General features: G+C 41.1%; 2 protein-coding genes across 2 annotated transcripts; one reads left to right on the forward strand and one right to left on the reverse strand.

The window, feature by feature from the left end:
• The first annotated feature begins 3,811 nt into the window (after positions 1-3,811).
• Positions 3,812-38,381, forward strand: ttc16 (tetratricopeptide repeat domain 16). Its single transcript, XM_004555732.2, has 19 exons — positions 3,812-4,400; positions 18,216-18,321; positions 20,949-21,091; positions 23,331-23,406; positions 23,660-23,762; positions 25,146-25,291; positions 26,150-26,273; positions 26,454-26,534; positions 26,640-26,815; positions 28,222-28,522; positions 28,867-29,212; positions 30,610-30,713; positions 31,622-31,748; positions 31,842-32,055; positions 32,839-32,994; positions 33,993-34,163; positions 36,121-36,297; positions 36,413-36,557; positions 36,778-38,381. The coding sequence occupies exons 2-19, from the start codon at positions 18,217-18,219 to the stop codon at positions 36,903-36,905; spliced, it is 2,823 nt and encodes a 940-aa protein (XP_004555789.1). The 5' UTR covers positions 3,812-4,400; position 18,216; the 3' UTR covers positions 36,906-38,381.
• Positions 38,382-45,962: 7,581 nt separating this feature from the next.
• Positions 45,963-56,457, reverse strand: fam163b (family with sequence similarity 163 member B). The gene is made up of 3 exons (XM_004555730.5): positions 55,890-56,457; positions 50,362-50,477; positions 45,963-47,270 (listed from the first exon to the last, which is right to left on the reverse strand). Exons 2-3 carry the CDS (start codon positions 50,452-50,454, stop codon positions 46,824-46,826), a joined length of 540 nt encoding a protein of 179 aa, XP_004555787.1. The 5' UTR covers positions 50,455-50,477; positions 55,890-56,457; the 3' UTR covers positions 45,963-46,823.
• Between the last annotated feature and the right edge of the window lie 12,003 nt (positions 56,458-68,460).

Raw genomic sequence — 68,460 nt, forward strand, 5'->3', positions numbered from 1 at the left:
CACTTGGCAACATGTCATCAGCTATGTACTGTTCGCCTGGGAACCAGTTCAGTTCAGTTTTATTTATACAGCGCCAAATCACAACAACAGTCGCCTCAAGGTACTTTATATTGGAAGGCAAACCCTACAATAATACATACAGAGAAAACCACAACAATCGTATGACCCCTATGAGCAAGCACTTTGGCGACAGTGGGAAGGAAAACTCCCTTTTAACAGGAAGAAACTTTGGGTAGAACCAGGCTCAGGGAGGGGCGGAGCCATCTGCTGCGACCGGTTGGGGTGAGAGAAGGAAGACAGGATAAAAGACATGCTGTGGAAGAGAGACAGAGATTAATAACAGGCATGATGAGTGTTACACACTTGGATTAAAATGAATTGAAACCAGTGTGGCTTTGTGAGTTCGCCTTCACTGTATCTGCAAATATATATATATATATATGTAGACATAGCACAACCTTACACACTTTTGCAGTCTCACACAACTCTTATAGGCGCACTGCCTTATGGTTAGTGGCTGGGCTTATTTACTCCCGCTGGAGCTGCTCATTTTAGGGGATACTCCCTCTTGTGGTGTAACGGAGGAATAACTACCCTTCCTGCACTATGTCATTTTTGGAGACTGGGGCACACATTATTTTACAACTATCAAAGAAAATACATATTTGAACAATCAGACCATTTAACTAACTATAATATTGTAACTAAAGATGATGGGGGGTGTCCTGTTTTGTCCACAATGAATTTCTCGTCCTTACAAGAGGCAGGGTACACCTTGGACAGGTCGCCAGTCTAACACACAGAGAGAAACAACCATTCACACTCACATTCACACCTATGGGCAATTTAGACTGATCAAGTAACCTATCCCCACTGACTGCATGTCTTTGGACTGTGGGAGGAAGCCAGAGTACCAAACATGCAAACTCCACAAAGAAAGACCCCAGCCTGATGGTGGAGTTGAACGCAGGACCTTCTTGCTGTGCAGCAACATTGCTAACCACCGTGCCATCGTGCTGCTGATTCAATGCAAATAGGTCTATTAACACATAGTGAGCGAGAAAGGTGATGGGAGAAGAAATAGTGCATCATGGGAATAGCCTACGCCTATTGCAGCATAACTAAGGGAAGATTCAGGGTCACCTGATCCAGTCCTAAAGTAGAGATAGTGTCTGTCTCCTGAATCCAAACTGGAAGTTGGTTCCATAGAAGAGGGGCCACCAAATCCATACACATCATTCGGATTACCAGACTGAGAAGTGTGATCTGCCACTGCAGAGAACACATCTTCACTGTTCTAGAGTCCATTTATGGCGTGATTTACACCACTGCATCTGACACTTTGCATTGCGCTTGGTGATGTAAGGCTCGGATGCAGCTTCACAGCCATGGAAACCATGAAGCTCTGTACGCACTGTCCTTGAGCTAATCTAAAGCCAAATGAAGTCAGGAGGCCTGCAGCTATTGAGTCTGCAGAAAATTGTGAGGTCAGAGTAGGGACCACGTAAAACCAGAGTGGTTGCTCTGTGATTTTGCGACACCTACCACTTTGTGGCTTAGTTGCTGTCATTATTAATTGCTTCCACTTCATCATAACACCACTAAAAGTTAAATATGGAATATTTAGGACCAAAGAATTTTCACAGCTGGACTTGCTGCACAGGTGGCCAGATTTCACTTCTTTGTTAAAAGAACAGTACAGAATGTTGCATTATGCTTTAAATGGGGCGCCATTTACATAGGATACATTGCATACCATACATTCATAAAGTGTTTAATACTATGCACTTAAAACACTTTACCTACCTCCAACTGATGGCCAACTTAAATCACCAAATAACCCAACATGCACCTTACATAATTTCTTCCAAGGCGCCACACAGTCACCCACCTGAATGACTCACATTAGGTTTCACAATGTGCCAATACAACACAAAAGTAATCATTAATGGAAATTAACATCTGTATCCCTATTCAAAAAATATATTTAAAGTTATTACCAAGTGCATTATTAAGTAACTGACACATTTTATTTGGATTAAAATAAGGACATAAGTTACACATGGACAGAATTAAATGAGAGATCAAGGGGGGAAAGAGACAAGACAGTAACAAAGAGAACAAGTGCAGCGCTGCAAAAACAGCTGTAGAAACAGAGAAGCGAATAAACTGAAAGAGGAGAGAGACACATACGGAGAGAAGGAGAGGGAGGGGTGAGAAATAAGAAGCCGATAGAGAAAAACATACGTGAGAATAGCAGAAATCGTAATGAACAGGAGGGAGTGAGGCAGACAGATGGGGGGAAAAGAGGGGAAGACGACATGGTGGGCAGACACGGTGGTCCTCAGATGTCTGCTTGTCCTCCTCATCATTCACTCTTCCCACAGCGTCTCTCATTCCTCTGTCTGAATCGCTGTCCTCCCGTCTGTTGTTGGCTTCCTCAGAGTGTTTCGGATCACTTAAAGGACTAGTTCACCTGAAAAAGAAAGCGCAGCATGAAAGGACAAACCCCTCACACTAAACACAAAACAGCTCCATGTCCACTTTGTTCAACACAACAGATATTCATTGATCGGCCACAGCATTGATCACCTTGTTACTATGTAATGCTCTGTGAGATCCTGACAGTCCTGTGGATGTCACCTTGACACATACCTTGTTGCAAGCCATCGCTCTTATAGCTCCAAATTTTATTTGCAGCTATAATTTTATTTTTATTTCATTTGAAATGTTTTATTTTCAATTCAGGTGCGTTTCAGGTAGAGTGCTTTTGTTCTTTTCAGTTCACTGTTCAGTTTGGATTATTAGTTCACAACAGTACAATAATACGATTAAAAAAATGCAAACACACAGTCGCTGTCATATAGACGTCCCATGATCAGTAAACATTTGCATTATTGCCCTTTTAGCCTGTGGGTGCTTACAAATTTCAATAAATTGACAAACACCAAAGCCAAAGACATTTCATGCAGATTTGTATTATATTTTATTGTATTTATGGAGCATTCTTTCAGGGTTTTGTTTTTACTTCAATTTCCAAGCAAACCTACAAATGACAGCTACACTCTTTGATTGTATCATCCTGTTATAGCAACAGTTTTCCCCAAAAAGCTGCAAAATCTACTCAGGAACAAACTGAAGAAAGAACTCGAGGTGTTAACCCAGACTCTTAACTTTCCTGTTTCTTGAGAGATCCCCCCCACGATCCACAGTACCCAATGTGTCTGCAAGAGATGTGCTGGTATGCCCCTGTTGGGTCTGTGCTCTTGGTGGCGTGTGAGGGATCAATGCAAATTAGGTGGTTTTCAAAGTTGCTACAAAAACAAGCAACTTGACCTTTTTTTGTGCTTCCATTTGCCATCGGTTGACGTCACCAGAATTTATCATTAGAAAGAAAAAAAAAAAACCTTGTCAAATGTCTGCGCCTTCCTTTCACGTATATCTAAATATTCAGTGTAACTGAATTTGAAGTGGCACATCTCTATCATAAATTCAGCGCATCCACCTTGAGAAGTTTGTGATTGTATTTCGGGAGATTACAGCTGTCCTTAAATTGCAGGACAGAAGCATCTTGCTCTGTGTGTTCTCATAGAAAAGTGTATCAGCATCTATTTTTGCTTCCATAGAAAATCCAGATCAGTGCAACACAAGAAAATGATTGAGAACTTCCGGAAAGTGAAGTTTCAGCTCAGTATGGAGGGCAGAGGACCCAGGGGAGGAGAGCACTGTGGGAAATGGGCAGTTCCTGTCTGTCTGTGTCTTTGTTCAATCATTTGTTTGCCTCTCAGAGTGACACGCTTGATCCCAACGGCAGTCTCCGAAGGAAAGATGGAGGCAGACTGAAGTTAAGGGACATTTGGATGGAATATAAACATATGAAGTTTTTGTTTGTATGTTTTTGGACTTGAGATTCTAATAAACTCAGGAAGAAAACAGAAAGAAGCCAGAGCACCAAACCAGGGGTGCTCCTGTTTTTTTTTCTTTTTTAACTTTACTGATCCTCCCACCTTCTCCCTTTGCTACCACTCTTGCTGCTCCTGCTAACTAAGGAGGAGGAGAAGGAGGAGGAAGAGGGATGCAGGGAGAGCACACCTTACCTCCCTCCCTTCCTTCCTCACTTTCTTCCTCCCTTTCTCTGTCTCTCCCACTCTTCACTCCACAGCAGCTCTCACCAAAACACCACAACACACCACCACTGTCTCTGGCAGGCTGACACACACTTACACATCCCTGCACACACACACACACGCACACACACACACACACGCACATACACACACACACAAACACACACACACACACCTATACACATACACACACACATGCACACACGCACACATACACACATTAATCGGCATCCTCAACACAGACTGAGACGCCCTTGGACTGCTGCAGGCGAGGTGAGTGGGTAAATATTTGCAACCTCCTTCTATGTGTGCATGATTGTGTGTGTGTGAGTGTGTTTATACTGTGTGAGAGTTTTTCTGAGTTGTGTGTTTTCCATCCTGTGTGTTTTTGTGTGTGATTGTTTGCATGTCTGCATGTGCTGGTTTGCCTCTGGCCTCTGCTCTTTGTGTACAATGTGTGTGTGCATCTAAGTGTGCGCGCGTGCGTGTGTGTGTTTATGAGGCACACCAGAGCCAATGAGACTTGTGCTTTGCACCAGACCAAAACAAATCCACAAAATAATGCTGACTCTCTTTCAGAGGAGTGTGTGTTTTTGTGCAGGCATGCATGTGTGTGTGTGTTTGTGTGTGAGATCCTGGAGAGGCCCGAGTCTGTCTGGAAACTTGTCAGCTGTTGGGAGATGTGTGTGCGTGTGTGTAAACTGGTGAGGTAGAGGCTAATATTCGTGCCAGTGCTACTTGTCAAAGTGTAGTTTTTTTCTCTCTCTTGTGGCTCTAAACTGCTGTAGAGAATTGGAAGAAAAAAATCTCCCCACGTCTTGCCTGTTGCATTTCCCTCACAAAAGGTCCTCCTAATAGTTTAGGAAAGTTACATTTAGGTCATTATTAAAGTAACGCTTTAGAAAGTAAGTCACATGTCAAGGCTTTTTGCTGTGTCAGCCTTTAAAATGCCTAAAAAGCACAGACTTGATGGTTTTGCCATTAAAAAAATGCAGATGAAGAGGTTTGGAATAGTTCATTGTTTAAACTCATAACACCTAACAAACTGCCACTGATCTATTAAATGTTAGGTTTAGACAATGTCTACAGTTTTTTTTAACCTATTGGTCATGTACTTAAACAAAAATACACAGTAGGGTGATATTTTGTAATTTCTTAAAATATGCTTTCTTTGTGTAACTCTAAAATACAAGTCACCATTGCTGATGATCTTAGCACAAGTTTCCAAATTTAACCAAAAACCAATTTTTTAGAAAATGTAAATGACTTTTGTTGGGAAGAATTATTACTTTGTTGGTCCTCTGATTGCTGAGCGTATTCAAAAACAAAGGCAACTCACTGACTGAGTGAATGACTTATATTTCCAAAAGCTACTGCAGGAGGCCTGGGTTTGAGTTCTGCCCTCTCTCCCCCTTTTCCTGTCTATTCTACTATTCTGTCTAAAATAAAAGTGAAACTGTCCACAATGGGGCGATCGTGGCTCAAGAGCTGGGAGTTCGCCTTGTAATCGGAAGGTTGCCGGTTCGAGCCCCGGCTCGGACAGTCTCGGTCGTTGTGTCCTTGGGCAAGACACTTCACCTACCGCCTACTGGTGTTGGCCAGAAGGGCCGATGGCGCAATATAGCAGCCTTGCTTCTGTCAGTCTGCCCCAGGGCAGCTGTGGCTACAACTGTAGCTTGCCTCCACCAGTGTGTAAATGGGTGGATGACTGGGTGTGTAAAGTGCTTTGGGGTCCCTAGGGGGGACTAGTAAGAGCGCTATACAAATACAGGCCATTTACCACAAAGAACGACATATTCTGGTGGGGTCATTATCAGAATACAGTTCAAATAGATGAAAGAGGTCTGTAACCAGCCAGCTCCACAGTACAAGAGTTCACGTTACAATAAATTGGACTGAGCTCATAGAGAAACAGAGTTAATTGTCTAGTGAATTCACAGTTTGGAGTGTCATGCTTCCTGCACGCTGTACCAGGCTCCACCCTTGCCGAAACCAAAACAAGTATTGCGAGTAGAGCAAATGTGTCTGAAGTGGACCGCTCCCTGCTGTGAACCACATGCAGAAGAGCAACTTCGGACAGCCTGATTTGCAGAGGTGTGGACTCGAGTCACATGACTTGGACTCGAGTCAGACTCGAGTCATTAATTTTATGACTTTAGACTTGACTTGAAAAAATGTTCTAAGACTTGTGACTTGACTTGGACTTTTACACCAATGACCTGGGACTTGAATTGGACTTGAACCGGTTTACTTGAAAAGACTTGATATTTCACCCCAAATATAAAATTTAACATGCATATTATATAGAGATTGAAAATGTGACGTCATTCAGGGGTAAACCGCAAAGGATTCTGGGAACTCGTGGCAAGCGGTACTAGCACATGCAGGCTTTCAATTGAAATCAGTCACACAGCGATAAAAAGAAACACAAAAAATGGCAAGAAGCCGTTGTATTATTAACTGCAATAGCCGGTCGCATGACAGCCACGGGAAGCCGACGGGTAAAGAGATCGGTTGTTATCGGATTACGTCGTTGAAGAGAAATTGTTCATGTTTCCGAAGTAACAAAGACGTGACGGATGGCCTGGATTGCAGCCATTCAAAGATCAAATATAACGTCCTAGAACACTCCAGCTCACAGATTAGTCTGCTCCAAGCATTCCCACAAAGGTCAGTCTGCTGTTGTAGTTAATGCGTCATTTTCATAACATAATTGGTGATATAGGTTACAAGCAAGTCTGGCGCTGAACAGAAATGGTCGCGCTATGCTCCTTTATTTATTGTGCATAAACAGTGAATTGTCCTGACACAATATTGCGTTTCGCCTCTGTTATTATGGTACATTGACAAAAACATATACTTTTATTCACAGGATAAAACAGGTTTTTTGTATCACTAATTGCCCAGTACGATTACAGCATACAATATTATTGTCACTGCTACATTTCTGTGATGCGTACCAGAAATTATTTCCACTACTAATTAATTACCCTTGAGCTCAAAGGTCCTATTAATAAACGGTTAAGGAATGTGTATTTATGACGACAATTTGTGAGACTGGTAAACTTATGATACGTACGATGGTCTTTACTTTCTACACGGTGCATTTCAAGGTCCTGCACCCATCCGTCGGTAAACTGTACCTGGGCTTGTTGCAGTGACCTGAAGTTACTAAACTTCATGAGTGTGTGCACTCACTCCAAGAACCGTATAATTATAAATATGCATATAAATATGCTACGATGAGATAGCTGACTTCATCTAACTAGCAAATGTTGTCCAGGCTACGTTGGTGATACAGTTTTTTTTAAATGTGTATGATATTTTTGTCATGCGATTTTAAAGCTGGTCCTACAACCGCATCCAAGAATAACATGCAGCTTATCTCAGAACTGTCGGTGAAAATTATTCTTGGAGCTAGGTTTAATTGAGCTGCATTTTAAAGAGGTGCAATTTCACAATTTGTGTATATTTTCTAAGTTCACTATTTTGTCATGTGTTGAGAAAAACACAGATTTTAAAATTACATGGTCTAATATTTACATTTAACATATAACTGCAACATGCTTTTTTCATTTTTTTTTTAAAGACTCGAAAGGACTTGAAATTCAAAGTTTCAGACTTGTGACTTGACTCGGACTTTTACACCAGTGACTTGAGACTCGACTCTGACTTGCCTGACATTACTTGAGACTTGACTTGAGACTTGAGGATAAAGACTTGAGACTTACTTGAGACTTGCAAAACAATGACTTGGTCCCACCTCTGCTGATTTGTTGGCTGTTATCCACAGTTCTGTATGTGTTTATATATAAATACATAAATGAGCTGCTGATTAGCATTACCCAATCAATTGTTGAGTTCCCTTAATAACGTTAATATGCTGGTTTTTCACAGATTGTAACTGCTCACAATAACAACAGAATTCACCTTTAGTTCGTGAACAAAGCACTGTTGCTCTTCACCAATGTGATTATCAGTCCACACAGATTTAGTCCAAGATTTAGCCTTTGACCACAATTTAGCCTTGTGGTCAAAGTGGATTACTGATTGGTTCGAGCACATTCAAAAGACCTGCTTCTTTTCACTGTGAGTGAGTCTAATAAAGATGAATTGAGTGTGGTCCTTCTCCTGGGTAAGCCAGCTCTGAAAAGTGAATCAATAAATAGGTCAGGGTTCAAGTGTGAGCAATTTAACCCAGTCTCTGTTTGTCCCAGGGGCATCTGAACTCTGCTGACCCATCTTCAACTTCTCAGACTGCCTTTCTTACTCATCCTTTGCGTCTTCCCTCCTTTCTGTTTCTTTTGCTCACTTATCCATCATTGTTGGCTCTCTTGGTGGCTTTTTTCCTTTCTGTATACAAGGGAAGGGCCTGGATCCTGTTTCAGCTTTGCATGCACACTTGAGAAAGGAAAAGAGTTTGGCTCAAGGGGTAAAAGGCAGGAGAATGAATCTTCCTGGAGACAAGCAGACATCCCCAACCGCCTCATACTCCTCCATGACGTTATCCGAATTTTGGGAAGCAATGACGCACTGGGATTTTTCTGCTCACTTATGTGTCATTGCACTTTTTATGTCAAAAGTATGCAGTTTACATCTAAATTGCATTTACCATTAACTCTAATTTTCTGGGTTCAAATATTGGAGAAGCATTATCCTGTTAACTCTTATGAGTTAGCTGTAAAGTGCGCCACAATTGTCATAAGTTGTGTTTGCTTTCTTGTGAAAAAAACACAATATTTGCAAAACTTTCCAGACTCAGCAGAGAAAATGAACTGTTAATCGCACATTTGGTGCTTCAAGACACTGAAATCTGAATGTCTCCTGATGGCCAGACTGGCACCTTTCATGGCAGTTTGCTGTGTGAGAATGAATTTTAAATTACCAAGACAAGTTCCACTGCAGCCCACAGCACTGATGACTTCAGACAATGGGAACATGATATCAGTATTTCTGATACTCCTTCATCTGCTTCCTAGAGCAGATGAAAGAGTATCAGAAATACCAGGCTCCAATTTGCTACCGAAAAAAAATCTTTTTATATAGTACCCACAGATATTGGAGCGAGCTCCAACAATCACACAGTCCAATACGAACTGACGACAGGCAATAATGGCAAAGAAATAGATCAGGAATGATACAAGGGGAGAAAAAGTGCTCATTGCATCATGGGAAGTCCACCAGTAGGCTGAGCCTATATAAGTACTATGCAAAAACTAATTTTGATACGGTATGTGTAGATGCAAAACAGAGTCAATTACAATGAGCTTGCCTGCCAATATTCAGTATGACCACCTTTATTCTTCAACACAGCCTGAACTCTATTAGGCTCGTTAAGCAGTCTTCAGGAATACTTCTCCAGGATTCTTGAAGGAAATTCAAAACTCGTCTTTGGATGTTTGTTTCCTTTTGTTCCATTCTCTGTTAAGATGATCTCACACGGCTTCAATAATGTTGGGATCTGGGCTCTGGAGAGGCCAAACCATGACTGCTAGGATTCCACTTCGGGGGTTTTTTCTGTCTCAGTATGACTTTGCAGGATTGGTAGCGTGTTTGGGATCATGCTGAAAAATGGAGCTGGATGATATTGCATGGTGGACCAAAATCTGATGGTACTTTTCTCTGTTCATAATTCCATCAATTTTGACAAAATCCCCAAAACTAAAGGTAACCTCAAACTATGACAGAGCCTTTTTGATGTATGCTCAATCGTCCAGGTAAGGAAATATCTAAAAAGTAGATTCTGTTCATCTGGACTTAGTATTTTCAGTTGGGCGACACGTTTTCACCACCCATCCATAGCAGAGCCTGCACTGTGTTTTACAGATGACAGGGACCTTCACTTTTCATGCATACTGATGACTGGATTGCAGGATTTTTGTCCTATTTATTAAGGACGTGACTTTCAGATACTGTTTACCTGCTAAAGCTAGCTTTTGCTTTTTTAGGCCTGCCTCCACTGATCCAGTTTCCTCACATTTTTTAAGGACACACTATGCCAAGTTTGAACTCGACACTGGTTCATCCCTTGAGTTAGGTGTCTTCACGGGTCAGTGTTAAGAGTCTACTCTGATGTTCAGAAACAAGAACTGGGCTGACAAAGAGTGCAGACAATGTCCAAAAACAACTTTGTAAAACCTTCAGAAAGCCTGGAGAACCATTGCTCAAGAACCGAAATATAAAGAAAAGAGGGGTGACTTAAGGCATTTGCACAGCACTGTAGTAGAATACCTAAAGGATACTTCAAGGTCATCTGATCCTAACTATAAGCATTATCAAAAAAGAAAGTTTGAAATCTAATCCTAAAAGTAGAGAGGGAGATTGTTGGGCGAGTTTGACAGGCTCATTCGGTATTTCAGAAGACAGCGTTATCATTTATGGAAGATCATAGACAGAGTCCTCCTAAAGCCAGTGTGTAACATATATCTCATTGGTATTAACCCTTTAAAACCAGTCGGAGCGGGCACGGTCCGTTTTGCGCAACTACTTTTAAATCCCTTAGAACTGCAACCACGTAAGCTAGCGCAATAATTTTTTTTGCATATGAAACCGGAGGAGTTGTACTTACATCTTATGCCATCAGCTGTTTGTAACACTTCCTACGTTAGAATAGACGTCAGCGTGAATTATCGCGTGTCCGCCATTACCTGCCTGAAACCGGAAGTGACGTCATTTTCGCGAAAATGTAGTTTTTTACCATCAGGGCCTCATGAGCCTAAGTTATGTTTGACTTTCTGTGTCGTTTCTGGGATGCTTAGAACTAAAATTGCACTGCTGGAAATAGTTTATTTTGATGCATATTCTGCTTTTTTGCAAATTTACACTATAATATTTATTTTCGTTTTTCCTGCAGTGTATAAAAATTGGTGTATTTCAAAAAGAAAACTATGAAGACACTTAAAATAAATTTCCTGTGGTGGGAAACTATTTTGTGCAACTTTTTTGTATTCACAGTTTTGAGGGATAAGCCTCTTACATTTCTCTAACTAGAAATATATGTTAAAAACACAAAAACGATTTTCAATTCTTTTGTAGTTTATTGCACTTTCTTGCAATTTATGTAATTTCTATGCACTTAATGCATACATATTATTAAAATTTGGGCTATAATGGTTGTATTGATGTATAGCAACTTGAAATGCTCCCAAAAATGGCACTACAACATGTAAAAATATAATATAAGCTCTGGCGGACTTGGTTCTATGGTAGGTCTTAAAGGGTTAACAGAAGAATAGCTTTCAAACACAATGTAAACAATACGTAGTAAATTATTCGGTTATTTTCTGTCCAACTGCATAACTGTATCCATCTCCATTACATGTGGCCACCAGAGACTGGAAAGCATCCAATATTAGATAATAAAAATCAAGTATTGGTCTGATATATTGTTTGATATGTCAGACCGGTCTTATTCAGTCCAACCTCTCAGGGGACAGACAGACTACTGCTGTCTGTCTATCTGCTGAGGCTGCCAGTGCTACATAAACAAAACGGCAAGGCGAGGGGCCCCAGGGGGCCTTCAGGGTGGGGACGGCTCAGGGGTGAGGGAGGGAGAGTCAGAGAGGATGAGGGACTGTTTACTTTTGTCTTATGCCTGGCCGCCTGGGAAACGACAGCGGAGGAAAGAAGGAAAGAGGAAGACTGTGTCTGGATTGTGTGTGTGTGTGTGTGTGTGTGTTTATTTCACTCCAGGTAGAAGGTATTCCTTCTACCAGGACCAGATGTGTTTAGTTATAATAGTGCCTATGACTTATGATGCAGTTTACAGTGTATTTAAACTGGATTTTAGGGTAACATTTCTGCACGTAATATACTTGTAGTAAGGACCAAGAAAGATACAAAAAAGAGGATACTGTCGCTAATGAAACCTTCGTGAATACATTTGTAACTTTTGCACACGACTGTATAACGAAGAATTACAGAAACATTAAATCTTCTAACAGTGAGTGATAATATTTTTTAAGCGTTTTTGAGTCGCGGAGCATCGACTACCAATACATGGTGTTTTAGACGGCTGGGCAGGTGTGAGGAGGAGCAGACAGATCAATAAGTAAAAACATCAATGCCTTATTGTTATTTAATCGAAATGATTTGGGGAATGAACAGCCTCTTTGTCAGTTGTGCAATGCCTGGAGACCTTAAGGCTGTCCTCCCTCCTGTGTAAACGTCACACTCTGTCCGTGCTGGCGTAGTCTTCCAGATCAACCTCAGCTAATAGAAACATCTGGGCCTAGTCTAGGCTACTTTTGACACTGAGAGCTCAATTATTAGACTGGCAAATGTTGTGGCCCAGACGTCATTAGGTGGGGCCTGCGGTGATATAACACGTACCTGTGGCTAAGTTAAATCTGCCAAACTCTTCCTAATTCAACACTGTCTGTTAAGCCCAGATGTGGCTCATCGAAAACTGTGGGCCACACTTGGAAACTTCGGAAAAGGAGTTGAAATTATTTCCTCAACAAGTGTCAGATATGGCTAATAGCTCACACCATGATAATTACAATAGCAGACCATCCAAAGTAGCACCAACTTTTGACATGTTGGCGAGTTCACTTTCTCAAAAGAGCAATTAGGGTTAAAATTAAAATACACTTGGGTGTAGGTTAATATCATTGTGCAAATATGCGTAAGCAGCAAAGAAGGAGATTTGGAGAAAGTGATTGACTGTGTGTGTTTGAGCGCGTACATTTATGCCATGATGTCTGCATACCTGTACGTGCACAATACTCAGTGTGCATGTGTCTAAGTGTGTGTGTACAGAGTCACGAACTGGCTGAGTGTATGCACATGTGTGGCTGTGTCTGACTGTATGTGTGTTTGGCAGCTGGCCGGGCTCCAGCTGCGTCTGGTTGGATAATGAAGTCCAGGTGCTGCTGTGCCTGCTTTAAGACACCTGTCACCAATATTTAGTGCCAGAGAAAGCCAGACTGCAAACAGGGGCGAGACGAGCTGCTTGCTTATTTTAACAAGGCTGCCTAACTGGACCTGAGGAGACAGGATGTACTATGAGATCTTTCCTAGAAGCTCAATGTGTATATGAACGTATACGTCTGCATATGCGTCTCCGGAGCTCATTTAACTCCGTCTGCTACTGTGGATTCACATTGGTTCCCTGAAATTTAGCCTCAAAAGAAACAAGATTTTCAGGATTACAAAATTCAAAATAAATTAACATATATTTGCATCATTTGTTAAATATAATTTTAGGATTTTAAACTAAGGGAGAGAAAACATTTAATTTCAGCAGGAATTTGAACATTGTATCGCTTGCAGACTCGTACATACAATTGTTTGCTTAAAAAACATATTTTTTGTGGAGAGAAGCACTAGAACCCATCAAACATTTATATTTTATACATTTGTATTTTTCAGCTGGAAACACAGCCTAGGCTTAAGAAAGTGTGGTTTTAACTAAATCAGTTGTAATAGTTACGCCAATTCTGGACTGGATAGTCGACTGGACTGGATATAAATTTCCAATGGCTAGTCAGTATGATGGTGGTCTCGTCCTTTTGCCTTCAATGACCAGCAATCTCCACCTCACTTTTTTGCAGCTGAATATGAATGAGAACTACAGTGTCTTGCAAAAGTATTCGGCCCCCTTGAACTTTCCCACATTTTGTCACATCACAGCCACAAACATGAATCAATTTTATTGGAATTCCATGTGAAAGACCAACACAAAGTGGTGTACACGTGAGAAGTGGAACGAAAATCATACATGATTCCAAACATTTTTTACAAATAAATAACTGAAAAGTGGGGTGTGCGTAATTATTCAGCCCCCTGAGTCAATACTTTGTAGAACCACCTGTGGCTGCAATTACAGCTGCCAGTCTTTTAGGGTATGTCTCTACCAGCTTTGCACATCTAGCGACTGAAATTCTTGCCCATTCTTCTTTGCAAAACAGCTCCAGCCCAGTCAGATTAGATGGACAGCGTTTGTGAACAGCAGTTTTCAGATCCAACCTACTCTTGGTTGGGAATACGTTTCTGCTCAGTCGAGGAAGGTGTTGTTTACAAATGAGGAAAGAGTGCAACAGGACAGACTAACAGATGGATAGAGCCAAAAGTGGTGCGAATGCTGTGCCGGTCTGGTAGTGAGGAGATCCCTGAGCGGAAAGTGAAGCTGTTGACTTACTCTTCGACATATATTCCTACCCTCACTTCCCCACTGGAGCTGAGGTCATTTACCAAAAAGGGGAGATCTTGCACAGAAGAGGCACAAATGAGTTTCCTCTGTAGTGTGGGTGGACTCTGTGGGTGGAATTTAGTGATTCAGGACTAGTTCAGAATAGAGCTGCTGCTCCTCTACAAGTGAAGGATGTGGTTTGGGCACTTCATTTGGTCTGTCTCTTGAACACCTCTTAGGTGAGGTATTTCAGGCAGTACTTGATTGTTCTGGTACGTAGCAGGTAGGTGTTTGTGTTTTATACTTGGTAACAATGTTGCTAGCCTAACCCAACATGGTGATTGCGTCACAATTGACAAGTCAAAACAACATAACAAACAAATCAAATGTTATGGTGACTGTGGTTATTGATGTTTTTATCTCTACACACACCCTCTCATGGACGGTCTTTATCCTTCAAGCTCAAGTCCTCTATCAGAGGCCTGGGAGATTGAGGGTCCTGCGCATCACATGTTCCTCAGTGTGTGCTCTTTTGGACAGATATCTCAGATGTTGCTCCACGGATCTGCTGGAGACACTTGCTAAGTTTGGCACTTGTGGGCTGGGCTGGCCCCAACTGGGACCACTGTTACCTTTACCCTCCTCCTGGTGTAGCTACATCTATCAGTGTGGCCGTTTTCCTCTGCTTGTCCACCACTGCTCGGTTAGCCAACAGTTTGTTGTCTGTCTGTGGAAGTCCAACAGGATCTTAGTTCAGTCATTCTTAACCACCCTAAGGAATGTGTCCCATTTTGACATGGAGACTTACAGGCCACACACGGCACACATGTTCCTGTATACTATGCCAGCCACTTGGTTATGGAGTTTTATGCCTTGCATTTGTCCAGGAACTGGTAGGATTTCTCAATGTCAGCCACTTCTTGTATCTGGCAGTGGTACATGCCATGCATGGACCTGCTGATGCTGTTCCCAGCTACTTGTAGCAGTCCTTGATATCTGCAATTTTCCCTTCTGGTAGTTCAATCTCCTGAGTTCTGATTACCTTCCCTCTCTTTGTTATCATCCAGCTACACTTCTCCAATCCGAATGAAATTCCGATGTCATTGCTTTATGTCCAAGTGATGTTGATGAGTAAATCGATGTCTCATTCACTCTTGGCATGCAGCTTGATGTCATCCATGTAGAGGAGGTAGCTGATGATTGCTCTATTCCATAGTCTGTATCTGTAGCCAGTCTTGTTAATGATCTCACTGAGGGGGTTCAGAGTTTTGGAGAAGAGCAGTGGGGACAGAGCATTTCCTTGGTAGATCCCACACTACACGGTGACTTGTGCTATAGATTTGAAGTTGTCTAGTGTTGTACGCAACATCCCCATTGAATTCCTGATGAAGGCTCTTAGGGTAATGTTGATCTTGTATAGCTCTAGGCATTCCAGGGTCAATGTGTGGGCTCACTAGGTGGTGTGCCTAGTGAGCCTAGTCTTGCAATCTTGAGCGACTGTTCTGTCTACCAGTAGCTGGTGTTTTGGCTGATAGATGGATGGAACTGGTCCCTTCTGGGGATCCTTGGTGATCTGGACTGTCCGGCCTTCTGTTAGCCATTCCAAGTGTCTCTCGTTGATTAGTAACTGGTTTATTTATGTGGCCAGACGCTTATGGAGTACAGTCAGCTTCTTCAGCCAGTGGGCGTGAATCATGTCGGGGCCTGGTGCTGTCCAGCTGCTTTGCAGTTTCCAAGGCCTCAGGTATGGGCAGCTTGCTGAACCCCTTTCTTCATTGCACCTTTCTGCAGCTTACTCACTAATGTAACTATCCTTCCTCCAAATTCTCCTGTATCTTTTCTTGTGAAAAATGTAGCTAATGGATGATAGTCTACAAATAAAATGTATCTGCTCTTGAATCAGCACTACAGTTTGGTATGATAAAAGTAATCGGCAAACAGTGCTAAGTTAAAGGTATGTGGCTGCAATGTTCGAATGAACAAAAGAAAACTGGGATATGTTGCAGGAATTAATTTCTGTGCATTGAAACGGGAGCATTTACCTCTTCTGTGTCCCTTTCAACAATTAAGTATTGACTCTTACACTCCTCAAACTCATATATACAACTGCAGAGTCCTTTGAGTACCCTCCTTTTCCTGTATGTCTGTACATGTTTATGTTAGCCTCTACATACAGACATCTACATTTCCTTATAGTCTGAACAGCTGAACAAAGACCTACCTGTGTAAAGTCCTAGGAAACTTACCTTCATCTTTCCAGCACATCGAGACTTGTTTAAGTTTTACGTTGGCCTCTGTGCTGTCCAACTCCCGTCTCCAACACCTGTGGCCCTCAACAGCCTGTCTGTGCCACTCTCCACCTGCCAACGCTAGTCTCCACAGACTGCCAACACATTTGGATACCTACAGCTGGTACACCAAAACCAGCGTGCATTATCTGAGAAAATGCTCTTTGCTTGCCATTGTTTTGTCTGCATTTGTCTGATGTGCTCGGAAACCTGACTGTGCATAACGTACTGGATTATTCAAAGCAGACTTCACCTGAATCAGATGATCTTTTAGATACTTTAATGCAATTAAGAAAATAATGGCAGTTAACCTTTAACTCTGTTCAGTTTATTAAAAAATGAGTCCTATAGAAATTATAGAAAGTTATGAAAACAGCCTGAAACATCTTGAGAAAGATGACAGCACAGGTTAATCCTGTCCTCTCCAGTGGTAAGAATCATCTTGCGTAATGCTCTAATTGAAACTAAATAATCATGAAGTAATTAAAAAAACTGATGGGATTTTTTTGTAGCTGTTTTATGTTAAAAAAATCAAATCTAACTCTTTCAGTTCTTGAGGCCGATGAATGATTTGTGGCTTTTGATGATCCCCCTTTGTCTTTTGCGTGACGTCTTGTTTTTATGTTACACTAAAATACGAATATGTGTTCCTCTTGAAGTGTGTTAATCTCTTGGCTGGATATCGCAACGGTAATTTTTCTCTACAGTGGAAACAATCCCGTGATCATCCTTCACTGCTGATCTATGTTTGCATCCAGGCAGTTTTGTATTACAGAGGTCATTCTAGAATTACTGATTTGACCTCGCTCAATGTAACTCTCCGATGAATTTGTTTCTTATTAATGTTTTGCTTTTGCTTTTTTGTGCTACTAAAGGAAAAGATTTTATTTGCACTGAGATCACCTTTGCAAATGCAACATTTTAAATCAACTCCAGGACCTTTTACCTCCGTAGCTGCTTCATTATGTAACCGTATTTCTTGAATTGGCATAAATATTTCTAATCATCAAATAGGACTGCCACAATGAAATCTTTGCAAGATCTTCACTTTTTAAAATAGGATTGACAGAAAATTTCAGTGCCAATGGTGCTCTTCTGCACATTGTTGCGTGTCTATTGTGTATCTGCTGTTTGACACCACTCCCGTAATTGCTCCAGTGCTCTCTTGAATCTTGGACAGATATCTCAGAAATCAGCAATTATGTGATTTCTTGTAAAACACCCTCCACTCTCTGCAAAGGTAAAAGACAGCAGCAGCACTTATGTTCAGCTAAACAACTACAGATGTGAGAGGTGAGGGCTTTCACTGCAGAGTCAGAAAGGAAATATTATGACCACAAATGTGTCCCACTTCAAACCCTTCTGAGAGTCTGGAAGCTGAGAAGCCTCAATTTAGAGTGAAAAAACACCCACATGTCTCAGCATCCAAAGCTCGCCTAAGTGGTTGGCCACAAGAAGTCATTAGCGGTCATCAGATTTCCCTTCAAACTCTTCCACCTTTGTTAAACACACATCTCTGGCTGCTTCCATTCAGAGACAGGATTTTACCCAAATACCCTTCATTAATCACAGCATCAGGGCTGCTGTCTCATAAACCTCAAGATATTTTTGTTGACATTTAAAACTTATTTTTATTTCTTTTATCCTTTCCTCTCTCTCATTCATCAGGATGAGGGTGTGGTCATGGGAACAGTGTGGGGAGACAGGCGTGGTTCTGCTGGGCTTCCTGACGCTGACGATGTGTTTGGGAAACCTGTCCACCAGGGGGCTGCAGGTACACAGCAAACAGGAAAACACTCTTCCTCTGTTACAGGGAAACATACACTCCGACAAACTGAAGCACATTTTGTCTAGCAAGAACTTTAGGACTCTCGGAGATGGATGAGGCGTAGTCCTAGACCAAAGAGGACTATGTTTATACTGTCTGCCTCTGCTGCAGTGACTGAGTGAGCACTGTAACACTGCATATGAAGGCAAGATTGTCAGTAATCCAAAGCTGTAGAACTACAACTAGTAAATGTTCAGTCTTCAGAAACATTACTTATACTTCAATGGGAATAAACATCACTGTACTGAATGCTCATGTCTTGATGTGGTAACTAAAACCTGTTAAAACAGGTAAAAATTATTTTATGTGTTGTATCTGGTGCTTTAGAACCTTCAACATGTGCTGAACAATAAGCCTGACACATAGGAAGCAAAATCAGTTTGAGGATGAATAATGGATGATCATATGATATCTCTAAGGGAGATGAGAAAATAGAACTTTTAGTTGGCGAATTTGTGTTTATACAAAGTAGAAACCTCGTGGGCAGAAATTAAGCTGACGTAGAAGTGTCAAAAACTGCATTACCCACAGTGGCCACTTGAGGGTGGCTCAAATACAAGTCAGTCACTGTAGATGTCTACGTTAAAACGAAAAACTTTGCAGCACTGAAATGCATGTTTACAGTCAGGTACAAAGAACAGCTTTGATCTCGATGACTTTTAGCTTAATAAAAATTATACAGGGGTGAATTTAAAAAAAAATCTAAATCTTGAGATTTCGGCTTTGATTGAGACAGGCAGCTGTAGCCTAACCTCCTCTAATAAGAGTCACTAAACAGGACATGCTATGTGGTGCAAACTGTCCAGTAAGTTTCTCCTAATTTTGAATATAGCTTGTTAATCAAGCTTTCTGGGGTGAACTGACAACTCCAGCCTCTGTCCAAATATGGTAACTTTGGGCTCCAAGAAACAACATAGCAACAGGGAAAGAGGCTTCAAAATGACCACAGTGGCCAGGTCCACCTATGGCGTGTACTTCATATTTGACATAATTCATTACAGAACAAAGCTTACGCTTTTCATTATAGTATGAGCTTTTTGCAACTCCTAAAGAAACTACATTAGTAAGTACATAGAATTAGCCTTTAAAATATGATATTGGGGTTTAAAAAAAAATTATGAACTGACAATTTGAATGATCGGATTTCTGATAAACAATATTCCTCCCCAGAAATAAAGGCACTAAAAGTAAAACCATGACATCGTGTTTAAACTGAAAGCCACTGAAAACAGTCTTTATGACCAGTTAAGTTAATGTAGGCTCATGTGCACCATATACATGCTATATATCCACTGTACATGAACCATTGCTATCAGTCATGAGTAGTCACATTAAACAAGCCTGGTGTCAGAGGTAGCGTACTGTAAAATGCCATGTTCAAACTAAATTGATCTTAATAGGATGGCCAGACTGAGAAATATCACTTCTTTCTCTGAGAGCGAAAATTAAAGAGTGACAGAATGCACCAACAAAGCAAAACAAATCAATTTAAACCAACTGAGCTGAAACTAAAAGACATAAAAGTCTAAAATACCAAATGCTCAGTAATTTAAGCAGTTTGGTGAACGGCCGTAAAACTGATCTGTCAGCCCACCGATCAATGACTCCTCTCAGCTCCCTCTACTCTAACTCTTGCCCATCTCCCATTCTCTCACATATGCTGAGTGTCTGGTATTTCCAGTGTCTCTCACTCTCTCTCTCTCTCTCTCTCTCTCTCCCACAGCTGCTCCATCTCACACCTTTTCAAGGTGCTCAGTGCACATTCCAGCGGTCACTCTGATAAATCTGTCTGAATAAAAGGCGACACAGCCACCGGCCTCAGTTAATGCTGCTGGTGCACATCAGGAATGTGTGAAATGCTGAACGTCTTCACGAGCCAAAGCCTCAGCACAAAACACTCTGACGATCATTTAGCGTGATTCTGCTCGACTGTGACGCACGCTGTTGTGCTAACTCTGTTTTTATACCACTAGCATTAATGCTATGACAGCTGCTAATGCTGCTTCTGCTTTTTCTGCCACTTTTGCTTGTGTCAATATTCCACAGCGAGTGCTAGCACTAGTGGCAGATGCCCAGAATATCAAAAGGTTTAGCAAATTATTAGCCCATTAGCCTACAGTGAAGTTTACTTGATCATGTCAGTTTTAGAGTACAATCAGGAATTTGCAATTCTGAGCTAAATGCAACAAATGAAATGCCCCCTTTTATGGATTGAAATTTGCATGTTTTTAATAAATTTGATAATGTGACTTCCTGTGCTGCAAAGAAAGTTTGATCAAATATTTACAAATTCGAAAGTTTACAGTTAGAGAAGATATGAGTATATAGTAGTAAATGGGAGATGAGGTTATTCTCCTGCTAGGCCAAGTTCATCAAGGCTACAATCCATCTTTGGTTCACTGGAGAGGAACCCAAATGGCACTGAGGAAGACCTCGGCCAGCTGCTTTATAAAACAGTTTTTAAAATAAAAACCATATGGCATCTTTAAGAGTATTAACACGAAACAAAGGCACTACTACATTGGCTGGTTAAGCAGTGTTAAGTAGTAAAGTTTGTGTGTGTGTGTGTGTAGGAGGACGGAGTGGCCTCCAACAGTCTGGAGGAGCAGCTCGAGGTGACCACGTACTGGTGGGGGGAATGGGCCAAGTGGACAGCATGCACTCGTACCTGTGGAGGAGGAGTGATGTCACAGGAGCGTCACTGCCTCAAACAGAGGTCAGTCAGTCTGCACCAGACGACAAGCTAAAATATCCCAGAAATGGACACATCTCCAACCCTGTTTAATACTGTTCATGGTATTTTACATACAGTCAGCAGTTAAAGTGGGATTTGGCCTAAGATCACCGCAGAGGGGAAAATTACTTGCCTCCAATAAACTTCCAAATTTTTCTACTGTGAGCTCCAGTTGATTTTTCTTTGTAGGCAGACTGTCCTATAAGGTGCTCTTTGTGACTGTAAAGCTGACTGGTCTAAGGAGCTTGGAAAGAAAAGCGTCTGGACTTCTTTAAATTGCTCGAAGACATTTCACCTCTCATCTGAGAAGCTTGTTCAGATGAAGCTTGTTCAGAGTGGGAGCGTCCCCTCTGAACAAGCTTCATCTGAAGAGGGACAAAGGACCCCCTGATGATCCTCTACCTAATCACATGAGCCAAGGTGTGAAAACTGGTGTAGGTTACAATCAGCCAAGGTTTTGGGTGAGCTCATTGTGAAACCTGGACCCACCCTATCATGTGATTTCCTGAGGTCAGATGGTCCAGGATGTGAGTGGGTGTTAAGGCGTCTGGGAAGGGATCTCAAAACTGGATTATAGATGGCAGACAGTTGGTGTCGTAAACCCCCGCCTCTTTTCAAAGATGGTCGCTCACAGTGGACATAAATGGCTTCTTTTACTCCTCTTTCAAACCATCTGTCTTCTCTGTCCAAAATATGAACACTGGCATCCTCGAAAGAGTGACCTTTGTCCTTTAGATGCAGATGGACTGCCGAGTCTTGTCCTGTGGAGGTGGCTCTTCTATGTTGTGCCATGCGTTTGTGAAGTGGCTGTTTGGTCTCTCCAATGTAGAGGTCTGGGCATTCCTCGCTACACTGTACAGCATACACCACATTGTTAAGTTTGTGTTTTGGAGTTTTGTCTTTGGGATGAACCAGTTTTTGTGTGAGTGTGTTGCTGGGTCTGAAATGCACCGGGATGTCATGCTTGGAGAAGACTCGCCTGAGTTTTTCTGATACACCGGCTACATAGAGGATGACAATGTTGTTGCGCTTGTTTTTCTATTCCTCCCTAGCTGGTGTCTGATCTTCTTTTCTGTGCCTCTTTGCTGACTTGATGAAATTCCAATTAGCCCAATCCTAATTGGGCTTTCATCAAATCAGCAAAGATGCACATGAAGCAAAGATGCAGATCAACTTATTTTTAGACTCTCGTGTTTTAATGGCAGTAACAGGAAAGCATTAAAGTACATATTCATGCAGAAACATTAATAGTAATGTGTGGCAGTTGTGCATGTTCTAATTCAATGAGCTCACAGTAAAATGTAGGAAATTTGAGAAGAGGAAACAGAAACTATAACTTCTGGCTGAAAATGCCTCCTTCGTGCCAGAGGTGAGAGGCGAATGGCCAGACTGCTTTGAAGTGATAGGAAGGCAACAGTAACTCAACACAACAAAGCTATGAAGAAGAGCATATCTGAATGCACACTTGTTGTACCTTGAAGCAGATGAGCTACAGTAACAGAGGACCACACCAGGTGCCACTCCTGTCAGCTAAAACCAGGAAACTAGAAAAACGTTCACTTTTTTGAGCGCTTGGGTGAGAATTTGGCACAACCAACACAGAAGCATTCAACCATCCTGCCTTCTTGTTAGTAGTAAGTCAGATTTCTAGTGGTGGTTCAGTTATGTGGGGGATATTTTGTTCCCCTTAATATCAACTAAGCATCATTTAAAATCTTATAGTCTGAATATTGTTGCTGATAACTTGCCATGTCACAAAGCTCAAATCATCTCAAACTGCTTTCCTGAACAGGAGAATGTGCTTACTGTACTCAAATGACTTTCAGAGTCACCAGATCTCACTCCAATAGAGCACATTTGAGATGTGGCGCAATGAAACATTCACATCTTGGATCTGCTCTCAACAAATATGAAGCTATTCTTTGATGCTAACATGTCAATATGGGCCAAAATCTCTTCCCCACCAAGGTGTACCCAATGAAGTGTATATACTCCAATAAAAGACCTACATAGGTTCATATTGAGTAGAACCTGACAGTCAACAGTTTCAATGCTACCTACTATATAGTCTCTCAGTTTAGAGTGATAAGTTTGGGGTGAAATGTATTTATGCTTAGCTAACAGACATGAACAATGCTGATATATTTCTACTGTGTTTTCTACTCAGTATGATTTTTATTGCCTTATTTTTTTTCATTCAATGTTTGTTTTCGGTCCAAAGAAAGAAAGCTGCTGCTGGGAAGGACAACATGACCTGTACGGGAACTGCTAAGAAATATTATCTCTGCAACACCAAAGTGAGTCACACACTTCCAGTTCATTTTTGTCTCACACCTTTATTAAAACAAACACGGTGGATTTGACTGGCTGACTGAACAGGATGGCTGTCATGGAGCTGGGTGGAGTTCCCAACAGTGTACTCTCAGAAACCACCTCTGCACAAATAAAGGCTTAACAAGAATTTATTTGTATAGCATACCGTAAAACCACATATTAACAAGCGTGAAACAAACCTCTTTAAATGGTCTGTGTTGTGTCTCTTCTCTGCAGGAATGTCCTCCCACTGGGAGGAGCTTCAGAGAGGAGCAATGTTGGTCCTTTAACTCACAACGTTATAATGGGAGGAACTATCAGTGGAAACCTCTATATCCCGGTAATAACACCAATAAAAAACCTTGACAGCCTCTCTTTAAATAGTGGAGTGATGAGGGAATTCTTCTCTATGACCTGCTAGTCTTCAACACAACCAGAAACCAAAGTAACAAACTTTGTATATCTTCTGATAAAGTGGTTTTAACTGCATATAAAAGATGGACTTGGCCTCTTTGATTTTGATGTGCTGATAGTGGATGACCAGGTCAAGTGCTAAGGCATTAGTCAATGCTATCGTTGTTAGTGCATTTATAGACTGCTTGGGAGCGTCACACAGACACTGGCCAATTAGTGCTACGAAGCATTTTAATGAACAAAATCACAGAATTTCTTAAGTGAAACTGCAGCACATCTGAAAATTCATCACACCAGCCATGAAAATGCTCCTGAAAGAGCGGTCAAGAGTTCCAACTCTGATCAGTTACTGTAGCTGAGGTGGGACCAGCAGACACTGAAAAAGACGTGACATTACCGCAGTTGGCATCCTGGTGTTTTGAACCTGGATGTGATTTAGGGGTGGAGCATACTGAAACTTAGAATGACCAAGATTTATAAAATGGACTTGATGTTTTATTCATACGACCTGAAATGAGTGACTGAGCCCATAAACTTAGCGGGAAAGTGTTTACAGAAACACCAGCAAAGGGCCGTTTTCCTAAAGACTCCTATAGGACCAGTAGTGTTTTTGCAACTTGAGCTATCGCCCTCTGGTGGTGTTTAAAAATAATGCACATTTGAGATGCCTTAGCATTTCCTTCAAAAAAGCTACTTTTATAATGGCCTTGTAGGATCTAACAGGCACGGCCTAATTAATTGGAACAGAGGGTAACGCGATAGACAGTCTCAGACTTACTACAGCAGGACTGAGGCAGGCTTGGGAAGTAGAAGCAAAATTAACAAGAATGAAAACAGTTTGAGATGTTTCAAAATAAAACAGGAAACGTGAGAACTTGAAACCAGGATATGAACAGTATGATGGCAGATAAATTCATGACTAATTGTTGAGGACTAGTTAAAGAATCCGATTTGCGTTTTTTATTATTATTGATTAATGGAAATCAAACCTGAGAAAAAAGGAGTAAAAGTATTACTTAGATTCATCAGGTTGCAAAACCAGTGAGAGTTGATGTTGCTTTGAGTCCTCATAATGAAACTATAATTGAAATAATTGTATATTATTTATATACATCATACTGGTATATACCAGCATATATTTGTACCACTATGATGCAGTGTGAGTACAGTAGTAAAGAAATGAACAGTTGTGGCTAAAGAATAATTGTATAACATTGCCGGAAGTTATTAGGAATATGCAGTATGCAGTCTGACCTTGCGAATTTAAGTGGGTATAAAACAGTGAAAAACATCTACCATTTGTCTCCAGATGACTACGTTCATATCTCCAGCAATCCCTGTGACCTCCACTGCACCACGACCGACGGCCAGAGGCAGCTGATGGTGATGGCACGAGACGGCACGTCTTGCAAGTACAGCAGCTACCGCGGCGTCTGCGTGGACGGTAAGTGTGAGGTGAGTCCAGCTTCTTATTTATTTGGCATCACTAAATGCTAATGTCTCCCAATCAAATTTAACACAACATTATTTGTATTTATTGCCGAGCCACACTGCAGGATGTAGCATCACGTCAGTTGTTGGTTTCTGCACTCTATAATGAACATTACACCAAGAGAGTACTGGGTTCAAATCCATCATCTGGAGGATGCGGAGGTCACATATTCCTTGGTGTTTATGTCGGTTCTCTCTGCGTCCTCTGGCCTCCTCCCATAGTCCAAAAGCATGTAATTGGTGGGATTAGGTTAAATTGCCAGGGTGTACTTTGCCTCTCACTCTATGACAGCGTGGATAGTTCCTAGCACCCTTGTGACCCTGCACTGGATAAGTGGAAGAGAACAGGGTGGAAATTAGCTTTACAGACCGAAACTGTATTTTGTTTCAGACTGTAAATGTGTTAATCACATAGCCAAAGTTAGGTATGTTAAGATCTGTGGGGATTTGGAGCCAGCCTCAAGCGGACACTTCAGGAAGCACAGGTTTTACATTGCTTTGAAACATTGTTTAGATGCAGTACAATAAAGATACAGACACCTTCAATGCAGCATGAGGAACTATGGTTTTTTTTCTCATTAAGGTTGAGACAATAATTGGGAAATCCCCAAGAGTTACAATGTGTAGATAAAACAAAACATGAAGAAGCAATGAAGAAGCTAAATCTTTCAGTAGTACCATTTTTACACATGATACTTTTGTGCACAGTAAATTCTTCTGGATAACCTTCCCAAAACAATTGTGGTAAGCGAGCTAATTATTATCACATGTTTAGTACGATTCTTTGTCTTCTGTACTCCCACATCTTGCCTTGCTGCTCAGCCAATTGGATGTGATGGGGTACTGTTCTCCTCCAACACTTTGGATAAGTGTGGTGTCTGTCAGGGTGACGGCAGCAGCTGCAGCCGAGTCACTGGAAACTTCCGTCGAGGACCCTCGACTCTGGGTAAACCTCGCAGTTCAGTTACCTAATGCATATTCAAAAACTATTATTACAGTGTAGCATGGCCTAATATAACTAGGACAGGACCAGACACTGAATTAAAAACTGACCGATCTGTCATTACTGTTAAATGAACAAAGAGCATGCCATGTTGCTGATGACTTTCTCTTTGCTGTCATGCAGGTTACTCTTTTATAACTCAAATCCCTGAAGGCTCCTGGGACATACAGATCATCGAGAGGAAGAAATTGGCTGATGTTCTCGGTATATACCCCCCCACGCACACACACAAATATTATTGCAGTGTGTAAAAAGAAAGCAAAGAACTGTTTTAAAGTTCTCTTAATTCTGCTTCTCCCCCTCCTAAAGCTGTGACTGATCAGGCAGGAAACTTCTTCTTTAACGGTGACTACAAGGTGGACAGTCCGCAGAATTTCCATGCAGCAGGCACCGTCTTTAAATACCGCCGACCTATGGACGTGTATGAGACTGGTATCGAGTACATTGTTGCCAAAGGCCCCATTGACCAACCCATCAATATTCTGGTACACATTACCCTTTCCTCCTTTACTCTTGAATTCCATGATTTAAGTCTTGTTGTTTATAGCTTGTGGAAACCACGCTGCTGCCATGGTGCAAAGTTAAAGTACTGTGGCTTCATCCATAAAAAACCAACATGAAATCGATGCTTTCACCTTGGAAAGTGCAGATGTGCACAGACAACACCTATGAATTTCAAACGTGTGCACAAAAAGAACTATGAATTTTCATTGTGAGCATTTATTGTGTTGGTTCAATCGGTGACCAGTTAGCAATTTTAAGATGAAAAATTTTGAATATGCAAGAGCATATGAGAGCCCAAACCTCTCTAAAGGAAACATTGCAACACGGCTTGGGTTCGTCAAGTCTCTTATGAATGAACCACAATACTTCTGGAACAATTTGGAGGCCAAATGGAGAAGTTTGGCCATACTGCAACGAGCCACATTTGAAGAAAAGCATATACGGCATACCAGAACAAACACCTCGTGCCAACTGTAAGCATGGTGGTGGAGGGGTCATAATTTGGGATTTGTGGCCTCAGGACCTGGGCATCTTGCATTGTTGCCCATGAACTTGCCCATGACAGCCAGAAATGAGGCCTTCAGTCCGACAGCTAAAGCCAAAACTAGGTCATGCAGCATAACAATGATCTCATGTACAGCACCAAGTCTACAACAGAACGGCTGAAAAAGAAAAGAATCAATGTTTCGCAATGGCCCAGTACAGACCTCGTGTCTTTGACGGGACCTTAAGAGAGCTGAGCATAGACAATCACACACAAAACATAATGAATCAATGTTGTTGTGGTGGAGGTGTGGTCTGCAGTTCTGCTGCACAGGAGTCGTGGTGCAGTGGGTTCAGGGGGTGTCAGGAGGCTGGCAGAGCAGCTTGGGTTGATCAGCTTCTTTTATTGGGAGGTCGCTGGGACCGAGGAGATAGCAATGCAGAGAGATGCTGGACAGCCGAAAAGCTGCACAAACAGTCGGATCAAACTGAAAACTGAAAACATGTGAAATCTTTCTTGTTCATATGACTGTATATACTGACTTCACATATCACAAATTCTCATTTTTAATCCCCATTAAAAATCGTTACACAATATTTCACAAAAGCCTTTATATGATAGAAATGTAGGAATATTTGCTGTAATGGCCTGTTTTTATTAGCTAGCTATGGGCTAAAGGTCCCGCTGATTCAGACTGACGGCATGTTTTTTTTTCACCGTAGCAGGGGAGACTGCCAACACATTCATCCTTGAGGCAACAGTTATATAAAAAAATGTAATTAAACCAAACATTTTCTGTCTGAATGTTTGAGTCTATCTCTGAGACCCCCTTGAGTTGGTCTAATTATAGTTTTTGTTTTGTGACTCCATAAACATCTTCGATTTACTCTCCTCATCTGACAGGTGTGGAACCAAAATGGCCGCACACCTTACATCACCTACGAATACACAGTCCTCCGAGACTCCCTGCCACCCGTTCCTCCTCCTCCGGTCTACACCGGGTCAGACACCTCAGCCGGAGAGGTGTCTGTAGAAGTAAGTGGTCTACTGACCCCCAATGGCAGCATCTGTGACCAGGTGGCTCCTGGGGGCCAGGTGGAGACAGAAGGTACAGATGGGCAGAAGGGCAAAGAGACCAACGAGGTGTATGAGGAGACAGCAGCCATCGACTGTGAAGATGGAGTAGCTGCCCCAAAGTTTACAGGTAGAGATTATGTGACAAGTTCTCTATAAACTATTACACTAATACATACAATTTACATGCACATTTTTAGAGAAAAAATTCCTTTACCTTTATACCTCCTGGAAGTGTAGCTCAGGGCATATAAAGCAATATAAAAAATAAGTTCTGATATAAGATGACTGTAAGACAGATGATGGATCCTAAGCCAGGTAGCACCACCCTCCATCTTACTGCCTTATTCTGGATGTGTGTAAGATGGCCCTTTGCAACTCTGTATTATTCATGATGCGGCTAGATAAAAACAATCAGCAGCAGATGAAAAATTCAGAGTTTTGTGGCGTTGAATTTGTTGACTTTGTGTGAAGGTAACAGCAGCCAAATAGACAGCACTGCCAAACCTGTTACTGATGGTGCGGGCCTGGATACACCACCCGATTCCCCAAACCTCATCTGGAGGGTCCTGATGGACGGCCGAATTGGTGCAGATGAGTTACTTATCAACATTTCGACCAACCAGCTGCTGACCGAGGGAGACAGTTTGTTCTCTTCTGAGGTGGGACCAGCAGAAGTGGGTCTGAGCAGCCTGGAGCGAGATGATCTAAACGATACACTCGAGTTTACTCTGGGCCAGAAACGCAACGACAGCGGAGACAGCCAGAACAGGACGGTGCCGAGCGGCGGGAGGACTTCCAACCGCTCCAACAGAACCAGGTAATGTAAAAAGAGCATAAGGGACATCAGCATCGCATATGAGTTTTAAGATGATGCAGAGCAGAAGCCCGTTGTTCACAGGTTCAGGTTTGGGCTCACATAAAGACATTTCATCTCAAATCGGATGAAGTCTGGACTGAAAGTGTTCAGACTGTTCACACACTGTCAAACCTCTGGACTTGATTCTGGCTGCAGGCTAAAGAGAAGCAGGCTGAGAGAAATGGGCGCTTTTAAAGAGATGTCCAGGCAGAGACACAGAGTGTCACATTGAGACAAGACTGACGGCAAGAAAAGGTTCAAAGTGAGAGTGCTAGTGGAACAGACAGCTTTGCCAAAATAACAGGTAGTCAGTGTAACGCAGGTAGAAAGACAGACGTACACTTAGACAGGTAATCAGGCGCATGTGCATGTAGCTAGGCAGTTAGATGAGACAATATACACAATGTACACTGTACTGGTTGCAAGAAAAAACAGCCATGTTAACTGACAAGCAGCAAAGCAGGAAGACGCATAGATAAACAGTGCAGGCAGTAAATCAGTCAGACAGGTAGACCAATTGGCAGAAAAGCAGGTGGACCAGTACTGTACAAGGAAGCAATGCAGACAGACAAGTAGATATACGGTCAGTACAGCAGTCAGGCAGATATATGCTGCAGGACAGGCCGACAGGTAGACTTGGCAGGTTTTGCATTCGTCATATTTATAATTCATGTTGGCTTCACCCGTTCTGCAGCCAGCAGCTATAAAACATACAGTGACACGCCCTTTCCTCAGGGAGACAGAGACAGGAGAGGAAACGAGCGGAGCAGAGCAACACAGAGGGGAGGAAGGTGGAGGAGGTGGGAAATGCAGCCGTGCTTAGAAACAAATAATTCAAGGTATTTGCAAGAAAAGTGAGAAATATGATGCAGAGGGGAACGTGTTCCGCTGTCAGGCTGCCATCACTTCTGGTGAGAAAATAATGGACAGGATTTGGTCTGGCTTACATGGAGGGATGCCGGTGAGGTATAACTCAACGTGTCTCCAATTTTCAGATAAATGTCTGGGAACGACTGTTATGACAGGAATGTGTGCATGACTTTTATGTGATGTGGTGAAAAAACAAAGTGCGTCTGCCGGGATGCGGGCTGTGAATCAGCTGTCATGCTGTGCTTGTCTGAGGCCTGGGAGACAGCCTGCCTCTGTGTGGGTGTTTGTGTGTTTACTCCTGGGTATTCTTAAAAGTCCTGAAAAGGATATTTCATTCAAATTACCCGGTTTGAAGACGTGCTCTTAAAATGTTGCCCTGAAAACTTGATATCTGCAGGTTGAGGATTCATAGGAACTGCATCTGCATAGCATGCTGCAGTTGCATACTCAAACACACACAACTGACCTGTGTCCTTTGTGCGTGACAGGGGGAATCAGCGGCTCTACCAGAAGAACCTGAAGCTGAGTCCTGCTGACTTGTACCGCTGGAAACTTTCATCACAGGAGCCGTGCAGCATGACCTGCTCCATAGGTATGCAAACACTCAAAGCACACATAAAACATCCATGAGAACATCCATGTTCAGTGAGAGTGTGATATCAGTTAAGATCCCAGACCTGACAGGTCCCTGTAACACCTTTGACTCTTGAAACCTGACAGAGCTTGTGTGGTGCAGCAACTTTCTGTGCATTTGCTGTGCAGCGAAGTGATTGTTCCTTTCCATATAATTTGTAATTTTCCCATTGTCTATGTAAGACATGCAATGCATTCTGTTTCTGTTTAAAATGAAGATAGATTTAACAAGTTATTATTAACGTAATTTATGCCAGGGCACAAATTCAAGCTCCACTCCAATTCCTGCAAATTTGGTGATCTCTGTGTCGGCCCATGTGAGCTGATAGCTGTACTGTCTATGCATCCAGTTTGAACATATACCAGTTTTAGCCAGTCCACAGGAGCTGCACATGTGCAAGATGGTTTGCATTGCAACTCACCTCCTCTCCCGCTCTTACTTTTATGTTTCATGTTTTTTCTCTGTTTTTTAATGAACAAATGTTATGAATGAATAAGTGTTTCCAATTCTGGAAAGCAGCACAGCAACTTTACCTGTAAAAACCGCGAACGGGCGAAAGCATCTCAGATAGCATGCAGTATAGAGATTTTTAGCAGACAGCTAACACCTAAGCCATCAGTTTAGGATAAGCTGATCTACTGAGATTCCTGCTGAGCTTGACTTCATCTGAACTAGTGGTCACTTTGATTTCCACTGGACTTTTTTTTTCAATATAGGTACAGCTTCAAGACAAAACAGGAATTGCACTAATATACAGAAATCCAATGCACTTAGAAAGGACTTTGATACTCTGTGTGCACTGTGCTTTTCCCCCCCTTGTATATAAAATGCATTGCATAAATCAGTTTACTCTGCCTACAATCCAGGAGTCTCCAGGTCCTTTGTCACATGTGTTCGTTACGATGGCGTGGAAGTACACGATATGTATTGCGATGCTCTGACCAGACCAGAGCCAGTCCATGACTTCTGCATTGGCCGAGAATGTCAGCCCAGGTGCGATCCCCCGGAGGAACATAAACCTTTTAATAAACAGATCATTACTGTGGCTGCTTCTTTTCCTCTGATAATTATGGACAAATCTTTCAGGTGGGAGGCGAGCAGTTGGAGCGAGTGCTCCAGGACCTGCGGGGAAGGTTTCCAGTTTCGTCAGGTGCGCTGCTGGAAGATGCTCTCGCCGGGTTTGGACAGCTCGGTCTACAGTGACCTCTGCACCATGGCTGACCTGGAGAGACCCGTGGAGAGAAGACCCTGCAAGAGCCCCGCGTGCGGCCCACAGTGGGAGGTGGCCGAGTGGATGGAGGTATGATAAACCAGGAATGTGAGCTTGTACTAATATACTAAAACAATCTGATTTACTTTTCTGTGTGTTGAGTAGATGTAGCTGAATAAATAGCACTACAAGCTTAAGAAAGACATGTACTTTTGAGGTGAACTGTCCCTTTAAAACATACAGAGTATCTTTACTTTGCATATTTTTTTGTTTGCTTGGATTTTTGCATTTGATTTCTGTGCAAACATTCCCCGGCACTCTGCAGGATTTGTTTTTTCTTGCAGTGCAGATGTCTCTGTCGTTCTCTTGTCAAGCTTTGAGGGCTGCAGCTGTGTGCTACAGTCTTGTGGTCAGATTGTGGTCACTGATGGATTCTCCAGAAACACTTAACAGACACCAAAAACCCAAATGTGACTCTGTTAGATTGTTAGAGGTTGTATGACACAGAGAGAGAATGACAGAAATGTCGGGTACGCATGCTGATGTTTTTTTTTCTTTGTGGATCAATGCAGACATGACCACAGTCATTCATTCATTCTTTTACATTACATACGAACAGTAAACGGTGCTGTTAGGAAAATGTAATAAACATGTTTTTGGGGTGGTTTTGTGCATTTTTGAGGAAAAAGCTTTAAAAGTGATGCCTAGGCCACCCATAAAAGTGCCTACTGATTCTGAAATAATTTTCTTCTGTCTTTTCAAGATATTTATTCAAAGCAAAGATAAACAATAAAGAATATAATGTAATTAATGCATTTCTACCAATCAACGTGCTTCATTTTCTTCATGACAACGACTCTTTCCTCATTGCAGTGTCCTGCTAAATGTGGCCGCAAAGCTCAGGTAACCCGCGATGTGCGCTGCTCTGATGAGACCAGACCATGTGACCCGTTGACCAAACCGCCGAACGTCAAAAACTGCACCGGTCCTCCCTGCGAACGCCACTGGACTGTGTCCGAGTGGGGACCCGTGAGTGTTTTTACTTTACACAAACCTGCGTGTCAGTGAACATGAGTGATGAGGAGTTAAAATCTTACCATATCTGCATATTTTATCTCTCGTCCCTGCTGGAATCTCAGACAGTGAAAAAAAGGAAAGACACTTAATTTATGTTTTAATGTTACAATCCGTGTCTAAGTTAAACGTTCTATTTCTTTTATTTTAAATTCTTTTTCCTGCGTCTAACATTCCTCCATCATTTTCATGGTTGTTGGAAAAACAGCTCGTCTGTCCCAGCCGTCTTTTAAGTGCCACGGTGTGAATTTATTGCTTTTATTGTGTTACGGACACGAGGTGTAGTTGCCGATGTTCCATTCAAAGTGAAAGTCTGGAAAATCGCAGGACTAATTTACAACCGCAGCCTCCGACTTGGAAAAACACAGAAAACTAAAGAGCTGTCACTTTGACACACAAAAATCACAATTCACAACTCAAGGCCAAAAAGGTTTATCTTTGTTTTCATAAATTTGCCAACTGAGAACAGATGTAACCAGATGTAACTTTTCATTTCTGATGTCTTCAGATTTACAAGTTTATTCTGTACTGGAAGGAAATTGGTTTGAAATTACGCCTGTCTCGTAAATGTAAATGACGTGGATAAAGCTATGCTGCTACAAAACTTGCTTATTGAGCTACACACGCCTGGTCTAAAAGTTTAATCGCAGCACGACCAACAAATATAGTTTTTAATAATAAACTCAGTGTGCGCAGCATAGTGAGGTTTTGCTGTTGTGTTGTTGATGAACTACTTTAACTGCAGTAAATATTAAACTCTGGTGACATGTGTTGTTATTTAACATCTGCCTAAACACGGCCTCACATGCTGATCTTTTATTTTCCATGATGTGAGGTGACCTGAAATGACTTCACGCTGTGTGCGACAAAGCTTGGCTGCAGATAACTGTGATTAGAACTCAATTGCTCCCGCTTGATAATGACTCATCGGGCGTGACCTTTGTTTGTTGCAGTGCTCGGGGTCGTGCGGCCAGGGGAAGATGGTGCGTCATGTGTACTGTAAGGCTCCGGAGGGTCGCGTGGTTCCCGAGAACCAGTGCTCAGCAGAGAACAAGCCCTTAGCCATTCACCCCTGTGGAGACAGAGACTGCGCTCCGCACTGGCTGAGTCAAGACTGGGAGAGGGTGAGGCCCGGATACACACTGTCTGAATTAAGATGTTACTACGAGCAGACCTGACACACATTTTAAGTGATTTTTGTAATCACAGAAAAGCATGACACACGTGTTTGGGGGGACCTGGAGTTATAGCTCAGTGGGAGCCCATTTGATTGCACTTTAAGAGGTCTCTTGTTCAAATCCCAGTGCCTAGAGTTATGGAAGGGGAAAGAAATTTATGCTTTACAAGAGGATTCTAACTAGTTTATGAGTAAAGATCATGCAGCTGTTTCCTCTGGATGGATACTGACTAATCCCATGAAAACACTTAGATATAGTTCCTTTATAAACCTAAATGCATTTAAGGCTTTATTCTAATTCGCTCTAGTTTTAAACTTTTGCTAAAGAAATGTTACTACATTCTAAACCTACCAGTAACAGCCTTGATCTAAGGATCTGGTTTTAACATGTATTAGAGCATACAGTTCGGTGAGCATGCTAGGGTCTGCTTGGGTCTGAGTGACTTGGATATGTGCAGATGTTAGCTTGCCTGCACATTTTTTTTGTGATAGTTCATATTTGTCCACTGAGACACTATTTGTCAGTGCACATGCTATCCATCTGCCCTTCAGGTGGTTTTGAGCAGACTTGAGTGTGCTCAGAGAGACTCCTCACCCGTGATGCCTGCATATGTCTGCAACAGATTATAATCCCTGCCTTATGCGTGCTGCATTTGCTTTCTGTTGGAAAATGTCAGACATGGGCAGTAGCTCAGTGGAAGAGTATTTGACTGCACATCACGAGGTCTCTGGTTCAATTCCGGATGCCCCCTGCGTTGTTCCTTTAAAAATATAGGAATGGATATGAACCTGTCACCTCTGCAGTAGCTTAGGGTTTTGGTCTCCCTGTTTGGAAACCTTGTTTACAGGCCATCTTATATTTCAATACTAACTCATTTGAAAAGCTGCATATGGAACTTTCTCATCATTACCTCTTGTAGAGCAGCCTGTAAGGGTTAGGTTTTAGTTTAGTTTTAGTTTGGATTAGGGTGACCAGGTCTGTCACCTTAATCAGATTTAATCAGACAACCTTAATCACACACTAAAGATGTCCAAAGACATGCAGTAGTGGCTATAGGTTAGTTGGGAACTCTAAATCGCCCATAGGTGTGAATGTGAGTGCGAATGGTTATCTGTCTCTATGTGTTAGCCCTGCGGCAGACTGGCGACCTGTCCAGGGTGTACTGCGCCTCTCGCCTTAAGACAGCTGGAATAAGGTCCAACCTCCCCACGACCCTGAAAAGGATAAGCGGAAGAGAATGGATTGATATTTACATTAAGTGTATGTGTGAGTGCAGAAGGGAAGGCAGCCAGACAAGGTTATTGGTTTCCTGCCATTCAGGTGGATGTTACTTTGACATGTATCAGTCACATGTACCAACTCAGTTACAGACCACATTCAGGATATCAACAGAGGGTAATCATAAAGAAGACAGCAAATGTTGGGACATTTTTATCCAACACCCTAAACAGTCAGTGCTCACCCAAAGACTCTTTAATTGTTGTTCTCTGAAAGACTTTCCTCTCCTGTCACTGAATAGCTAAAGAATTGTTACAAGCATGGGATTTCTTAAAATAATGCAATCTAACAGCATTTAATATTTCACACAGTGGTAACAGTTCAAACAAAAAGGAAAGGAGCATGTTTGGAGATAGTGTTATCATTTTCATGAATATGCAGGGAAGATCTGTTAGGTTCTGAATATATTCACAGGGTGAACATTTCCTCTATAAAACAAAAGGCCCAACTTGCACTGCAACTTTTGCATTTTTCAGACTGTTTATTAACAAAAAACCCCCAAGACAAATAAACTAAGGATATAATTTTTTATGAAATATTTGCAGAGCTTTATGAAGAAACTTTAAATGCACAAAGTCCCTTTTTAATGTTAACAATGCTACAAAGATTTTACCTTTAACTGCAGTGCAACACAACCTGTGGTCGTGGTGTGAAACGGAGGATCGTTCAATGCGTCGGCATCAGCGGAGGAAAGTTCCAGATCTTCGATGAGGAGGCATGTGTGGGGAACGAGAAGCCTGAAGAAGAGAACACCTGCTTCGAGAGGCCATGCTTCAAATGGTACACCACCCCCTGGTCTGAGGTGGGTCCACAGAAAGTCTTCGAGTGTGAAATAAACTCTCAAAATGAAGATAAATTAGGATAACAGCAAAACAGACGTGTTTAATGACTGTGTTTCTGGCTTCATGTGCCTTCAGTGCACCAAGACATGTGGCATCGGTGTGAGGATGAGGGACGTGAAGTGTTACCAGGGCAGGGAGCTGGTCCGAGGTTGTGACCCCCTCACCAAACCAGTGGCCAAACAGACCTGCACTCTGCAGCCGTGCCCCACTGAGCCTCCAGGTAACAACAAAGAGAATCTGCTACTTCCCTCCTAACCACTGTTCCTAATGAGTCTTGCAGGCGTTATAAGTGAACTGCCAGCTGCCTTTTTTTTACTCATGTCTGCCAGTTTTGGCAGAGGCAGTATTGAAGAAAGATAGACAGCTCAGAGTGGAGTATAATCTCCACAGCTGTTTGAAAGTTGCCTCCAGGACTAATTGTGAGTCTGACTGTTTCCCAGATGAGAGCTGTCAGGATCGGCCCTCCACCAACTGCCTGCTAGCTCTTAAGGTCAACCTGTGTAGCCACTGGTACTACAGCAAGGCCTGCTGCCACTCCTGCCGCGCTGTTCGACCTCCAGCCTCCTAGTCGAGGACGCCGCAGCCTCTCTCCACCCTGACTCTCAACTCCGGCATGAGGAAATACATTCAGCTGTACAGCAGTTACTGTGAATAATGAGGGAAAGATAAATGTCAGTCTGCCTTTTTTAAAAAGACGAAGTTCCTCAGATAACTTGGATTTAGATGGGTCAGTTTAAATGATCTCAAATGAAGTCCTGTCAGTTCCTGTTGATGTTACAACATCAGCTGCAGTGTTCTCACACAAAATTAGACAAAAGAAATGTGCACTTTGGGAGGCACTTTGAAATTAATGAGGACGAGTAAACAAACGTCTCTTTTTTCTGCTTCGATGCTACAAAAAGATTTTAGTTTCTTCTTGTTTTGAGAGGATTTCCGACACAATGCATGATCAAATATTAAATAGTTCCTTTCTGCTCTTTTCCAGTCAATATTTGTATTTTTAGATTCTACCAGAGTAGCTTTGCATGAGTAATATTTCAAAATAATCCTCACGTATCTTATAAAGACCCTTGTGGCAGCATCTCAGTAACAGCAGGTACAAACAGCAGGTGAGTGGAGCCTCTGTTCTCACAGTCAGAGCGTTGTGCCCTCTAAATTTGCTCCTGAGCTCACTCACTTTTTGACCCAGCCTCTAGTAGTGAACCAAGGAAGCGCCGTTTTTGGCTCATTTATCATTTATCAGCCCCTCGGGGAAAATAAAGCAGAGCATGCCTCTCCCTTATTATCATATTTCTTCTTATTTTCTTTATATTTAACCCTGCAGACCCTGTTGTACCAGTTGTTACTGAATATTTATGGGTCCATCATTTCAGTTCCTTTAGAAAATTTGCGCTAAACAACATGCGGAGTTGGAGACACAACGGAGTCAACAGTAAAGCGGTCTCACAAACCTCTATCACCAGTTAGCAGCATGCTCCTGTTATCGCTGCAAGGAAGAGCTCTATTAAATTATTTCTCAACTGAAGATATTGCATGAGTAGAATATTTAAAACAGATACTGTTTATGAAATATTATTTAAATGTGTTTCAGTTTTAGCGTCTGGTATGGCCAAACAGGAAGTAAAAAAATTAAATATATATAAATATATATATAGCTTATATTTCCATTCCGTCTCCTGCCTTTTGACGCCACACCGGCGTGCCTGCAGGATATGGAAGCATATTTATTAGTGATAGAACATTTTCATTTAGCGTGACGCTCCTGATGCCAGTCTATGGTTATTCATCAGGTCAACTGATACCAGCTCTGGTCTGTGTGCGCGACAGAGGAGGAGAGAGTTGATCCGAACACAGACAGAGAGATCCCTGAAACTTGAAGTATGGGTGAAATGTATTCAGAAGACGTGTACGTGTATGTCTAACTAATGTGTACTGTGTTTTTATATTGCCGATACCTCTTTGTACAAAACTAAATATGGAGTTTGTGTACTGTTGATAATAAACTGAAAACCTAATGGTACTGACATGTATTTCAATTAAATAACAGTTCAAACATTTCGCCTCTCTCATGTTTAACTTTTGCACTTTTTTGATATTTTTCTTTACAGGAATGGATACCACATTAGTTTTTGAGTTTTTAATTTGAGTAACAAACTGTAGAAAGAAATCTGTAGGAACATTTTAACACATAGTCACAACAAGACTTGTCTGACTTGAAGATTTCTTTTTCTTAAAACACAACTGGGACTGGCTACTTTTAGTTATTGTGCCAGTTCAGAGGATGGTAGTTTGTTGTTAGCCAATATCTCCAAAGCCTCAGTTAGACTGGGGCAATCGCACATCTTTAAGAAAGGTTAGTCTGTTGGTCCCGTAGTGTAGTGCTTTACACATTTACCTAACAAGTGCCTGTTAAAACTCAGGAGGAGACCCAAACTCCTGTTCACTAGCTGGGCCCACATCTTCATTTTAGGTTTGACAGCGTTCTAGTAGGTAAAAGTGAATGCTTTGACATGAATTGAGCTGCGCTTTGGGAAAGGCCGGAAGGGGACTGGCGATGGCTCGTGGGCCTGACAGATCCCCATGCACTAAATAGAAAGGAAGAAGTTAAAGAATTGAGAACAAGGAGGGAGGGACGGTGGGGCACGTAAACGAGAATGAACAGCTTGCAGAACTGGGGGAACCTATACAGATGACAACCGGAAGGAGTGTGTTTGGAGGTGTGATCCCGCTCCTGAAATTCCGATACATAATCTCCAATAAAATTGTGTCACGAAGGGCAACTGCCACAAAGAATAGTCTGCAAATCATCTTTTGTGAATACAGGAGCAGCCAAAATAATCTTCTTCATCTTAGGAAGAGTTAATATCTTTAGATGGCTATGACAGAAGACTTGAAACTGAAAAGAAAGGCTTTACTGGGCTTGTTTGCGTTACTAAATCATAGCAAGATGTGAACTGGGAATGAATGAACTGCACTGTGGCACACGTCTCCTTGTCCTTGACTCCCACCTGTTTTTACTTGTTTACTTCATATCATGTTTGCATGCAGATTAAGCCTGCATTTAAATTCTATTTATTTAGTTATTTCTCTCAGATCGTTAAACACCACCACGACAGCTGTGCCTCACACATATATATCTAAACTCTCATTTAATGTAATAAGAATTATAATCAATCAGATTATCCTGTGTCTTAATGATGTGATACTGATAAATCTGTGAACTTACACATTAATATTCAAATATTATGGCACGGTTCTGGGTCAATTGACCCAGGGTTTGGAGTTTTCTTATACTTTGATATTCATTCATCGCTAGCGGTAAGCGTAAAGGAGGTGGGCTTGCTGTTTTAGTTAACAACCGGTGGTGTAACCCTGCCAACATAACAATCAAAGAAAGGATTTGTTGCCCGGACACTGAACTGTGTGCTGTTGGACTCAGGCCGTATTATTTACCCAGGGAATTCTCTCACGTCATCTTGGTGGCTGTTTATGTTCCCCCCTCTGCTAACCCCACAGCTGCATGTGACACTATCCACTCTGCCATAGCTCGGCTACAGACTCAGCACCCGAGTGCCTTTATTGTGATCTCGGGTGACTTCAACCATGTATCACTGGACAATACACTACCAACATTCAAACAATATGTGGACTGTCCCACCAGGGGAGAGAAAACTTTAGACTTACTGTATGCTAACGTCAAGGATGCATACAGCTCCTCCTCCCTCCCCCCACTTGGTAGGTCAGATCATAACCTGATTCACCTCACCCCCCGCTATGTGCCAATTGTGAGGAGGGAACCTGTGACCACCAGGACTGTCAGGAGGTGGTCAGAGGAGGCCTTAGCAGAACTACAGGGCTGTTTCGAGGTGACCGACTGGGAAACACTCTGTGAGCCTCACGCCGAGGACATCAATGGGCTTACTGAGTGTATCACAGACTACATAACTTTCTGCACCGACTCCATTGTTCCAGCTCAGACTGTTCATTGTTACCCAAATAACAAGCCGTGGGTGACTAAGGACATCAAAGCCCTCCTCAACAACAAGAAGAGGGCTTTCAGAGGGGGCAACAAAGAGGAGGTGAGGAAGATCCAGGTGTTACTAAAGGACAAGATCAGAGAGGCTAAGGACAATTACAGGAGGAAGCTGGAGTGGAAACTCCAGCAGAACAGCATGAGAGAGGTGTGGAGGGGCATGAAGACCATCACTGGATTCAGGCCAACCAACAGCAGGGGAGCTGAGGGAGGTGAGAATAGAGCCGACGAGTTGAATCTGTTTTTCAATAGATTCGACACCACAGTGTCTGCTCCCACCCCCACAACCTCACCTCGTCCCTGTACCAAAGACGCCACGTCCCAGTGGCCCCCAGGATTACAGGCCCGTGGCATTGACCTCCCACATCATGAAGACCCTGGAAAGGCTCATCCTGGACCAGCTGCGACCCATAGTAAGACCACACCTGGATCCCCTTCAGTTCGCTTATCAGCCTCGTCTCGGAACTGAGGACGCCATCATCTACCTGCTCAATCGTGTCTACACCCATCTGGACCAGCCGGCGAGCACTGTGAGGGTCATGTTTTTTGACTTTTCCAGTGCTTTCAACACCATCAGGCCGACCCTCCTGGGTGATAAGTTAGCAGCGATGCAGGTGGATGCTTCTCTGGTGTCCTGGATTGTTGATTACCTGACAGGAAGACCACAATATGTACGTCTCCCACAGTGTGTGTCTGACAAGGTGATTAGCAACACAGGGGCACCACAGGGGACTGTCCTCTCCCCCTTCCTCTTCACCCTCTACACCACAGACTTCAGCCACTGCACAGAGACCTGCCATCTTCAGAAGTTTTCTGATGACTCTGCGGTGGTTGGATGCATCAGCAGGGATGATGAGACAGAGTACCGGGCTGTGGTCGACTCCTTTGTCACGTGGTGTGAGCAGAATCATCTGCAGCTCAACGTGGCAAAGACCAAGGAACTGATCGTGGACTTCAGGAAGACCAGGAAACACTTGACCCCTGTTTCAATTCAGGGGGTCAGTGTTGACATTGTGGAGGACTATAAATACCTTGGAGTACACATTGACAATAAACTGGACTGGGCTAAAAACACCACAGCACTTTACAGGAAGGGCCAGAGTCGTCTCTATTTTTTGAGGCGACTGAGGTCCTTCAACATCTGCCAGAAAATGCTGAGGATTTTCTATGAGTCTGTTGTGGCCAGTGCGATCCTCTATGCTGTTGCATGCTGGGGGAGCAGGCTGAGGGTCGCAGATGCCAACAGACTTAATAAACTAATCCGTAAGGCCAGCAATGTTGTGGGGATGGAGCTGGACTCCCTCAAGGTGGTGTCGGAGAGGCGGATGCTGTCCAAGATAAAGACAATGTTGGATAACACCTCCCACCCACTCCATGACATGCTGGTCAGTCACAGGAGCTCGTTCAGTGAGAGACTGAGATTACCGAAAAGCACCACTGAACGACACAGGAAATCATTCCTGCCTGTGGCCATCTCCCTGTACAACGCATCCACTTAACACACTGTTTGCTGCTACAACTACACATGTTTCTTTTCCAACTATTTATTTATGAGTGACTTATGTATGTATGTATGTATATATATGTATATATTGTACTATTCTTAGTTAGTGTATTGTCTGTCTTGTCTTAATGTTGGTTTAAAATGGAGCACTGTAACAAAAAATAATTTCCCCCAGGGATCAATAAAGTATTCTGATTCTGATTCTGATTGTTTATGTTTAAGTCTCATTTACTTATATTTACGCAGCTAATTCTCCAGGTGTTTCCACTTCCCCTGATCACCTCCTGTGTGTATTTAAGTCCTATGTCTTCCTTTGTCCAGTGTCAGGTTGTGTGTTGAGTTCTCGTCATGTTTCCAAGTTTCCAGGTCACGTGAACTCACTCATCTTATTAAGATGATATCCACCTTGACTGCTTAGCCTGATTGTTAGGTTAAGTGAATCTACTTAGCAAAATGCTAAAGATCCAAACCATAAACTAAAGTTCAGCTATACGAAGGAGCAAATGAGAGAAAACCACATGCAGTAAGCAAAAATGAGCCGTCTATCAGATGCCTTATCACAAAGGAAAAGGGAAAACAGGGCTACATTTACACTGAGAGCTGATTGGGACGTGACAGAAGAACAAAGAGACAAAGATGAAAAGAAATGAGCATAGGTGAAGACAATCAGGGCAGAATGTAAAATTAATGTAAGACACGAAAGAAAACTAACCTTAAAAAATAAAACAGGAAGTAAAAAGTAAGGAAGTAAACAGCTAAGCCTGAGCATGAAGATGAGACAAAGAGAGGCATAAACAGGGAGACTGTCATAACAAAATCAACACAGAGACCACAGAAATAAGATAATATCACACAACCCAAACATCTTGTAAAAAAATAACAACAAAGGCAAACAGGAACCACAAGCTCAACAACTTCAAGAATAAGAAATGCAAACACTAAAACAGCACAGAAATCTGGGACCAAGGGCTCAAAGCAAACTGCAATTTAAATGACATGAAAGTGTAAGAGTTTCATTTGTAGCAGACGGAGCGGCATATTCTAATTTAGTCTAGTTCAGAGTCCTAAAACTGAGTCTATGGTCTGTAATTTAGCTGGGCTAATATACTGTAACTACAATATGTGAGTAAGTGTAGTTATTTTTTTCATACAGAGTAACGTAAAGTGTGAAAGTGGTGCTGAGGACGTTGCGTTTATTCTTCTCCAAGACCCCCCTCTCCTCTCTGAAGCTGTTTTGGATGTAGACAAGTCAATGAAATAATGCACATTTTGCTTTGGTCCTTTTCTGGAGGGAATTACACCGACACCCCAAAGTTTTGCATCATTTTATTAACACAGTAAATGAACTTGACACACAGAGCGGCTACAGTAAACAAAGGTTTGGCTGCAGAGGTGACTGACGCCTCCTGCTGGCCAGTTTGACAGACCCAAACGCCTCATCTGCTGCACTGACAGGATAATTGAAACACATCAAGCAGACAAAAAACCAAAGCAACAGTTTCAATCTTTTCTAAAAAAAAAAAAAAAAAAAAAAAAAAAATGAAGAACTGCTGTGGATAAAAACTCTGCAGTCATCACAGTGAGCAACCTGCAGCTGTATCTCGGAAAACACCTTAAGTGGCACAAATATGTTCTCTTACCCTGAATAGTGTCATTCCTCAATGAGCAGAAGCAATCCATGACCCAAACTCACACAGATCAGAAGGAGCTGTGAGGACAGTGCTTTACTTAGGACGACCAAATAAAAATATAACCTTTCTTGACATCTTTTCTAAGCATGTTCAGCTTTCTGGAGGCTGCATGGAGAAATCATGGGATGACCATATGATACATAATGTATGGAACATGGTTTTTCTGTGGACATTAAACTTAGAGATAATAATCCATGTATGAGGTAATGAAAGATGTGTAGATGCTGCACATATATGTTCATTTATTTTTTGATGCAGTGAATTGAAGGACTAAAAGCACCTCACACAAACAAAGTGAAACAGCGAGCAGAGGAGAGAAACAAACCAACTGCACTGACTAAAGATGGTGGCTTCAGCACCAGCTGGCACAGACCACACTATGAAAAGGGGGCAGGAGTTGGATGATGTGCCTCTCTGTTCTTGTCTTCATGGCTGTGATTCTACCATCCATCCGGCTTGAAGCTTGTTAGAAAAGTGAAGGATCATTTGCTAATGTTTACCAAAAACTGAACAGATCTACTGTGCAGTCAGTTTAGCTGTGTCAGTGTACAAACAGCCAGTTTTAAGTTTTTTTATTGCAGTAATGCTGCACTAAACTAAGTAAACCTGCATATTTCTTAATGGCCATCATGTAGCAACTGCTCTGGTTGTGAAGAACAGTGCTTTCCTGAATTGATAGCTTCTATTACTAGTTTCAAGCCGTTATTTATTTGATATAATATGAGGTTTATTTTAAATCATGGTCTCGTTCAGAGTGAATTGTGAAGCAGTGTATGATTGAGGGCATGGCTGGTAAGTTCCGGTTGTATAACTGTGTGGTCTGTTCTTGCTCTTGGTTAGATTTACCTTCTTGCTCAAAAAAGGTGGCCAAAAAATATCAGACTCCAGCAATGCAGTTGGAGATATACATATAGGCATATACAGTCTCATAAGTTTTCATCATATAGTAAAAGTCTTCTGCTGAAAGATTTCCAAATATATGTTTCAGATCACAGCACTGCAGGTTGTGCACTGTTTGACAGACAGGCAAATACACCCAGTCTCTCTGTGAGCCTATGAGAACAAACCTTTTTGATTAGCAGCGTACTATTTTATCATACATGTTGCTAGAGTGAAAGTTTGCTCGAAACAAAGTTTCTGATCCGATAAATGTGTCAGCATCTGTGTTGTTTTGTGAAAGAAGAAGAAATGAGTCCAGGAGCTGTAGAGTTGTTTCTCTCTATGGATGTAAAATTTGTAAAATATAATTTGGATCTACTGCTCTGTCATCAAGAATATTTGACATATATCTGTATCTTTTCCCCTTAAATACTGAATGTACAATTCATTCCTTCTCTTTTAGGTATTAAATACTTAATATCTAAGTTGAAGAACAGCGTTTATCTACAGCATGATGTCTTAACAGGATATAAATGTTGTCCCTCATAATTCACAGTCACTGGATCACTGAATGCTCCAGAAAAGCCCTTTAAAATAATGTTAGTTTTCTCTGTTAATACTGAAACAGTCACATACTGACATATCACAGCCTGGCTCTCCAGCCTCTGATGTCGGAAGGCAAACAAAAAACTAACAACCCCGTGTTGACCCTGTGTGACAGCTACACCAAATATGAGTCAACCAGAATCTGTATGAGAAATTATTTGAGCTTTTATGCAGTTTTACGTATCGTTTTCTTCTTCTTCTTTCAGCTGCTCCCTTTAGGAGTCACCACAGCAGCTCATCTGCCTCTATCATCACCATATCCCAGCATCCTCTTCTGTCACACACACCCTCTGCATGTCCTCCTTCACTACATCCAGGAATTTTCTGTGGTCATCCTCTTCTCCTCCTCTGCACATTCTGTTTTTTTAAATTCTGTCTCTTTATACAAGGTGTGATCAATCTAGCCAGTCTCCCATTCATAATCACCTCCTCAGGCACGTCCGAATAGCTGCGATTTTTAGACCATGTCACGGAAATCTCATTTTGGGTATTTACACTGTGACCTTAAACTTTGGCAGAGGTCAAACATCTTTTGTTTAAAACCGACCCAAATTTCACAAGAAGGCAGTCAGCACTTGGTGATGACCAAGAAGCTGCTCAAAGGCAGAATTGCTCAGTTTATTAATCACGAGTTCATGAATTCAACATGGGGAGTCTGAGGGAGACCAGTCAGAGGGTCTGTGGTGTGGTTTTATGTGCCGTGATGTGTCCGCTCAGAGTGCAGAGTGCATTGAAAACTCCTCACCAAATTTGCCTCACTGGAATTTTTACCACCAAAATAAAATGAACTCTTAAGATCAACATTTTCGCACAGTGAAGGAGATCCAGCATACACTGCATGAAAAACAATAGAAGCCAGGATGAAACCAGTCCACAGGTGCACAAGGAGATACACTTGAATATGAGCCCAAATCAATGTGTTTTTGTTAAAAATTACATTTTTTTTGAACACATGGCCTCTTATGGCATGAATCTATTTAATCGCTGCGTGAAAACTTTTCCGTGCGCTTGGTCTCAACACCCGATCACTCTTTCAAAGGAAGAGACCGTGTCTGTGCAGTTATGAGCTTTTACCTGAAGTTAAACTAAGTGTGTAAGAGTTGAAAAACAGCTTACATACAAATAAATACTCTCTGTTGAAAAGATTATTTCCTCAGTCATTGGATTTAACAGACCAATAGCTGGGGACTATTTTCAGTGACAGATTAATCTACATTTGGTGCTTCAGTGGTTTTTTGTGACAGCGGGACAGTGTGTGCGGGGCTAGGCCTATGTATGCTACAATGTTTGCATTCATGCTAATGAAAGAACAAGTCACCGAGGTCAACAGTGAGATATCTAACTATTTTAGGAACAACAGTGGAGCTCTGTGGGACAGAGAGAGCAGGCTTTGATACACTCACATAATACTTGCTGGTTTTGGTCTGACATTAGCTTTAATATCCACACAACCAGACTTATCTTACCTCCTCTGTTCGCACTGGTGTGGTGCATTTAAACAAATGAAATCTGTGTTGATTTTTGTCGATTCTTGTTTATCCTTTGACAGCAGATATGTTAAGTAGCTACTTACCTAGCTATTCAGCAAATAAAAGGAGCAGTTTATGAAATTAGTCCCTTCGTGTGTTTCGATGATGCATTTAGCATTGCAGAATTTCCATCATCGCTGCCCTGACGTTTGGTCTAAAAGCCATTTATCAGTTTAACACTGACAGCAAAGTGCTGAAATAATTGAATGTGTATCGAATCGTTTAAATCAGCGGTGCTGCTTTCCTAAACGTCGGTGCTGACGCTGTGGGTGACTACTTCCTTCATGGTGACTTGGCGGATGAGGTTCAGCTTCTGGTAGAAGCTGGCCAAGTCCATGGGCAACTCCATGTCCTGCTGCTGCACAGTCCTGTAGCTGATCCTGCGACCGCCATTGCACAGCCTCTCTGGGTGCTGCAAGTAGAAGGGTAGTGAGCAGCGGGCACAGGAAGGGCAGAAGGCATGCGAGCGATAGCACCTGCGTGGCGGCGGAGGCGGAGGTGAGTAGCTGACGGGGCCGTTGGCTTCAGTGAGGAAAGTGGGAGGGTACATCTCGGGCTCGTCACTGTATTGCTCTGGCGTCGGAGGCGTAGGAGGAGCCGACAGAGCCAGGGGGCGAGATGGCGACATGGTGGCGAGCTCAGGTTCCTCCTCTTCCCCCTTCTCAGACTCCTCCCTCTTACAGCAGTAATACTGGACCAGGTGAGAGTCAAACATTTAAAAAGACAAACGGTTAACCAAAGGAGAAAATAACGAGCACTTTCAAAACAAATGTCTTGATGCATTCTCAATCATCCAGGTAAGTAAATCTCCAAAAGTTGATTCTGTTCATCTGGAGAAAACGCTACGTCCAGATGAACAGAATCAACTTTTGGAGAGTTTCAAATCATATGTTTCAACCAATCGGATCCGTGTTAACTATAAGTATAAGCAACAGTAAATATAGGGCATGAAAAACAAGCTGGTTTGTGTAACTTTGAAAGATAGCGAGCGAGTGTAGTGAGCTAGTTGGCATGTCTTTGTCTGAATCTTAACATTTTCATGAAAGCAATGAACCGTCTATCTATGACCACCTACTGGTAACATGGAAGAAATCAGGTGTAAACAGAATCACAAAGATGAAGAACAAACTGCCAGCTGAGGAGCTTTCAAAGCTAGGAAGTAGCTAGCATATACTTGGCGTCTCTGTGAGAGCGTGTGCATGAAAGGCACTTGCAGACCATCACTTTCAAATGATATTTGGCAGGTGATCGCGCAGAACGGAGGTGGAAAAAGGATAAACTGCATGTATCATTTCAAATTCTAAAAGACTGCTGGCATCACTACCAGAACACTGTTAAAGAGGCAAAAAGGGAATATTTTGCAAATATTATTTCTTCCAACTCTCATAACCCACGTGTGTTATTTAGGACCATTGACACTGTTCTTAATACTCCTTTGAATGTCTGTTTGGAAGTTTTTTCCTGAGATTTGCAATGATTTTCTGAACTTTTTTATTGAAAAGGTTGTCACCACCAGGGCTCTTATCACAGCTCCTGACTCTGACCCCTCTGTCTCTGTCCCTTGCGCTGCTGTTTTCACTCAGTTTGAGCTTGTGACGCTCTCCACTTTAGAGGATGTGGTTCGCCATATTAAGCCCACAGGTTCCCCATGGGATCCTGTCCCTCCACAATTCTTTAAAGAATTTTTTTCCTAGTATACAACAGTATGTCCTTGACATTATTAACAGCAGTCTGTCTTCTGGTATGGTTCCTGCAAATTTCAAACATGCAGTAGTACAGCCACTGCTTAAGAAACCTGGCCTTGATCACACAGTTTTAGCAAACTATAGGCCTATTTCCAAGCTGCCTTTAGTCTCCAAGGTTTTAGAGAAAATTGTTTTTAGTCAACTGAAAGATTTTCTAGATGAAAATGGAATCTTTGAGGTTTTGCAATCAGGTTTTAAAACCCTTCACAGCACAGAATCTGCATTATTAAGAGTTTTTAATGACATCCTTCTGGCATGTGATTCTGGTAACCATGTTGTTCTTGTCTTGCTTGACCGAACTGCTGCCTCTGACACCGTAGACCACAATATTCTAATTTCTCGATTACATGATGTAGTGGGTATTGGTGGCACTGCACTTAATTGGTTTAGGTCTTATTTGTCAGATAGAACTTTCTCTGTCAGTCTTCTGCTCCTCTGTCATGTGGCGTCCCACAGGTCTCAATTTTAGGGCCACTGCTCTTTTCACTGTATCTATTGTCTCTGGGTTATATCCTTAGAAGGCATGGGATCTCATTTCATTGTTATGCTGATGACTGCCAAATTTATTTGCCACTAAAACACAAGGATGGCATCTCCATAAAACCTCTCTTGACATGTCTAGATGACATTAAAACTTGGTTGGCTCTAAACTTTTTAAATTTTAATGAAAAGAAAACAGAAGTGTTGGTGTTTGGACCCAGTGGTCCCTGTGAGTCCTCCACTGTTGTTTTAGGATCCCTGGAAGTCTATTTTAAATCTGTTGTTACTGACCTTGGTTTTAAGTTGGACAGTGATTTTAAATTGGACAACCAAATCACAGCAGTGGTGAAGTCCAGTTTTTATCATTTAAGGCGACTGGCAAGAGTAAAATCTTTTCTTTCGAGGCAGCACCTTGAAACAGTGATCCGTGCTTTTATTTCTTCCCGCCTGGACTACTGTAACTCACTTTATGTGGGGGTCAGTCAGTCATTGCTCTCACATCTGCAGCTGGTTCAAAATGCGGCTGCACGACTCCTAACAGGAACTCGAAAAAGAGAGCATATAACCCCCGTGCTAGCCTCTCTGCACTGGCTGCCTGTGTCTTTTAGAGTTAATTTTAAAATTCTTATGTTTGTTTTTAAATGCCTTCACAGTCTTGCCCCGCCTTACCCCTCTGAGCTTCTTCATCCCCACATACCCTGTCGGTCTCTCAGGTCAGCTGACCAGCTGCTCCCAGAGGTACCGAGATCCAGGAGGAATCTCATAGGGGACAGGGCCTTCTCTATTGTGGCTCCAAAATTATGGAATAATTTGCACTGCATGTTAGATAGCCCCCTTCACTGTCCACTTTTAAATCACGTCTTAAAACCCACTTTTATTCTTTGGCTTTTAACCTCAGTGAGACTTAGTTTCTCTTTTAATTGAAGTAGTTATTTAATTAATGATTTCACTCTTCTTTTATCTGTGTTTTATTTATATCTCATGTAATTTTATTTTACAGTTCCAATGTACAGCACTTTGTGTCAGCTGTGGTTGTTTTAAAGTGCTTTATAAATAAAGTTGATGATGATGATGATTACAAAAAGCATCCATCACTCCTAAAACTACAGTTGCAATCTTACATGCTAACTGCTAGGACTCACTCAAGAAGAAAACATGTGGATGTGAGTTTCTGAAAGTCTCAGAAAAAGTCCCATCCGGTTTTAAAGGTCTTACAGTTGAGGATTATTTCAACATGGGTTATTTGTTATTAGTGTGTATGCTCTGTCTCGGCAGGTTGTGTTACACTATTTGGATGTCAGCTGTAGATTTCTAAAAAGAAAAGCAAGATTGTTACACAAATCCAGTCTGGCCAAAAGTAAACACAGAAATGTTCCACTTGGACTACTTTGATAATTAGGAAAACTGTCTGGGGCAGCAAATTACTCCCAGCTTTTTGCACTGCACACATCATGTGTGAACATTTGTCAAGTTTCTTGTTTTCATGAATACGGTGCTGAGGTGCATTTTGCATTCTGTTAAACTTTTGATGTGTAATGAACAGTGAGACAATCATACCTGCAACCTACATAAACACAGCACAGCGACGATCGTCAGTAAGATGACTGTAGCCAAAATTCCTCCTGCGATGACCACTGTCCCGGCTGACATCCGAAATCCTCTCCATCAACACCCTGCAATCAAAGCAATGAGTCAGAGTTTATTTTTTGGTTCGAGTAGTTTAAAGGACTTCACACATGACTGAGAAACCAGTAACTATTCATCCGGACAGCCATTTTTGGCAGTTTATCTGGGTTTGGGGTGCAAACCCAGATCAGTGATTGAACCTGGTTAAATGGTCAAACACGGAAGCAACGTATGTATGATTGGTTTAAAGGAAACTCAATCAAAATCCAGATTGAGAGAAGGTCTTAAGTTTAAAATTATTTTAAACTTTTCTCAGAAGAGAATGGAAAAGGGAGAAGGAGACCACCGAGGGAATATTAGCAGGGTTTTCCTGACTCACACTGGGATTTGGCTGGTGACTGACCTGCGTAAGGACAATTAGCCAGCATAAGAGTAATGAGTCTGCAATGAGTCTTTGTTATGTTATTTGATAGAAGTCTGTGGATTTTTTCAATTCTCTGTAAACAGGAATGTTTGTTATGGTTGAGTAACTGAAACCCTCATTAAAATAACTCATTTAAAAACCTAAACTTATTACAACGCTGGCAGTTTCCCTTTGGCTTTGCCCAAAAGCTCTTTTGGGAGAAAGTGAGGGTTTCTATGCAGGAAACGCTTATTAGAGAAGAGATTGGGTTGGAAATGGAGCAAGAGAAGGAAGAAGAGAGAGAGGGACAGGTCAGCCAGGAGGTGCAAAAGAACAGATGGAAAGAAGATAATGAGAGGAGGGGAAAGAAGCAGGGTGAAGGATACACAAAGATGAAGAAGGTCAGAGAAAAAGAAGGTAATGAGGAAAATCATGTTATGGGGGAGAGAGCATAGTGACGGGGAAGGAAAATTAAAAGAGATGATGATGATATATAAGGAAAAAGGGATGCAGATGGTGGGTGGGGAGGCTGTAGGAAAGATAATGATGTTGCTGTTACATTTTTACAACTATACTTTATGGCTCTGCCGTGAAGCTCTAAAATGTTTGAACTCTTGCCAGCAGCCATTACAGAAAATACTGCTTATTGATTCTAATACTTCATTTTTGTCAGTAATCTAATTGGTCAGAAAATGTAGTCACAGTAAGCCAAGTGCAAAGCCAGCCAACAATCGAGAGGTCCAAGGAAGAAAATGCATTTCCCACTTGATCCAGACTTTAAGGAGAGCTCAGTTTAACATGGCAAACCATAATCAAGCATCCTCGAGACATTTTAATCTGGATTTCCCACTGAAACAGCTCTTCTCAGAGTTTTCACATTGGCATTGAAATCACGTAAGAGATATTGTCAAGTTGAGTTCCACTGTGTCACACTCTGAAGTGGACATTTAGTCATACCTTTCATCGTGTCTGGATTAATAAAAAACAATAATCAGGAGGTGTACAAATGTATACGTTTCTAATAGAAATTTCTCCAAAAGTTGATTCTGTTCATCTGGACGTAGCGTTTTGTGGGAATGAGAATGAGAATTTGCATAATTATGATGAAGGAACTGACCTCCCAGCCCATTGTTCCTTCAGTGGGCTGGTTTCAGTCATCATGCACATCTACTGTTTATAAGATTGGGGAAACCTGCAGTCAGCTGAGACTGAAGAAGTGACTTGGATGAGTGACGAAACATTTCTCCCACAAAACGCTACGTCCAGATGAACAGAATCAACTTTTGTAGATTTACTTTCCTGGATGATTGAGAATGCATCAAAACTAAAAGAAATTGTATAATTTCTTTCTGTTCAGGTCAACTGGGCTTCTCAGACACGTTGTGAAGGTTAAAAAAAAATCTAAACAAGCCTCACTTGTCAGTATTTTACAGGCTAACTGTCCATTAAACATTTGGCGCCTGTTACTTGAAGGCATTCAGCTAAATGCACTTAAAACAACCTGAGAATTAAACAATAAAGCATCCATTGGCGCACAAACATGCACTAAACTGTTTTCAGATTAGAAATTGGAAAAAGGTTACACCTAATCTAGTTTGTCTCCTTCAAACGATATAAGAGAAAAACAGAAACATTACATCATTACATTGTATCATTTGCTTTTCATTCATATTTAATATATGTATGGTCCCAAAGCAGAATTACATGTGTATTAGTGAACTGAAAGAAAAATTAAAACACTATTGAGACACTAGCAAATGTTCGTCAACCATTTAATGCGTCAGCAGAAGGAAATCTGACAAGTTCCCCTTGCAGGCAATTGAATGACTGCAGTCAGTCAGTCCAATGTTGCATCATGACTTTGAGTTTTCTTGATGATTTACAAAATAAATCATGACAGACACTAAAATGCCAGCAGGCAGATGCAGACAGTAACATGAAAGGAGATGTAACTAACATAAAGCTAAAATCTTAATACAATACAAATTCCCTGAAACTGTCCAAAGCTTCATCAGGGAGAAAAAACTTCCTCATTGGTGGAACCAGAATATGAGTTTTTAATCATCGTCCATTGCTCAGCAGTTTTTTGTTTTTTGCAGCAAGTACTTTGAGTACTCAACAAAGTGGAAATTATGCTAGTCTAGTACTGGAATGTTTACCATAAGTGTTAGGCGACAGATTAGTGCTAGACTTTAACACATCAAAACTGGTGAACATGCTGTTTGTGCCTCACAAAAAGCCTTATAATTGTCAGGCAATTGGATTAAAAGTACAATTATTTTTTTACCACAGGTAAAAGCTAGCATACAGCTTGCATACGCAGGAGTCTCGAACTCCAGTCCTCAGGGGCCAGTGTCCTGAGAGTGTTGCAACACACCTGAATACAATTAGTAGGTCATTAGCAAGACTCTATAGAACATGACTGCATGAAGAAGTGCCAACCCCTAATCCTACTCAAGTAAATTTCAGTAAATGTAAGTGTTTGGGAAAATGTACTTCTAAAAGTACTTTTAGTGCACCATGTTTGTCATTTTCTTTGGGTGTCTACAGGGATTGTGCCATATTTAAAGCCAACCTGATGCAGGTTTTCGAAGAACCACAGGTTTTCACTTCATCATCAGAGAGTGGAGGTAATCCACCTAGAAGCTACCAGATGTCATAAATGTTCTGTGGATCTGTAAGATTGCATGATACTGGACAAACAGGAGAAACATACAAATACAAAGGTACTTTCTAGAATTAAAAATAAATAAATGCAAGGTTGAGTCCAAACTTAGGTTTAGAAAACTAGGATGTGACAAGTCTGCTTTATGGATCTTTTTAGAGCACTTTTTGGTATGAAAATAATTTAAGGAGCTAAAAGTTGAGCAGTTCCCAGTAAATAATAAATATTATTATATACTGAATATAGAATAATATAATATTCATTATGTTTGACCTACTTACATGGTAAATGGCCTGTATTTGTATAGCGCTTTTCTAGTCCCTAAGGACCCCAAAGCGCTTTACACAACCTGTCATCCACCCATTCACACACACATTCACTACATGTACGTTTCTTCTGATAAAGGCCTGTCACAGCCATTTAAACCAAAATTAAAAACCCTATGGATCATAATTTATAGCAACCAAATACTAATACATGAATTAAACTCTCTCTGTTACTTACACATCACAGAAAAGCACTACCATAGGTAGTGCTACTTGACCACACTTTCATGCTACACGCATTTTGTCACCGTAATCCATCTGCACTCTCAGCATCATTTTCATATGATCTGTAATCTGTAAAGGCTCCAGGCTGAAGATGACAGTATGTCAGCGTGCTGTGATACAATCAAAGTCGGACATATTTGAACTTGAAGCCACTCAGAAATTTTATACAACACACTCTGAGCTGATGAGCTCCCTCATCAGCAGGCTGAGGATCAACTCATCACTGGCTATTGCGTTGGGTTTCCATAGTGACGGTACCCTGTCACCCCTGAGGGCTGGAGAATCATTTACACCCACACAGCCAGTCAGCATTATACACAAATGACCAAACACAACACACACTCAAAGGTCAACAGCCATCAGTCCACCCTTCAGTGCTTGCTGAGTGCTTCACTCCAACTAAGCACATCATATCTTCTTCATTAGACTTAAAAATGAAAATAAATCTGATATATTAACCCAGCTTTCATAAATATTTATTGCCAGGAAATGGGCTGCAGAAGTGAAATTTTCTTAAAACCAGAAAAATATAAATATTTCAACCTATTTTTGTGCACATGTTCTAGAAAAGCACAATAACATCCTAAAACCTTTTTCCTGCACTTCTTAATTTTAGAAAATTCTTTACACGAGTTTATTTGTAATGGAAAGGCTGATGTTTTATCACCAAACTGCATTTCTCTTCATTGGTGATGGAGATTCACATTGTGAAGCAGATAAAGGAAAAACAGAAAGTTTCACTCGTATGTCAAAACAGATTCTTTTAGATGTTTCTTACTGTCGACAGAACCAATTAAAAAACAAAAAGCAAAAGTTAAATTTACAATAATAACAATTATTGTCAGTTTATCCAACATCTGTGGCTTCTTCGACAGAGCCGTAATTTGTTGAGTAACTGGCTTGTGTTAAAGAGAGCAGGAAGGTGGAAAAGGTGCTGAAAAATGCACTAATGCAGTGCTAGTTATGTTATAAAGAGACCGTTCTATTAAACCTGGTTTTCTCCTTCAACCCTTTCAGTTAGTTTCCACTCAAATTCTATCACAGTGTGTGATTCAAATGCACAAACATCATATAGAGTCTGAGCCAGAAAATTATGAAAATATACCCATTTTTTAAACCATTTGATTAGATTACATTCAGACGATTAAAACTTTTGTTAAACAACCAAGGAAATGTTTAGAGCTTCTTATTTGAAAAAAAAGAAGAAGTAAATTTGTAGTTAAATGTATGATTTCAACTAGGAAAACAGAGGCAAAATGAATGAATCTGATTTCTCATCTTTTCATAAAAAAAAACTGAGTAGGATCATGAATCTAACATGTTTTTATAAAACATAAGTAATGACTGACTTTCTGTTCCTACAATGTGGAGATAATCCAGTAAATACAGTGAAGTTAGTGATCCAATTATTACCCAGCATTAGAATAATTATTGTAGGGTCTACCTTACCATACAAAGCGCCTTTATGGGAATGCTGTTGTGATTTGGTGCTCTATAAATAATACTGAATTGAACTGAATTGAATTGAATTATTTTGCGTACAAGCTGCGGTTCAACGCACATCAGGTTCTCTTCATTAAACACTCTTTCATTCCGTCCGTTCATCATCTGAGCTGCGTTTGCAGATTCTTATGTTCTAAATAAAAATACAAAGTTATCCACAAATTTGGAGGAAAAAAAATAACTAAGACCCTACAATTGATTTAAAATGACTTTTTCATGCCCCCACAGTGGGAAGCGTTTTTGGAGACCTGATAGGAGGAAGAAAATGCGTGGCTAGATGGTGTTTGATTTATTAACGCGCGTAACAGGCGATGTGTGCATTAAGTGGTAATCTTACCCATCACATTAGTATTTGGATGGTCTCATGGCGTTAACCACGGCACCTTCGCTTCAGAATGTCCCGTTTTGTGACCAGAGGTGACGGGAAAGTAAAGTCGCGTTTAAGCTGGATGTTACCCAATCTGTAAATCTGTGAGTTTATCTTTATTCACATCCGCGCGCTGGTGTGTCCCATGACAACCATTAGTAGAAATCTGTGTTTCAGTTAGAGAAAGACGAATCTTCAAATATTTTCTGTAATTTCACAGCCTGTGTTTCACTCCAGGTTTGAGATGCATATGCGTAAAAACGCAATTCTGAAAAACAATACAGCTCTTTTTCATCGAGGAGCTGTCTTCTCACACTTTCTTCTTTTACTTTTTCATGACTGGCTGTGTTGCAAGTTGGAGGTACAAAAGCGCTCATGAACTCAAAAATCCCGAAATCTGACTGGAAATATTCCCAGGGCGAGTTTCAGGTCCCCAGATTTTCTCTTGGCTTTGGTCCCAACAAAATCTTCAAAAAGCGGCTGATCTCAAGGACGAGAGAGGAGGAGAAAGGGTCGTGTCCGCTTCTAAGTAACTGCAGGTGTATGCTGTGCACACTGGATCCGGTCTCATCCTGTCTGTGTAGCAGCACATATTTCCGATGCTGACCCGAGAGAGGACGCGACGTGCGTCACAGCAGCGCGCTGCAGAAACAGGTAAAATCCAGGTAGATTCAGGGGGGAAATAGAAAGAATTGTAATAATCTACTTTCCCTCTTCTTAGAATACGTTGAACATTTTCCAGTATATGAAAATATTCGACACCAAATTACCTTTGTAAAAAGATTTGTTCTAAACTCACTAATTTTCGTAACATATATAAAACTGTGTGAAATACACAAATATATATACATATAATTATATATAATTATATATAATTATATATAATTATAGGATACTGAGCATGTTTTTTCAGTTTTAAAGCCAACAGCTTAAAGCTTAAAAGTCACCAGTAATCTTTGGTCAAAACATGTGAACAGATCTGAACTGTGAAGGTGTTTTACCCTAAATTATGTTAATATTTTGTGTTAGTTAACAGCATAGACTCTCCGTTTTATCACCCACTGGTCTCTTGACTTTTCTGGCCATATTTAAATTGGGTGGAAAGCTAATTAATTAGCTAACATAGGCTTTGCTAGCAGGCTGCATCTGTGCAGCTGAAGCTGAAGTGAAGTCTAACAGATGTTTACAGCTGCCTTAGTCAGATTCCATCTGTCACTTAAAGCAATCAGGCCCCTACTAAAGCTAAACTTTAGCTCTTAATACAAATTTCTTTGTTAAATGTAGAAAAAAGTGTACAGTTGTTAATAAGGGATAACTTGGCTATGAGACAACTAAAAACAAAAAGAAGAGTGTCAGTTTTGTTTCTTATGGCAACAAAGAGTACTGATTTTGATCCAAACATCATCCATTGTCTGATGAAATAGCTGCAGTTTTTATGCCTAGACTGTAACAAAAAATCTTTAACAGCTTAAATTGAATAAATTTATGTCTGTATCAAATCTAATTCCCTTTTGCTCTTCATATTCGCTCTTCAAGGGACAAAACACCAACATTAGAGCTGAACTTGTTCGTCTTATGTGATCTTGTGTCCAAGGAATATTTATGGAGCTACAATTTCACAAAAACTGACAGATGTTTAGTTTATGTTGCAGAAAATGTTTGTTTTCTAATCTGAAAGTGATTTTAATGTCCATAAGACTTTCACACCTTTTTTGTGTTTAAACAGGCAACATAATTATAAAATGTGACTTACCATAGAGAAAAATTAAAATTTGTTGACTGAAGAGTTTTTTGTTTTTATTTTTAAAATGACCCAACAGGATTAAAATTCCTCCAAAATAGATATAGATAAACAATTCCATACTTTCTGACTTTTCTAAAGATATATCAAAAAGATATTTGTATTCAGTCAGCAAGGAAGCAACAAAGCTCAGATTTGGAATATGTCTTTGTTCCAAATAAATATAAGTTTTTGTTTCTTCTGGGTTACTCTTTGTTCGCAGTCTGCCACGGTCTTTTTTTCCCCATCCTACACTTGGAGCGGCACCAAGAAGAGACAAGTTTAAGGGCTTTATAGAGAGAAAAGATTTTATTGCGTGAATTATTTAGAGGATAAAGCAGGCTGAGATTCCACTGTATTGTACAGACACGAGCGTGTAATATTAATGGAGTTGAGATGTTAGAGGTTATTTTTCATCTTTTCTCCTGCTCCTGCGGTCTTGCAGTGCTTCTTTCTTTCAGCATGCAGCCGCTCCCTGAGGAAGCCTCTGCTCCGAGCAGCAAAAAGTGAAGATTTTAGGGTCAAAGCTGGAACAGTGACAGCACAGTGACAAACTGTGTCTTTTATTAGGCTGTTTCAGGCCAGAGAACAGATGTTGAGTTTAAAGTTGTAAATTGCTTATAGACTTTGATACACCAAAATAGGCTCCGATCATGCTCGTATGCTTCTTAAAACCATGCTTCTAACTCATTAGTGGGGGGTGTTGTTTGTTTTTTTAAGGAATATTGCAAAACATTGTTATTATTGTTTGTCATAGAGCTAACATTTCGGTGTATAAACTAATTCAAGGCCTCATTTAGTGTTCTTGCCTCGCTGCTGAGAGATAACAGTCTAGTTTTACTTACATGTTCCACGTTAGACAGACGGGGTGATGTTGGCATAAGGTGCAGGTTTGTGCCCCACTGATACCTTTATGTTTTGGAATTTGTAGATTTTGTTAATTTAGTTTTTACTGTCTATGACATTTGGTTTAATTAGGTTTAAGCACTAAAACCTATAGTTGGGTTCAGGAAAATGGTTATTCTTAGAGCTAAACCACACTTCTTACTTACAGTAACACTGCTTGCTACACATCAGTTGGCAGTGACAGATCTCTCTAACTAATGACCCAGTGTGTAAATGGAACTCACCAGAGGCACTAAGGTACTAATACGACACAGATGGAGAGTCCTCATATTTGTTTCTCACAGCTGGAGCCCTCAGTTGTATCTCACTGAGTTGACTTAATTGTCAAGCGCTGACATAAAAAAGGCAGCTTCAGATTTTGTTATGTTAACCACAAAACTGATAAGAAAAATATTTTACAGTCTACAGCTGAGCAAACTCAGATTCATTGTGTAGAGAGTGGACGGGGCATTGCTGACTTCAACTGAGGATATAGTCGGGTGGTGGAAAGAACACTGAGGATCTCCTGACTCCCACTGACACTGCAGTGGAGTCCGGTGATGAGGGGGATGACACACCCACCACTGGAGGTCAGGTTATTCATAAAGCTCAACTCCACAGCAGATGAGATTCACCTTAAATTTGATGTTTCTACAGGAACATTACAGGATGAGGAAAAAGATTTTTGATGAAGTTCCAAAATTGTATCTACTTACAACATAAGGAAACTTTAAAGTGGTCCGAATTTGTTTGTTTGTTGGTGCCACTGGGGTCACAGCTGAGTTAGTTGCTTCCATTTTGACTACATTAAACTGTGAACATGACGCTATTTAAACCTCAGTGAAAGGACGGACACATGACTCCACACTCAAACGCTGCCTCTCTCCATCCTCCTCCTCTCACTGGCCGTTTAATGGCATCGCTCAATAAGACAAACAGGCTTTCGGTGTAAGTCGTCCACTTTGATGTGGAGATCCACATTGATCTCCACTTCGGGGCGACGGATCAGCTTACAGCAGGTGCACCTGCCAAGGTCAGGTAACAGACACTGAAGCACTGACGAGGCGAAGTCCAGGACAGATGAGGAATTCAGTGGGTCACACAGTAACGTCAGAATAACCAGCAACTGAAAATTTGTTTCCATTATCAAAATTAAAGGTGTGGATTTCTCAGCCTGGAAACTGAAACTTGAAAAGCCAGTCTGCAATTTATATACATGTACACAGTATGTCCAGCTCAATCTCATTTATATGGCAATAATCTAGCAATAGCAAAAACCTATAATGTTAGAGAGAAAACCCTAAAAATCAGATTCCTTTTAACAGGAGAGACCTCTGTAAGAACCAGGCTCGGGGAAGGACAGGGGCAGGTTTGGCAATAAAGGGAAAGAGAAGAGAAAAAGGAGCATAAAGAGACCAAAGACAAAACAAAAACTAGAGGAAAGAAAACCAAAATATTTATGACACACATGTAAATATATGAAAAGAGGGGAATAGAGGAAAAGTGCTCAGTGCTTCATGGGAACTTCCCTGGCAGTCTCAAGCTATTTATGCACCCATATGGGATAGTTCAGGAAGAACCAGGCTAACTGTAAGCAACACAAGAAAGGAAATTCTGACCCCAAACTGGAAGCCGGTTCACAGGAGAGGAGTCTGATAACTGAAGTCTCTGCCTCTCTTTCTAATTTTAGAAACTCTAGGCACCACATGTAAGCCTGCAGTCTCGGACCAAAATGTCCTTTTGGAATAGTATGATGTGGTGAGTACAGGGCTTAAACATTCAGGACTTTCTATGTGCAAAGAAGGATTTGAAATTATTTTCTTCATTTAACAGGGACACAAAGAAGAGAATTTGCTCCTTTATAAAGCTGATAACAACAACAAGTAGTTAATAAGCGGATAAAAAAGTATCACCAGTTCAGTGCCTCTGTTAAGAAAATGTAAGGTGCAATTGTTAAATGATGACCTAAACTGTGAAAAACTGAGTATCACACAGTACGTGTATTAATCAACTGTACAGGGATGAAGTGTGTTGTGTTTTAAATTTTTTTTTTTAAAAGAGCAAACAAACAGTAACAGTTTTTTCATAATTAAAATGATAACAGAGCCCTGTTGAAGTTTGAAAATGGGCTAAAATAAAGTTATCTGTGTCTGTGGTTTTCTTCGTACTCTTCATAGTCTAAGCAGGCGAGTATCTGTCCTCCAGGACATGTTCCACTCCAGTTCAGGCACTGCAGAATACTTGATGTGACACAGCGTCATGATACCCACCAGATGCCTTCAGTCCTCCTCTGTATCTCTCACATTCTGCTTCGCTCTGACTGATCTGAGCTCTTGTTTTTTCAGTCGGAGCGTCATCCAGAACATGGCTCCTGACTTAGCGAGCCAAGGGCTGACAGGATGTTTCCATCTCCCTCTGGATCTCCACACAAAATCTGTTTACAGCTGACGCATCAGCACAACAAGCTGCAAGATCAGAGCCTGAAACACGCATCAGTTCTTTCTGTGGAAGATTTAAGTCTTACTCCTTATTATATACAAATATAATTTTCTTTTACTTCAATTGCTGTTCTACATACTGTTCTCTCATCACAAACATAATTTGCTCTTGAAACAGCAATTAAATCCCAGACTTAAGCCTGAAATTACCCCCAAATTCTTAGTGAGTTCTCCATACTTCAATGTACAGCCTTTGCTAACTTGCTTAGGGTTTTCTGGCAAAATCAGACTTATTTTTAATATGTTTGCTTGGATTGTAGTATAAGAAACTGATGTGCTGTTCTTGAACTCGCTTCCACTTTTGTTTAAGTTTTTTGCATTTTTTTGCAACAACTGCACAGCGATATATAAATCAATACAAATAATTTACACTCAAAATCAACACTTGCACCTTTTTTGACAGTCAAATGTTTCTTTTTTGGGGCTGATACCACTCATGACGAGTTGGTTGCTTAAGGCTCTTTCTGCTAAATCCTATAAAGTCCGTTGTTCATCTGATGTGACATTTTCACTTGCCACAGAAATTCTGAAAAAAGCCTTTATTTCTTAAGATTAAACTCAAAATTTCAGTCAGTTTATTCAACAAGTCCAACAAACGCAACCATGTTTGTCTCTTAGCTGTGCAGAAGGATCAGAGTACAGCATGCAAGCCGTTTTCTTTCCAAATAACTGTTTCACATTCGCTTCAATCAAACACCACAACAGACAGTAGAAACAAATAGATATAGATAGAGTGTTGAGACTCCTCAGTGCATTAGATTGGCATAACACAGACATCTTTGTGGCCGTCATCAGCCGGGACAGATCCTCATTAAAACGGCTTTTTAGCAGAGATGACTCTTCTCTCTTCTGGCATTCAGTTACAGTTAAATCTGCTCTGACAAACTGGCCTGCAGGTTTAGATTGTGTCAGCAGTGCCCTCCGTCCCAGCAAATCACGGTGGTTAAAGTCATGTTGGATTCCTCAGAAAAAGTATTGCATTCAGCTCTGAGAAAACATGGAAAAATATCTTTTAAATGGAAAATGTAGCTTAGTGAGTTCCCGGTTAGGTTATGCAAGCATTGCACCTACAGCACGTCATTATAAATGTGCACTCCTTTTTTTTTTAAAGAGGCATATAATAGATTTAATAGAAGCAAAATCACTCGTAATAGTCTAACACTTTAGACACAACCACCAAATAAGGGCAAACAAGCCTGCTTCCCACTTTAAAAAAAACATTAAATGTGTTGTTTAATCGGGAAACTATAGCAAATGTTGGTCACCATTTTTTAGGGTTCAAACATAACCAAGGTACAAGTCCAAAATATCAGTTTTTTAATGATAATTAGCGAGGTTCAAAACACAGAAGAAGAAGACTAACATAAGACGAGGAATAGCGAAACACCCGACTCATGAACACGTCACGTGTTTGTCTGCTGGCACAGAAATACACAGTGTGTCTCAGTTCTGGTACAGATGCTCTCACACAGAGAACATAAGTACAAGAATCTCAATTTTGATAATGTAGTTTTGTCTTAATTAGAACATGACAAAATGTGCATGCATTAGAAATGTTTGCAAAGTTTGGTTGCAGCTGTCATGCTAACTACTGAATTGTGTTAGCAATTTGCAATTTTCACACATTTACAAAATGATTTTACTGCAAAATAACTATTTCAATGTAATACAAAACTAGAAGAAAAATGAAAGCATTTCATGTAGCAGTTAGTAATAGTGTGAAAGTGTGAACATACATGGGCTAAGACACAGAAAATTAGAAGGGCAGACAAGATTAGAAAACAGGATGTGAAGGATTTGAAAAGAGGGAACACAGGTTTGTACAAAATAAAGCAACAACACTGTCAGAAAATATACAAAAACAAGAAGAACTGTAATCTCAAAGTAAAGCCTGAAAACATGGGCTTCATATTTGGACTTTTCTTTGCATTTCAACATTGACATCGAGTGCTGCTGCAGACACCTGATCCTGATGACTTTCATTTGAACGTCTACATTCAGTGTGCGCATCAGAGCAGTTTGCCTCCACTGATTTGGCTTGTGAGCTTACAGGTGTCTATTGTTCTGCCTGTTATTTAGTCTAAGGAATCCAGTGTGAGAAAAACAGGCACCTACGACCTCTGTAAAGGGAAAGCAGGGAGGGAGCTTTTGGCACCTGGCAGCCTTATTATCATTTCATCAGCTCAGAGGTTGTCTTTGAAAGGACAGACTCCTGGATGGCTACCTGCTGTGGTGTGAAGGCCCTCGGTGCTGTGGTGAGCTGGATTTCCTTAAAGCAATGGGGATGTTAGTGCTACATCAACCCTCCCAGCCTTTCCCATGAAACCCCAATGTTTATAGGGTATATAGAGTTATCCTCATGTTACAGCTCATGATGTCAGGCTGCTGCTCTGCGCCGTCTCCCTGCGTCATCAGTCAGCTTGGATCCATTCAAATGGCCCTCAGATCCTGAAGAGTGCACAAACAGACCCTCACCTTCAGACAAAACAGAGGAAAGAACCCGTGTTCCTCCTGTCGTCATGAGCTTCTGTTCTTACCTCGTGGATTTGTTTCCAGCGGTTAAATGAGTGTAATTCGATTTTTTAAAAGGATCAATAAACCAACCTCAGCTGCAGACTTACAGGTTTTTGGCTGACAGGTCAAGCTTTAGAAAATGTGATATTTTTTTCTTTTACATTAATGATGTCGGTTGACTCTCTCAGTGGGATATTACTAAAGCTACAGCACTGAGAAATACAAATTCATTTCCATAAAGTTATACATGTATGTAATTTACTGGCTCATATTTTTAACACTTTGGTTTAATAATATAATATTATAAGATTTTACGTGCGATACTGAATCCCTGTAATTACCCAACAAAACAGCAAGTTTCAAGAAATAATGTAATAATTCTGTCTGAGCAACTTATGCACAAGTGTATAAGTTAATGTTTTATTTAATTATTGTGCAGTCTGTGAAGTCTCAAAGAAATCAAAGCAGTAAATAAATTATTGGAGTGGGTTAATGAATGGGCTCAGCATAAGTAAAATAATTACTACTCTATAAAAAGTCTCAGTAGTTACGATGTTTGTGACGCTATATTTGTACAGAGCTCAAACAACAGGGCAGAGGAAAGACTCAGCAAGGACTTGGGTCCTGCTCCACTACCAATCTCTGCCTTAAATCATCAACTTCCAGACCTGAATATAATAATAATAATAATAATAATTATAATAATTATAATAATGATGATAATAATAATAATAATGATAAAGTAATAGCCAATACTTTATTGGCTAGTGCCAAAAACTGAAATTCCTCTAATGACCACTGCAGTTTGGATCCAAAAGTCACATCCTATAGACTCCTGTGTTAACATGCCCAGCCTGGTACAAAGACTTGTCTCCTCTTCATGTCAACTCTGAGTGGGGAGATTATTTTCTAAATCATCCATCTAGATACTAAAGTTAGCGGTGTGGCTTCTTTAACTGACAGGCGTCTCTGCACAGGCAGCTAGGCCTTATCTACACTAATTAGAGTCAATCAACTGGACCTCTACCGTGTGTGTGTGTGTGTGTGTGTGTGTGTGTGTGTGTGTGTGCTGTTGGTGCCTTTTAAGGCTTTTTAATGGAATTTTCTGCTTGTTATGTCTCACTGTGCAGAAACAGCCTGTGCAAGAAATTTGTGCTTCAGTTTTGATAAGTGAAATTCTAGTATTTTATTAGTCTGCTAATTAACACTAATTAGCAAATGTTTGTGCTTGTGCATCATGTCTATAAAGACACAGCTTCCAACCAAGGTTGCTAGCGTTAGCTAATCACATCATCCAATTCTCATTCATGGCAGTGGCAAAAAAAGCTGAGTCATCAAAATCAGCATCTTTGATGCTGTCTGTGGTTAAAATGTCAGGTTTTACACCAGAAACAAACATGTCTATGGTTTAATACAGATCATGCTTTGACTTTGTCCTTTCGCTGACCCTTTTTGAGCCTTTTAGAGCATTTTTATAGTGATATGTGACTATATTAATTGCATACTTACATTACTGTGTGGTATAGGCATAATAAATTTGCTAATGTTATTCTTAAGTTTATCCTTTTGAACTTAGCACTAATTAATCAGTATCTGTGTCTTTGCGTTTGGGTTGTGAATTTTATGGAAAAGAAATAAGCTGTTTTTTGCACACAAAGACCTAAAAATAATTAGACACAAAGAAGACGCTAAATAAATGAAACAAATGGCTTCAGTTCAGTTTTTAAATCTGCTTCTTAACTCTTATGGTTTTCTCCACAGCTGGAAACCTCAGCTGGGTGACACTACAGCTTAAAATATAGCTCACATTCTAAAGTGTCTCACAAGATAGAAGAAAAAAATATGATCTTAATACTTTTGCTAAGTTCACCAATTTGAGCACAAACTAAAAGCTAACATCAGAGAACCCATAAGTGCTCTTGCATGTATTTTTGCGAGTCCACAGTTTGGTAACAAACTTAGATTTGAAACGTTTCAACAATGACACTAAGTAGCAAAGTTCTCACTGAAAACCATTCGGTAGTTAGAGATTTTTGCATGAAACATGTAGGACAAAGAAAAAATCTCTTAAAAACATAGTGATTATTGTTTAATCATTTCGAACACTGTTACTGGGTCAGAAAGGTAACATATTTGTTTGTAGTAACACAGAAGTGTACGGTCTAAAGTCATCCCACATGTGCTATCTGGTTGCAGAGACACCTCCTTATCCTCCCCATGCAGTGCTCAGCAGAGAACCAACAGTATTATTAATAATGAAACACAAAGATTTCTACTTGATGGCTTGGCCACTCTGTGATGCTCCGACCACACTTTTAGAAAAATGAAAAAGGCTTTTTCAAAGAATATTTCAACTCATCTCCAGTGAAGCGCGCCGAGAGCATCTCTGTTTTGAGGAAGCTTTTATGGCGTGTGGAGCCTAAGAGCGCCTGCCCGTCCTCATCTTCCTGCACCGTCTCAGGCGTTTCTGTCCCACTAACACAGCAGAAGACGGTTCAAACATTCAGATGTCAGAGGCTGCAATGATTAAATGTTCAGCTCTAGAAAAAATTCTCAATTTTTCTTAGAGAAAAATGATGTAAAGATGAACCAGATGAATTGTTAGTGGAGTAGAAAGATCTTTGCTCTGAAACAGTTCATCTTAAGATTAAAAAAAACATCCTAATAATTTACTGTTCCTGAAAGAGCTGATGGATATTGATGCTCTGGTAGCAAAACTATTACTATGGGAGAGTCACAATAATGTTGATGTAATAAATAAAGTGTAATAATATAATAATAATAATAATAATTTCACCTTCAGATGTAATAGGAAGGTTTTATTGCACTCCATAGGCATTAATGTGGATGTTGGTCCCCCCTTTGCAGCTGCAGTGGCCAAGGCTTTGTGAGGTCAGAAACCGATCTTGGGCAAGAAGGTCTTGCCAGTCGCCTCCTGCTTCATCTCAAAGGTGTTTGACGAGGTGTCGTGCTATTATGGTTAGTTTGCACAATGGGCTACAGTCATGCTGGAGCAGAAAAGGCCCTTTCCCAAACTGTTCGCACAAAACTGAAAGCAGAGTTTTCATCCATCAGTCTGCCTGATAGAGAAGATCATTCATCACTTCACAGAACATATATCAACTGCATGAGTCCAGCACGAGTCCTCACTCCACACAGTCAGCTTCTCTGCTAGCCGTGACTGTATAAACATGTCTTAATTGTAGTGTTCTTTAAAACTCATTTTCTGCATTTCCTCCATTTGTATTATTTCTGGCTTCTTTTACAGAATGTGTAGACCCAGACGACAGTGTGATTGTTTATCTCAAATAACACCAACAAACAAATAAAGGAGAAACTGAAAGGTCTGAAATAATTGTCAATATCTGTAAAAGATTTTAGGTGTTACCTGCTGACAGGCGGGTTGAAGAAGGAAGCTTATTGTACTGTATGAATTGTGACAAAGCTGGAAAAGTCTTTCATAAATAAATGAAGGTTAAAAACTTCACACACAAGGTCATGCTATTAAGATATGCAGATTAGGTCCAGGTGAAAAAACCAAGCATGTGTGTGTGTGTGTGTGTGTGTGAGAGAGAGAGAGAGAGAGAGAGAGAGAGAGAGAGAGAGAGAGAGATCACTTTAATAAACCATGCATAAAAGGTGGAGATTGCATAAAAATAAAGATCGAGGAAACAACTGGCACTTTCTGAGTGCATACGCTGTCATTAGCAACGCTCTGTTACACGTGAATAGAACTTTAAAGTGACCTCCAACTTTAAATAAAAAAATCTATTACATTCAAATCATAAAAGAGTGTGAAACTGAGCCACGCCTGCAGCTTTGATAAAAACTGCTCCTTGAAAATATGTTCAGGTACGCAAACCTGACCAGGCTTAAAACTCTGTTTTCACAGTCACATGCATTTATTCTCTCAGGAACATGAATCTTGACTAAACATTTCTCACCCACTCCGTCCTGTCACATTGAGATTTTACCCACAGGGAACCGTTCTCTCTCCTAACCAGCCATTCTGGAACTCAAACCAGCGACTGTACGATCTACCCTGAGGTTACCTGGTGAGTCAGATTTAGACAAAGCAGCCATAAAGTTAAGTTTTACCTTTCCTCCAAAGGCATCAAGTCTCAGCTCCCAACTGTCACCCTGAATGTATTCCAGTAAGTTAATGAATATTCGTTGGCACTTAAATTAGCATATTTTTCGGGGAATTAGCATAGCCAGTGACATAAATGTCAGCAGGAGGGGAACAGCTGAATCAGAGGGCATGCAGAGAGAGAGTGGGCAGATCGGCCCCCTGAGGGGACAGCAGGTCAGCATTCATTATGTTCACGAGCTGGACAAGATGCAGGAAGGCCTGACAAAGTGGTGGCAGCAAAGGAGATCGTTCACAATACTAACATTAAAGTCCAGGAACAGCTGGTTTAGAGGCAGGTAAAACCTCAGATTGTCTCACTTCCTGTCAGTGGGTGGAGCCAATAGATCACAAGATTCCTGAAATACTAGAAAGAATTTAATGACACTCATGTTATAATGCTACGTTATCTTAACATTACTGGAATGAGTGAAATCTGTTTCTGAAATCTGAGGTTGGGGCACAAAAACGAAAACAGCTTGTAGAAGTGGGGGGTCATATATAGATAAGACCCAGAAGGGGCTTGTTTGGATGTGTAGTCCCACTCCTGAAATTCAGATAATTTATCTCCAACTACAGAGAAGAGACACAGCTAGAAAATTACCCCTAGAAAGGTTTTTCCTCTGTGTTAAATAAAATCAAAGGGCAGAAGACAGAAAGGTGCATCCTTATATTGGAGATAAAGTATCTGAATTTCGGGAGTGGGACCACGCCTCCAAACACTCTCCTTTCAGT

The sequence above is a fragment of the Maylandia zebra genome, linkage group LG12, assembly GCF_041146795.1.
Source record: "Maylandia zebra isolate NMK-2024a linkage group LG12, Mzebra_GT3a, whole genome shotgun sequence".
Taxonomy (NCBI): Eukaryota; Metazoa; Chordata; class Actinopteri; order Cichliformes; family Cichlidae; genus Maylandia; species Maylandia zebra.

What these genes read in the sequence shown, in the direction of transcription:
- ttc16 (XM_004555732.2), top strand. Translation starts at nt 18,217, where the DNA reads ATGAGGGTGTGGTCATGGGAACAGTGTGGGGAGACAGGCGTGGTTCTG. An exon ending in ATTATCTCTGCAACACCAAA is followed by an intron (nt 23,407 to 23,659) that starts GTGAGTCACACA and finishes TCTTCTCTGCAG; the next exon opens with GAATGTCCTCCCACTGGGAG. An exon ending in GAAATTGGCTGATGTTCTCG is followed by an intron (nt 26,535 to 26,639) that starts GTATATACCCCC and finishes CCCCTCCTAAAG; the next exon opens with CTGTGACTGATCAGGCAGGA.
- fam163b (XM_004555730.5), bottom strand. Translation starts at nt 50,454, where the DNA reads ATGTCAGCCGGGACAGTGGTCATCGCAGGAGGAATTTTGGCTACAGTC. An exon ending in TGTGTTTATGTAGGTTGCAG is followed by an intron (nt 47,271 to 50,361) that starts GTATGATTGTCT and finishes CACCTGGTCCAG; the next exon opens with TATTACTGCTGTAAGAGGGA.